A 57,384-nucleotide genomic window follows, 5' to 3' on the forward strand; every position below is an offset into this window, starting at 1 on the left:
TGCTTGCTGAATTAGTTTGTATGAAAAAATAAAAGTCGTCCATTTTTTATAAAACCTATGAAAGTGTGCTCATTACAGCCTAAACTAACTGCCCTTTGATTATGTGTTAATATCAAAAATACACGCTGTATAAGACCGAGTAAAAATAAGACAAAGTTTTTAACACTAATAAACTTATACTACTTTGGTATATTTCTATTCCGTTAAAAAATAAGCCTTCTGTGTTGACTTCTTTTTAAATGGAATAGGAATGAAATAGAATAGGTAAGTTTATGAGTGTTAAAAACTTTGCCTTATTTTTACCCGTGTCTTATATTTACCCCACCTAATCTGACTTCATTTCTGTAGTTGCCGTTACACGATGTTACGTTAACTTTTAAACAAATACTTTCATTGTACAGGCAAATGGGACCGATTCAAGCCTCTAAATTTTTCATGTAACTAGATTAGTCTAAACACACGCTTTAATACTGTAGTTGTGATTTTTTCGATTAAAATTGGTATATTTTCTTTAAACTGTAGAACCCGTTTTGCCGCATTCGACCTTATGGAATAACCTAGCGCAAAAGCACATTCACTACGCGCGAAATATCGGGATGATCGCGGGTTTCGGGAAGCAAGCCAGCAAGGGCTGCAATTTTAGATTTTATTGTTTAACTATGCGTCACCTTAACACAACGTCAAATATCTGTTCTTAACAGCAAATACCTAACAGGTTAATTAGTGTGGAAAAGACAAAAGTCTATGAAGTTTGGTGGCCACAAACGGTACCATGATAAAAGGGACTGACTACTAATCGGGTGTCAAATTGGCCTCATTGGATAATTTTGCATCACGACAAAGGAAACAGGCATCATGATCATGGCTAGGTAATTATTAGTTCATATATAAAATCATATCTAAATACTATTATAAAAAGGCACTTGTATGTGTATGTTCCACCGCTTATTGTCCTGTCGCTACAACGCTACGTATACTACAAAGATGGACAGAAATTTAAATATGTATATTCTATAACTGCTGCTCTGCTTTTACTATTACTTAATTCCCAATTAACTATCTCATTTATCATGATTTCAATTTGTCATTATTTATTGGTACAAGCCGGGGTTTAACACTCGAGCTTGGTAGCCGGACGCCTTACCGCTCCGTTACTAGTGCTTTTTTATCAAGTATTCAAGTCTATATGACAGACATCCATTTCAAATTTGGCTGCAGAAATCTAGAAAACAACCGAACTTTTTTCTTTCATTACATTGAAATGCCATAGTAGGTAGTAGTGGAGGACCACAGGTTTTGTTAACTGTATCACTGTATCTACCAGGTAAAAACATCAAACGAGTTTCACGTTTCTCCATAAATACGTGCTATATGGCACACTTTTCGCAGTCCTTACAGCTAATTTGGATGGTGAACAAGTTTTGATATTCATATAATTACAAAGTTTTACAATGTCAAAAATACTAAATGAATATTTCAGTAACAGTATTCGGACAAGTGAAAAATATTTATTAAAAATCAGATTATGGTTTTACAGTTTAACATATTGTCTCATGGTTGTTATTGGGTTTATACTACTACGAATAGACTTTACTGTCGCCGAGGATCCTTTAGTAAGACTGTATCATCACAACCGCTGGCTGCTTATTACTTCATGGTTTAATGTGAGTTAATTTATAATTATAATTACATATACATGAACTAATGTAAGTGTTTGTATTTTAAGACAATAAGTATATATTTTAATTTGTTCCCGAAAGTGAAGGATATTGGTGATTCAAATTGCCAAAATCACTACAATGTCCCGCCATCCGTCTGCCTGTCTGTATGTCTGTATGTTCGCGACAAACTCAAAAACTACTGAAATGATTTTCATGCGGGTTTCACCTATTTATATGTACAGTGATTCTTGAGGAAGGTTTAGATGTATAATTTGTTAACCCATGCTAAGCTCCCGTCCCGGGTTTCTAGTGTTTGATATACCCAAAGTATGCTCCAGTACATAGGTAAATACTTAACTTTCAGATACATACGAAAAAGTATTTTTTTGTTTTTTCAAGGGGCCGATTTTTTTATATCGACCGGTCAATTTCGTGTATTTCGTTCAATACTACTGGGCATTAAAATTCCACTAATAGAATTTAAAACGAGTGGTCAATACCCGATTACTAGATTACAGCTCGTATTTAAAAAATAGCATTTCGCCGTTTTCCACAGATTTTAGAGTGACGAAATCGAGTGCTCGAAATTCAAAAATCGGCTCTCTTATGTGTATCTGTGTGCCTGTTTGTGATTAGATGGATTTTAATCGTAACATGGACAAAGATTAAAGTATATAGGAGAACATAGAGATTTTTTAAATGAATAACTTTATAAAATACATTTTATTAAATACGAAGTACAGTAATGTTTAAATGAAATAGTTACGATGACACAAATTTTTGGTAATTTTTTTGATGAAATATTATTATTTCAGAAAGAAAATATGATTTCAATTAGGATTTACTTATTAAACCGTTCATATTACAAATATTATTATATCTAAAGTACATAAAAAGTGTCAACTATTTATACATATAGATAAAGTTTGGCTAACCAGCATTTTTGTTAAATATTAAAGTGGAAAATAAGTAATATCAACCCGGGTTTATTTTTAACACGCTTTTATTAGGTCGACCTGTATGTAACTATAACTATGTAATGGAATCTAAGGTAACTAATTTAACCATCTTCCAAGGATTGTAGCGTCGTGAAAATTGGCAGCTGTATGTAGTTCTGATGACAATACAATAATATGGTACTGTCGAACTGATCTGATGATGGAGCCGGAAGATTTGAACTGGAACTTCATGATGGAACATCGTATCATAGCTGTGTTTGGATTTGTTAGAAAAGTCTTGTAATGAACTTTGACCACGATTAGGTTCCAAGGTCTGATGATGAAGCCGGAAGATAGGCACAGGCATTCCATGATGGAATATCGTATCATAAGCGTGTTTTGCTAGTATATTTAAACTATTAATTTATTATGAAATCATTTATTACGACTGACTCTGTGACCCCCGACAGAACAATAAAAGTTTGATATACTTAATTAAGAAAACTTTTAGTACGAGTATTACCTTCCCAGAGCATGCAATACGTTACTTATAAAGTTCTGCGGCGGTATCATGGTTCTATTTTTATCACTTGTCACTATGCCCGTCACTTTCGCACTTACATACTTGTCAGAACGTGACAGACATGGTGACAAATGATAAAGAGCCGACCATCTTAGCCCTACTGCTAAAACTAATAAGTCGTTAACGATCGTTTGTCTCATTTTGACAATTATGTTTAGAAAGAGACAAACATGAACAGAGGTTTTGAAAGGGTTATGGATAAATGGCTTACTCACTAGCATAAGCCCAATCGAAAATTTGAAGACAGGAGATCAAGATAAAAGTGAATTACGGCCCGATTCGATCTTTTACGTTACTTCAAACAAAATCGTCACTTTTGACACTGACATATCCTATCCATATCGCATCTATAGGAATATTGGGACATGTCTTATCAGGCCGTTATTATTGGGATAACTCATTAATAATGTGCGCTGAGTTTATAAGTACCTACCTATATTAAATTGTTAATAATGTGTTATTTTGTTCATATGATTGCAGTTAATATCGCTAGTGTACACGCCAATCTGCATCTACTGCGACTGGCGCGAGCTCCGCGGCACCAGCGGCGTGAAGCACGTCACGATTCTTAACAAATTCAGATTCGTATGCTTCTCCAGCATCCTGTTTCCAGTTACTTGTGTAAGTTTCCTAGAGAAAAAAAAACGAATTTTTCAATTATATCTCGTGATATGCCGACCACAAAGCTGATAAGATCAGCTAAATGATATCGGATTACGACTGCAGTAGCATTAAGGTTGACTCACGCTACACAGGGGCAGGGCCGGGCCGGAGCTTCCGGCGCTTCGTTTTCTATGGAAAGCATTACGTCATCACCGGAGCTCTGTAGTGGCCCGGTGCGGGCTCGGAGCGGAGACTAGCCGGTCATGCTATGAGCAAAAATCGGACTTCCCGGAGCCTCCGGACCACCCGGTGACTCAATTCTTCCTTTCGGGTGATATTCCACTAGTCTAAGATCTTTGTCCAATGTGCATTGCGTCTCACTCTCTCATTAAGCAAAATGTCAGACGCAAATACACATTGGACCAAGATATTGGAAAGATGAAAAACCAGAATACCACCCTTCGCAATGTGCATGCTCGGATGTGTCGGTATATATTTGCCAAAATAAGAAGGTTACAAAACGTCATAAATTTGTTTGTTAAATATGGATGGTATAGCCAATACATTACTTGGTCGGGTTATATTTTACTCGGCGCAGAGAGAAGTTAATTAACAATGACTGCCAATCTCTATATGAAACCTAATTTCTGTAAATAAAGCTACACAATTCTACATATTGCCTGTTTTGTGGAAAGCAATAAAAAAATAGTACTTATATTTATTTTAGTCACGCTGGCTCCACATTTTACTTGAGATAGTTGATACGCCAGACAAGTTGCCTAAGAATTTGTTACCAATTTTAATAGTTCCTAGATATTAACCAGTGTGTTAATTTTGTGGGCTTAAATGAAGTGGAATAAAAAAATGTTCAGAAGAAGCAGAGCTTTAAGAACTAAATACTGCCGTTTCGTACATATTGTTGGATTATCATATTATTGACAATGAAATACATTATATAACAAAAGAATAACGTACTATAAGTATATATAAGTCGTTACGTAGCCGCCTGTTGTCTGCCTCTACATTTAATCAATTGTTTGTTTTGTCTTTTCTTTTGTATCTCTTTACTGAGGTGTTCCAATAAAGAGTATTCTATCTATCTATCTATCTACGCAAGGTTTATTACAAGCGACTTAGTTAAGTATTTATTTGACCTATATATATTTCCCGAACAACGCGGTATCCGTGAAGATTCAGTCTTTATTATTTACTTTTCCATGTTAGGTGTTACTACATGAAAGTCGCAACGGTCGCAACACGGGCGACTCTGATATATACGTCAAAATTATATAAGTTGCATAATGTCTTGATTTATTTTGTGAAATACGGAGGTGTTGCGGAAATTTAATTAAGTCGGATTATATTAAATGAGATATCTAGTAATGTTACTGCTTGTAAAAATTATTCATTAATGAGCATGTAGGTTATAATTAATATAAATATACTATTTTTTTCTCATATTCCCACGTATTACTTTTCATTTCGTACGAAGTTATATATAATGAAATATCTCGTTAATAAATTTGTAGATTACGGGAAACCATTTCTTTTACTTAATTTAGAGTCCAACTGATCTTCTGTAAATCTGCCTGCAGAGAGTACGAACATCATATTTTAGTGCAGTTATTGAATTACTCATAAAGGTGCCTATATTTCATTTGCAATCTGTCGTTGGCGATATTATTGCTAACTGCTCGCGTACGATGTATTCTCCTGAAATAAATAGGCCATACATTTTTTCAGGCTGTAGAGAGCAGCACTAGCATGTATTGTAAACCTGAGAGTAACTTATGCATACTATGCCTTAAACAGTTTTTTGACAAGTTTTCCCTATGGCATTGATGCATCAAGGCGTTTTGGTTACCTAGATGGTCTAACGCGAAACGCGAAAATCGAAATTTCGTTACCTATCTGCCTCTCTGTCTATCGAATATGCAAGAATGATGGAGGCAGAAACCACAATTTAGATTTTTCCATTTCGCGGTAGGCCCCGTGTGTGTTAGTAACGCCCTCTAAAAAACTCTGCGTTGCGTAATATTCCCTATTTTATGCCTATTATTACTGTAACTACTGAAATAATACAATAATACTCTTCGTATGTTTTATTGTTCTTAAATTAATGATTAAGATGTGGAACGCATAATTTCGTCAGGGGGAAGCCTATGTGCCTCTCTTTCGCACAAAGATAGATCGCGCAGTGATAGAGAGGCGAATAGATGAACTAATGAAGTGTATTGTAGTATCGTAAGTGTCAGGATGTCAGGACGATGCTATTTATAAGTTTTATAACGATATAAATAGCTATCATGGTCCTGACATCCTGACGCTTACTCAAAGTTTTAGTACCTTTTTTGTACTATTTGGTACATGATATCAAATAAAATTTACCTCGCTAAAAATCGAGAAAAAACATTGAAAATAATGTGGTCAGCTATTCTGACGTCAGGTCACAGGGCCAAGTCCAGCGGCGGCATCATGGTTCCATTTTTATCACTTGTCATTATGCCCGTCACTTTCGCACTTACATCCTTGTTAGAACGGGACAGGTATGGTGACAAATGATAAAGAGCCGACCATCTTAGCCTTACAGTTCTCCTAGCTGTAGGCGTTATATTGAATTCATCTTTTGGCAAAGATTTAGTATCTAATTTGTACCTTTCATGATGATTTATTTTACTTTGACTTACCAAAAAAAAGCGGTGTAGCCACTCAATGTGAACCGGGCCTTCAATATAGTTCAACAGTTAATATTTTTGGCTAAAACAGTTATCTATTTCACGAGGGGTCCATAGTAGTTGTTTAACCAATACAAAAATGAGAAGTGGAAATCTTGAGCGTTTCGAGGGCTTTAATTTTTTTCTAACGAGTGAGACAACATTTTTTTTAGTACATATGGTGCTACTTTACCGCACTAGGGCGGTAATTAGCACTTTACGCGCCTATGTCGAAAATTTAAAGTTCCATATGTACTGTAAAACGTTGTATATGTGCGAATAGATAATTGGCAACTCGTTTCGATTTAAAACACTCCTTTCGGTCGTGTTTTAATTTACTGCCACTAGTTGTGAATTATTGAACTCGTTATGAATTAATGTATAATTAGTATAATTACCATACCAACGCGAAAAAATACTTAAACTTCAAAATCATCACAAGTCGTCGTCGTCGTTAATTTTACATTCCTAGGTGATAAAATATTTCAGAATTTGAACGAAATTACTTTGCAACTCTTGTGAATAAAATGTAACTTTCCCATCTGTTTTTAAAGAATAAAGAATGACGGCAATACATGCGAAAGACCGACTATGACTGTTATCCACCTAATCCCAGCGCCATGCTTAAAAAAATCCAACATTTTGAGAATAATATGGTTAGTTATAATGTTTTTCCGCCTCTCATTTCTTGAAAATATAAGTAATTATGTTGAAACTCAGTAAGAGTTGCTGGAGAGATGCTATCTAGCAACCCTTACGGACTTGTACTCCCTTTGTAGCTATTTTTTTAATACTCGTAAGTACAAATAAATGCAAAAAAGCAGTTACTTCTTTTACAGTGAAATATCCATTAACTATTATAACTTTTTAATATTTTGTGTTCTACGTTATATCGATATATGTGTACCAGAAGTCGATAAATGAGAACTCTCTATGACAGTTCAAGAATGCCACAATAATTCCGGTCTCTGTTAATAATAGTTGGCCACCTTATTGACGTGCATTGTTACATATCAAACAAATAGAATAAACATTTATTGAATTTATCCCCCTTAGACGTGGCTGCTACAGTCTTCAGGATTTTGTTTGCCGTGTGATCATCGCTTTCCGGTTGCAGCTTGGTGCCATCGAGGAACGTCCATGGTATATGAAAAAAGAAAAATGTTTATAATACCATTCTATAGAGGGCATATAATTACTACTAGAGGGCACCTTTAACCTTATTTTGGCAATGTTAAATATCCTTACAATTAATGATAGTTTTCAGTAGCTCATAATTGGTTAGTTTCTCCACTTGTATCCCCCCTGCAAAGAAACTTGTTTGCAGGCCCTCCTGGTCAGTTATCTGTGTAGCTTACTGTTAGGGTATATACCTGTAGCTTGAACCTTAAAAAAATTAAAACATTTATAACAGGTGATACGATAAATACACCAATTATTTTACACTATTGAAAACTGCAACTAATTCGTTCGATACGTTTTGGAGATATTTGGGTACATTCATTTGTAAGTTCAAACATGCCTCCCATTACCCTACACCCTAAATTCATCCAACGAAATAAAATGTTCCGTAGGGTACCTATACACGGTGGCCCACTTAGATCGTTACGAAGATCTGTTCCTAGGAATCATGCCATTGATTTTCATAACAAGAAAAACTGCATTCATACATTTGTAATATATAAAGACGGGCCAATACGAGTAACACCTGATTTATATCTATTGTTTTATTTTTGAAGATTCTATACCTATGTTATAATTATCACCTACTAAGTGTTGAAATTAACAAAATTAAAGCAATCTTAGTCAAACAAGCATATTGTTATACTTTCTCTTTCACACATGTAAACTATTGAATGAAAAACAACAGCCCATATGTAAGCCCATATAATACCTAAGCCCTAACTCGTAAAATACTTGTCAAGAAGAAGTTATATTCTGATCTTCATGAACACGTTCCATTTCAACAAATAGCACTGTTTAAATGCAAATATAAAAAGATACTATATGTAAAATATTTGAAGAGTTTCATCCATTCTTCCTGGAATCCATTATCAGAAATAGATCTTGGCTAAAATGACGCTTAAAAAATAACTTGCAGAACAATCGTAACGAAGATATAAAAAAAAAATAACTTCCACTTAACATACCGCTGTTTCTTTGTACATATCTACTCGTACTAATCCTAATATACGAGTACGACCTCTGTTCATGGGCTCTGCTCGTTTGCCTCCTATATTTAAAAAAAGACTTCTACTTAACATAGCGCCATTTATATGTACATATCTACAAATCTTATGATACGACCTCTGTTCATGGGCTCTAATCGTTTGCCTCCTATATTTAAAAAAATAACTTCTACTTAACATAACCCCATTTCATTGTACATCTCTACAAATCTTCTGATACGAGCTCTGTTCATGGGCTTTCCTCCTTTGCCTCCTATATTTAAAAAAATACTTCTACTTAACATAGCGCCATTTCTTTGTACATATCTCAAAATCTTATGATAAGACCTCTGTTCATGGGCTCTGCTCATTTGCCTCCTATATAAAAAAAATACATAGCGCCATTTCTATGTACATCTCTACAAATCTTATGATACGACCTCTGTTCATGGGCTCTATTCGTTTGCCTCCTATATTAAAAAAAAATACTTCTACTTAACATAGCGCCATTCCTTTGTACATCTCTACAAATCTTATCATACAAGCTCTGTTCGTAGGCTCTGCTCATTTGCCTCCTATATTTAAAAAACTAAATTCTACTTAACATAGCGCCATTTCTTTGTACATCTCTACAAATCTTCTGATACGAGCTCTGTTCATGGGCTTTGCTCCTTTGCCTCCTATATTAAAAAAAAATACTTCTACTTAACATAGCGCCATTTCTTTGTACATATCTAAAAATCTTATGATAAGACCTCTGTTCGTAGGCTCTGCTCATTTGCCTCCTATATAAAAAAAATACATAGCGCCATTTCTATGTACATCTCTACAAATCTTATGATACGACCTCTGTTCGTGGGCTCTGCTCGTTTGCCTCCTACATTTAAAAAATACTTCTACTTAACATAGCGCCATTTCTATGTACATCTCTACAAATCTTATAATACGAGCTTTGTTCGTAGGCTCTGCTCATTTGCCTCCTATATTTAAAAAACTAAATTCTACTTAACATAGCGCCATTTCTTTGTACATCTCTACAAATCTTATGATACGAGTACGACCTCTGTTCATGGGCTCTGCTCGTTTGCGTACCATATATAAAAAAAACTTCTACTTAACATACCGCTGTTTCTTTGTACATATCTACTTATCCTATGATAAGACCTCTGTTCATAAGCTCTGCTCATTTGCCTCCTATATTTAAAAAAATAAATTCCACTTAACATAGCGCCATTTCTATGTACATATCTACAAATCTTATGATACGACCTCTGTTCGTGGGCTCTGCTCGTTTGCCTCCTATATAAAAAATAACTTCCACTTAACATAGCGCCATTTCTTTGTAAATATCTACTTATCCTATGATAAGACCTCTGTTCATGGGCTCTGCTCGTTTGCCTCCTATATAAAAAAAATAACTTCTACTTAACATAGCGCCATTTCTATGTACATCTCTACAAATCTTCTGATACGAGCTCTGTTCATGGGCTTTGCTCCTTTGCCTCCTATATTTAAAAAAATACTTCTACTTAACACAGCGCCATTTCTTTGTACATATCTAAAAATCTTATGATAAGACCTCTGTTCATGGGCTCTGCTCATTTGCCTCCTATATAAAAAAAAATACACATCGCCATTTCTATGTACATCTCTACAAATCTTATGATACGACCTCTGTTCGTGGGCTCTGCTCGTTTGCCTCCTACATTCAAAAAAATTACTTCTACTTAACATAGCGCCATTTCTTTGTACATCTCTACAAATCTTATGATACGACCTCTGTTCATGAGTTCTGCTCGTTTGGTTCCTACATTTAGAAAAATAACTCCGACTTAACATAGCGCTGTTTCTTTGTACATGTCTACTAATTCTATGATAGGAGTACGACCTCTGTTCATGGGCTCTGCTCGTATGCCTACTATACGAGTATAAAAAAAACTCCTATTTAACATACCGCTGTTTCTTTGTACATATCTACTTATCCTATGATACGACGTCTGTTCATGGGCTCTGCTCATTTGCCTCCTATATTTAAATAATACCGGACAAATGTGAGTCGGACTCGCCCATCTAGTGTGCCGTAGTTTTTAGTATTTGTTGTTATAGCGGCTACAGTAATACATCATCTGTGAAAATTTCAACTAACTATCACGGTTCATGAGATACAGCCTGGTGAGACGGATAGACGTACGGACAGCGGAGTCTTAGTAATGGGCTCCCGTTTTACCTTTGGGTACGGAACCCTAAAAAGTAACTTCTACTTATCATAGCGCTCTTTTTGGATATACTGTATAGTAATATTGAATTTACTTCTCTTCTGACCTATTTCGGTATTACCTTTTACGCACTTAGTACTTACATACATATTAGGGTTATACAACTCTTATCTCTAGAATCAAAAAATCAACATACAAATAAACCTACGTAATATACACGTATGTTAAAAACATAATCCTCGAAACTCGAAAGCTCCTCATTTTATAAATGCAATGCAAATAAAACGGATTAAACTTAATCATAAAGTCACGATCAAGTATCATTTAATAAGGGGCGTTTCGTGCGTAGATAACGATTGTCAGATTTGACTCTCATTTCTGACTTTTGTATTGCTTTAATGTTATCACTTATGGGTCCCATAAAGACATTTGTTTCTTTTATAAAAACTTATTATCTAGCCTAGCCTTTTGGCAGTACTTTCTTGAGCTTTACGCAGTTGATTGAGGAAGCTGCCATACAAGACAAAAGCATTTTGAAAGCGACGTTCTCATAGAACACCCCATCTATCCGCCTATCTATCATAATTTATTTATACCTTTATTTCAGGCAACTAGCGGCCCATAAATAAATACCTTAAGATTAGCATACACAGTATAAAAATATATTTTAAGACTAAATACTACAAATCACATTATTTTACTGCGACATGAAACTATTTATCATAAGACATACCGTTTGAGACTGTCTACCCATTGTTTTTGTATATGACAGCTACACATCCTTTCAGCAGTGGCTTTTAGGAACTGCAAACTAATAATCTATGGCCCGCTGATTTTACCAGTGCAATCAGTCAACTTAGGGCAGCTTGTGGCGAGCAACGACCTCACGTACCCGAGTGTTCCTAGGGAGTTCTGTCATTCGAAGGGGGGTGGGTGGGACAAGATTCTCTGCTTCTGGGTTGCCTTGGCCGGCCGGCCAGAGTGGAGTCGTTAGAGCTATAAGTTCCAGGGGTGGAAGTGCAAGACGCGAGTTGGCACAGTGGCTGTTACAGCCACTGGGTTGAAAGCGGTGCACGCCTCTCGATACCCCTGATCCGCTCACACCAGTGTTACTCTTGAGCCATCCCAGATGTCGCTTTATGTGTCGTCTGCCGGAAATAAAATTGTATACCGTTTTATTAGGCAGGCGTCTGGTTTTTTATCCCATAGCTCAGTATTTAGCCCATCGCTTTCACACAATAACCTAGTTTATTTTAGATTCCAACAACTCTCAATAGTCCTTACACCCTGGGCCTGCCTCTGCGTGCGTCCTATGATATGGGCAAGGGCAGCATCAGCTCGGTGTACATCTTACATTTCATGAACGTGTCAAAAGGGCCTCTACGTTAGGTTAGGGCTCGGCGCACGCTTCTCAAAGGTCCGGAATACCCATGGAATACCATTGTTCCGTGATGGGAAAGACATACGTACAAATTAAAATAATAATAATCGTTAATGCAATGCAGTGCTCTATTTGTCAAAGAAAATAAAATTGTTTCACACTCACAAAACATTAATTCTTATTTTTGCTTATTTTTTCATACATTAAGTATCTTTCTGTAAATAAGATCACTATTTTCTCTCTTGTCATATTTATCTTACTATTTGAATAACATGACAGCGTCAGATGTCGTAAAAAGTATACAAGTAAAAAGGTTTAAGAAAAGAGTCCGCAACATATTATTTATTAGACCTATTAGCAAAGAATATCCTATTAGTACTTATAAGCTAAGCCTAAAGTGCCATGGCAATTAATGCAAGCTTACGAATAAATACAAAAACCGGACAAGGGCGAGTCGGACTCGCCCAACGTGATTCCGTACTTTTTAGTATTTGTTTTTTTATATACTACGTTGGTGGCAAACAAGCATACGGCCCACCTGATGGTAAGCATTCTCCATAGCCTATGTACGCCTGCAACTCCAGAGGAATTATATGCGCGTTGCCGACCCTAACAACCCTCCCTCCCCTCGTTGAGCTCTGGCAACCTTACTCACCGGCAGGAACACAACACTATGTTGTTATAGTGGCAACAGAAATACGTCATCTGTGAAAATTTCAACTGTCTATCACGGTTCATGAGATACAGCCTGGTGACAGACGGACGGACGGACTGACGGACGGACAGCGGAGTCTTAGTAATAGGGTCCCGTTTGGGTACGGAACCCTAAAGATGAAAACTGCTGCCATGTTACTATACATTTAAGAAACACAGGAAATCTGGAATTGACATATTGAAAAAATTATATTGTTATCTTCTTCTGCACGACTTTTTAGTATGAGGAAGCTACTTAGGTACGTAAGGCTACCCTCGATTCATTTGTTATGAGGGGGCCCTCGGCCTTAGAGTACGCATAGCATAAGGGCTACGCCCGACTTTCTTAATATGAGGCCGCCGCTGTAGCCCGACGTCAGAGCGTTCATATCATTTCGGGCTAGCATGTCGGGCTACGCAAGACTTCCTTTGCCATCTCACTTACTTAAAAAAAAAACTTAAATTTAATACTCTTTTACTTGAGTAACCTTTTCACTCTTAGTTACATGTATGGCGTGCCTAAAAATTATATTTTTATACATTTGAACTTCTAAACTAAGTAGTAGCTTACCATCAGGCGGGCCACCAACGTAGTATAAAAAAATACCTACTTTCCACTTTTCTCTTTTGGTTATCTTATAGTTTTTGAGTAAAATAGCTGTGACATACGGACAGACAGATAGACGGACAGATGGACATGACGAAACTGTAAGGGTTTTTGCCATTTTGGCTACGGAACCATAAAATGCACACTGTAAATTTCAACTACCTAACCCACTCGTATTATAGATCAAAAATTCCTTTTTCGCAAGAAGTAAGTAAGCCAGTAAGTAGTTAATTTTTTGTACTTATTAGACAATTCTATCTTAGTGTACCGAACTTAACAGTTATTTTTTTTACTTTGAGAGCGCACCACCGACATTCTTAGTGGTGTACGCGTATTTCTCTGTAGCTGCTTTAAAATGTTGTGGTATTCCTACAGCCATTTTAAATATCTTCTCTTTTAAACTTAAGTTTTTCATGCATTCCTGAAACGGAACAAGTCTATGATAGGATTGATGGGAGAAAATAATGCAAAAACGCGGCATTAAGCAAAATGATCATTTGTGATTCAGGGTTAATATCTATCGGGTATCACTGAACCCCAACGGATATATTTTTGCAATACAACACAAATGCACACCTCAATAGAAGAAAATAATACTGAAAAACAATAGGCCTGTCTACTCGCTAAGAAGCACTTAGGGCAGCTTGTGATGAGTCAATCTCTAAGTAATCTGCCTAGTTACCTACCTCAAAACGAGACCGCTTTTCCATACAAACGTAGTCCCCATTACGGAAAATATTTTTACAGTACATATGTATGTTGCTACTTTACCGCACTAGTGCGAAAATTAGCATATTACTTTACTGTGTCGAACATTTAAAGAGCCATGTACTGTAAAACGTTGTACGATACATGTGCGAATAAGTAATTCGCAACTCGTGTCGATTTAAAACACTCCCTTCGGCCGTGTTTTAATTTATCGCCACTCGTTTCGAATTTCCTATTTTTCGCGCTTGTATCGTAATGTACTATTACAAAATTGGATGTAGAACGAAGGGAATATCAATATCCAGAGAGGAAAATGGGGACTATGTTTGTATGGAGAACCGGTCATCCCCTTTCCTTTTAATAGTATAATATACTTCGGCTTCGGCACATGATTATTTGAGATAATATAAACGCATTGTATTTCCATTACCTTAAGCAGAGAACACGGTGGCTTCGAAAGAGTCTCGGGTCATGTGGAAATAAAGCTCTTCACATAATGTTGTGTAATTCTCCTTCTTCCGAAAGTGTCCGCGAAACGTCCAAATGCACAATTGCCCAGAGTATGCAGTATTCTCTTCATCAGCTATTATGGCAGCCAGGGCCAATATTTTCATTTTATTATTTATTTCTATATCGACTTGCTTCCCATCGAACCAATTTTTTCAATATGATTGACATTTGTGACATTTGTCATGAACAGTCCGTTGCTTGGACGGCTCGGTGAGCTCGGACAGCCCGGCCCGGCCTGTCTCGCGCTCGGAGACTCAACGATAGTGTCAACGCATAGAGATACTATAATATAGAGATGATGGCCCGGTCGCGCCGGCCCTGGAACGGTCCGGCGACGGTGGCGCTCCTGAAAGTCCGTGTGACGGCTCGCTCCGGTCCGCCCCGGCCCGGCCCTGGCACTGTGTAGCGTGAGTCATCCTTTACTGCTGCAGCGTTGCTTGTGCAGCTTTGCAGCAAAGGGAACTTGGCGATATCACTGTCAATTTCCTAGATAGGAGGCGTAACTGCGTTTACCGCATTGTTGTTGTGGGTAGAACGTTTAATATTCGTCACACATTTTATCAAGGGGAGATTGACCGTGACGTCGGCTGATCTAGCAACGTTGCTGTCATCACAATCCGAATGCCACCAAAGCTACGCGTAATTAAAACCGTTACATTTCATCGGTTTAGGAACACAAGTGCTACTTTTAAGAACGTAATATACAAAGGTAGGTACTAGAAATAATAATATTAGTATCGTACAACAAAACAGACATTTATGTTTTTTTGTTTTGTTTTGTTTTTAAATTATTTAATGAAGATTGATTATTAACCAAATTTTAAACTGACATTATTATTTTTGACTAAGACGCTTAGCACAAGTTATTTATAGAAATAAGCAGGTAAGCTTAGAGTGCTCATTCCATATTTTTAGGGTTTCGTAGTCACCTAGAAACCTTTATAGTTTCGCCATGTCCGTCTGTCCGTCCGGTTGCACCTTTGCTCCATTATCGTTAGTGCTGGAAAGCTTCAATTCGGCATAAATACATTAATCATGCTTGGCGACAGAACGGTAAAATAAAACTACAAAAAATTTTTTGGGTACCTCTCATACAAAAGGTTTTTTATTTTATTTTGTTTTCTTCTTTGACTCAATAGTGTGGGGTATCGTTGGACAGCTCTTTCAAGACGAATAAGGATTTTCAAAAACCATTTTTGATAAAGTTAATATTTTCGAATATAATCGCTCCGAAAGAAAAAAACTTCCTCTAACTTTGAACCATTAGAGAAAATAAGAAAAACAATCTTGGAACAAAAACTTTATAAATACTTTCAATGAAAACTATTATAGCGAATATAATCGCTCCAGCCGATTTTGAGTCAAAAAATCTTGTCTTCTTAGTAAAAAGATGTACGTACCTACAAAACGCTTTGGAGGTACCTACTCCCTTAGTCCCTTATGCTTGTAATGTACCTACATGATACTTAATAATAGCCCCCGTTTGGCCTGTTCTATTCTGACAGAATGGTAACTACGAAATCCTACACTGGGCATAGCCCAACATGATGCTCTTGGCCAATTTTTATAATTGTATACATTTAAATAAATTGTTAGCGATTATTGCGAAAACCAAATTTTAACAAGATGTAATTATAAAAAGTGTTAAATTTTAAGAAAGTTATAAACTTATTAATATAATAATACACTTTACCATACCTCCCGAACAACTTATTATTTATTAAGTAAGGAAACTGATGTATGGAGTGAACACTCTAAGCTGACTTATTTTTTTCTATGTTACAGGTGCGAAATCGACACAGTTCGAATTCTGTTGTTGTTAAAACAACCTAACAAGTGCGAGACGGACTCGCCCACCGAGGGTTCCGTACAAAGATAAAGATAGTTTATTATTCAAGTAGGAATATTACAATGCGCTTATGAACGTCAAATAAAGCTACACCGGTTCTAACCCTACACCTCTGACCCGTGAAGATTTAAATCCCCCCTCAATTGGAGGAGGGTATCCCAATATGGACCGGCAAGAAACTCGGCGGGACACATCTTTTCAAAACATTACATCTTATAATTAACATGCATTAAATAAGAAAAAAAAAATACAATTTAGATTACTATAGAAATCATGCAATTACATACAGTAGCTACTTTTCTTTATAGAAATTAGATAAAAAAATATATGTCATATCAAATCATACAAATACGTAGCTCTTTCAGAAAACATATCGAATTCTTACAAAAGGAAAAGAAAAATAAAATTAATATAGAAATGAGAATATACATTATATAAGTCTGAGAGATTGCTATAAGTACCTACAAAAAATATTTGATGTGCTTTCTTACCAGAGCTGTGTCACCTATACAATGATTTTACATAAACACATAATACAATGATTTTAATTGCTACTTGTTTTTACAGTTTCTGGTTTGGACCATGCATGTTTGTCTGTCATGTAGTCCTCGACTCTGTAATAAGCCTTCAATATCAATGACTTCTTTAAGTAATTCTTAAGATAAAAATGTATGCATTGCTCAACGAATGACTTTTGTACCTACTTTGCGGACACGAAACTTTCTGATAGGAAGCTTTTTTTATTTCTAGTGTTATAGTTATGGACATCCGAATCCTTAGTGAAGGAGTCTACCTATAGATTCTTAACAATATAAATAATACTATCATAGATGTATTGGGAATCTACATTTAAAATATTTATTTCTTTGGAAAGCTATCTTAATAATTGACGTGCTCTTAAGTTATATATAGAACGAATGGCTCTCTTTTGTAAGACAAATATAGACTGTATGTCAGCTGCTTTGCCCCAAACCAAAATACCATACGACATTGCACTATGAATATAACTATAATAGACAAGGCGAGCTGTCTCAACATTGGTCAATTGCCTGATTTTCTTAACGGCGTAAGCGGCCGGCAAATTTAACTTGTTTTTGATTTCATTTTTTACAAATTTATAGTTTTGAGTTTCTTGCCTGTACAAATAGTGTAAGGCTATGAAATCTGGCAAGTAATATCACTTGCCATCATAGTTCTAGGTCAACGGGAAGTAAATAATAAAATAAAATAAAAATGCTATAAGTTGCTTTATATTCCCTATACATTTACATTCCCTTGAGAGTGTCGAAATATACGTTTTTTGCGTCATAAACGGCCGTATATGACGGACGGACGGACAACAAAGTGGTCCTATAAGGGTTTCGTTTTTTTCCTTTTGAACCCTAAAAATTGCTGAATGTCAAAAAACAAGGTCGTAAATATTTATTTTATCGAAACTACGCAACTTTTAGTATACCTAAGCGCAATTTAATCCATTTGAATAATGAAACCAAAAACCCATATAGCTTGTATAGGTATAATATATTGGGAATCCCAGCCACTACTAACCCTTTTGTCTATTATAATTTATAATGGATAAACAATATGTATGAAGCCTTTGCTTAGAAATCCATGAGTTTATGATCAAAATGTATTATTTAGGTAGGTAAATACGATAGTGAATAGTGAAATAGAGTTCAGAGTAAGGGGCAAAATACGGTTTGTTAATGTCTAGTTAGTTGTCTATAAAAATATTGAGACTGTTTGACACGATTGAGTTATTCATATGTATAAACTGTATGATAAAATTACGCTACACGAGATTTCATTGAGTTTAATAGACTCATCTCAATAAGTAGATATTCTGAGAAATGTACAATCATGAATATCATGATCAAAGCTTAGGTATATCGAAATTAAAAGCTTTAGAGAGGATTTTCTTAAAAAACGAAAGTCTGTTGGTTTCGAATATTGCCTATTCAGAAATCATTTTATTGGCGCTCGTGGAATTACTACGTAACGCTTAATCAGTTGAAAGTATCAAATGGTCCATATTTTATTGAGACGTGTAGTAATATGAGCCTGATAGTTCTTTCATATGCTAAATTCTTCGAGTTCGAGACAATTTTAATAACAAAACTGCCATGAGATACCGACATATAAAATATTATAATAAAACGGGTCCCTCACGTATTTTAAGTCGAAAATTGCTCGACATGTTTCACTCCATACCGAGTAGCCATCGGGAGCACGCGTTGGCAGACAGACGCAGACAATTCTATATGAACTCATATAGTTCTAGATAATTCTATAAGAACCCGTCTAGCGAGTCTATGAAAGTGAAGATGCTCTAATGTGTTATTTTGGAAATAGTTAAAAGCGACTAAGCCACCATTAAATAAGTTGAGTGAACGTTTTCGTACAGGTGTGATTAGATCAGAACAGTTCAACATAATATACTTTGAACACTCACACAAAGTTTACGATCTTAATCTACTAAATAGATTTACTATTTGAAACAGTCGTCTATTTTACAACGTCGTGATTAAAACGAGATGGTGAATGAAAGCACAGGTTACACAAGTTGTTATCAAATAGAGTCAAAAGAGACTTACGGGTTATACCTGGGTAAAACAGCCTATTACCACAATGAGTACTTCAGAGAGCGGTAAACTAAACTACTTATGCATCTCGCTCTTCAGGCAACAAGCAAGAAGTTTTGCTGATGATTAACTGTTTCTCAGTTCTCAGATATCCTGTTCTGGAGGCTGTGGACGAAGAACCGCGAGCTAGTGGCGCCACCTGCAGTGGACGTCCTGGTGCCTCTGTGGCTGCAGCACTGTCTACACACTATCACGCTGGTCGTCATCCTGTTAGATCTCCTGCTAGTGCCGAAGAGAAGACCTAAAAACCTAACATTTGGAGTCTACGTATTGACAACGTTCCTAGCTGCCTACGCTGTCACGTAGGTGAAATTGGCTATTGTAGAGTGTTCGGGAGGATCTCGCAGGAACTTAGTCTCGTTTAAAACTTTGATTTTAGGTCGATTTTTCCATTTTGTTGATAAGGATTATGAGGTAACCTAACCATTTATAAACTCAATTAGTTCTCAAAACTTAAATATAATTATACACTGGCCAATCAACGTATTTTTTATTCTTATATTTTGTTAGTGACGGGAATGGTTGGTCAGACAATTATAATATTTGGCCTACCAAAATAATACCCAATGATATTCTGGCAAAAAGTTTAAAAGGTTATATTCCATGTAGACCGCGGGTCAGGAGCATATTTCGTCAGTCATCGCCTCCCGGCTGGTACTTTATCAGATGATAGTTTAAATGCTGTTTTAAATTTAAAAAAAAACCGTGAGCCGATGGTATCGCGGTGGAAAGACCGACGTATTTTTTACATGTTCATTTTATAACTGATGTTCTTACCACCGCGATATAACCGGCTGACGTTTTTTTAACTAACAATAGCATCTGAACTTATAATTTGACATAGTATCAAACGGGAGGCGTGACAATTTTTTTTGTTTTACGTGATTCGGTGGCTGTCCTTCCTCAACCCACCAACGGAGGGGCAGCTGACGTCCACGAGGGTTCATCATACCTAGCCGTAAACCACTACACGGGTTTTCGGCCGAGAGGCGATTGGTCATGGAAATCTGTTCCTGGCTCACGGTCTAATATATGCATGTTATCTACATGAAAACAAAGGTAAACATAAACGTCGTGGTATAAAAAAAAACATTACGGTTGAAATTTAAATTCAAAGCAACAAATTGACATAAAACCATTTTACCCTAATTTAAATTTATAAGAAATTTGTTATGATGATGTGTAAACATTTTTATCATATATCTATGTTCATACTATATATTTATAAAACAATAATGACGTGGGTGCAAAGCTGAACTAATTAATTTTTCATATTGATAATATATTTATTTCCAGATGCGGCCGCAGTATAGTAAACAACGAGCACATTTACCCACTGCTGAGGCTGTTCAGTGGATACAATTTTATCCCGTTAGTAATATTTGTGAGCGTAGAACATTTTTTCTACTTCACAATTCAGTGGCTGTTACTCGATTTTTTATGGGGTCGAAGATCGCAAACGCATGTTTTGATATCTTTACTAAGATTTCCAAGCCGCCATTTAGAATTTAACGAAATTAGAAAAGATAAAACGGAGTTAACTAATACTGGAAACCAAATTAAAAACAGTACTAACAAAATAAATACTTCCTAAACTACATAGTTGCATTTTAACATACCTGCAAGAATCTACGCTATACATAAGTTTCTAAGTAATATTTAGGTGCTTAACTACTATTATTATATAGATAAGATATTGGAGTAAAATTAAGACAGAGTTTAATCATAAAATACATGAACATAGCAATAAAACATCCACAATGAGACAATTTAACTATTCTTAATTTACACCAGACGTATTTATTCCCAACATGATTTTTCCTTTCGCATATTTTCCCATTAGACAATTTAACTATTCTTAATTTACACTAGACGTATTTATTCCTTGCAAAATTGTCGGTGTTGGGAGTTTTGGGATTGGGACGGTGAAAATTTAACGGTAGGTTAGGTTCGTTAGGTATCTTCAAACGGCCGAAGGGCAAACGGCACAGAATAGGAGCCCCGCGCAAGCGGGGCTCCGTCGATATTGCTAACTGTACGCAATTTGGGTGATTGTGGATAAATTGTCTAATGGGAAAATCTACGCATGGAAAAATCATGCAAGGAACAAATACGTCTAGTGTAAATTAAGAATAGTTAAATTGTCTAATGGGAAAATATGCGAATGGAAAAATCATGTTAGGAATAAATACGTCTGGTGTAAATTAGGAATAGGAAAAAATGCGACTGGAAATTACGCTACAAGGAAATAATGATTTTGGGAAAATTACCTAACCAGTCATTTTTCAGCGCTGATCTTGCATTGAGGCCATTAACACACAAAATAAAACAACAATTCTCATCCAAAGTGGATACTGGATATTGTACATTGCTCTTGAGTGTATGTATATATTACTGGAGTAAGTAAGCTTGCAGTAAGAAGCAGTATGCACTTTTGTCTCAGGCGACGCTGGTTGGCACAATTGTTCCTTAGGTCAAACAAAGCTGATTTGGCCCGGTAGCAGTGGTGAGACACTAGACCGTTCGGGCATTCTCGGCTCCGTTCGGCTCAGCTTTGCTCCGAGCAATTATTAGGGTTGGCACAACTTGACGTCCCTTTGCGTGCACAACTCAGGCCGCGTAGCCAACGTTACAATCGTTAACGCTCCGTAGCGTAGCGTAGTCATCTTTCTCTATCACTCTTCTGTATTAGAACGACTGTAACAGTTGCGTTTCGTTCGCCACGGAGCGAGGCCGATAGGCACGTGGCTACGCGGGCAGATAAGATAATGACTCAAATTTTGATAACCCTAAGTAGCCGAAAGGGATATTGCCACACATTAGAAAGAGACAGCATGAGTTGACCCTAATTTTGTAGGAAGTGTCATTTCTGTACGGTAGTATGTACATACACATACATTATTCTTTCTGTGCCGGTAGCTACTAGGTCGTGCGTCACTAATGCAAAAAATAGTTTTTTTTTTGGTGGTTTAGTGCAAAAATAGTTTGTTTTGTATAAAAAGGTATAAACGGTTATTTTCAATATGAATTCCTCGTCCCTAAATTATGCGAAAATGATATATAACTAGCCGTAGTGGGCCAAATCAGCTTTGTTTGACCTACTTAGCCCACTAATATTAATTACATGCTCACTGCACTTACTTAGCCCACTAATATTAACAACTGAGAATCAGGGCAGGCCTGTGTTGTTGAAGTGCTTTTTCATATTGAATCATACAGCACAGAAAGTACCACGTTCCCGCATGAGTTCGCAGTAGGGTGTGCAAAACGAAAACAAAACTAATCAGTTATCATTACCAATTTTAAGCAAGCAATTCAACTTTACTTCGTGGAAAATATTATTGTTTTTATAATTGTTTATTAAATCTTAATTGTCGGCGGCCGATCGTAAGATCAGGCAGATGGTTATGTTCCTATGTAATGTTTTGATAGTAGTCACATTAAACCAATAGATAGGTAAGATAGATTCGTTAGGCTGCTTCAGATGCCTGAAGGGCAAACCGCCCAGAAATAAGAGGGAACGTCGATTCAGGGAACGAGGCAAAAAATCTCACGTTTCACGATCTGCCGTTTTTAGGACCTAACTACCATAGGATCATTTTAATTCTGTATTTTGAAAGGTGTATACTTTTTACCCCACAAGTATTTAATTTTACTTATTATATTCGAATAATTTAGTATAAATTGAATTGAAATTATATAAGTGTTATCGTGTGAAATTTAATACTTTACAAATATATGGGTATCAGTAACTCCAGCTGATCAGGTAAACGAATAAATGAATTGGATAAAAAAAAAAGGTTGTATTCGGAAATCAAGTTGTTTTCCGTGTCAAGCCTTGAAATAATAAAATAAATCTAATTAGAGCACAAATCTCGTTTATCTCCTGTTCAAACTGCTTAAATAATTAAGTTACCAGCAGGTCTCGTTATCTCCACTTAGTTAATGTCCCTCGTTCTATTTACAAAAGCAGCGTCTCAGTAACAAATGCATCGTCCACACAGATAACATAACATCAAGATAGGTTGCTTGCTACTAGGCTGAGTTTTCGCAGTGTATACCAAAATAGGCATTACTCTGTGTCTAATGGATTATTGTTTCCATTGAGCTAGTTTTTATGGAATTATAACCGAAACTTCTACTTATAATGTTACTTATTTTTTTTCAAGCATTATTCAAAATTTAAGTATTTGCTCTGAAACTACTGGACCAATTAAGTTGAAATTTGGTACGCATGTATAAGTCTGTGACCCAAAGACGAACATGCAACGCAAAAAAATGAACATAGGAGCCCCTTTTGAGGGATAAATGAGAAAATTTAAAAATAAAGTTTTGCAAATTACACCGTATCAAATAAAAGGACTTATTGTGAGATATTCAATTTTATTTTTCATAATTTTAAAATAAATAGTGTGGAAGTAATTTAAGAAAATAGGCAAATAACTACCATGCCAACCTTATTTCTGAAACTACTGGGCCTAAAATTTTTGAAAAAAAAAAAAACAGAATATAGTCATAGTCATTTAGCTATAGATTACAGGAATAGTAACATTACTACAGAGGCTGGGACGAAAGGGGATGTCGGCCGAAGACATATAGACATAGGATAGGTCTGAAGCGGGCAACTACATATTTCCCGCCGAGGTATGTATAGTGCTTTTCTCAAACATGCAATGAAATAAACAACAAAAAAATCAAAGTCTTATTTTTAAAGAGATTATGAGTAAACAAGACAAAGACGAAAACTAACATGTGTTACGGTATGCGCCTCCTTGAGGCGAGTAAAGAAAAAAGTTAGGATTAGGAATCGACAAATTCGCACTTGTCTGTAGCTTAGGTAGCGATCGGACCGCTGTTCCGAAAGGTCGCAAGTTCCAGTACTGCCTGAAGCGGACAATTTTTCAATGTTTTCTTTAATATTATAAAAGCTTTCCAGATTGCCTTAAATAATTTATATTTTAAATTTTCACCATCAAGTGACATATCTTCGTGCCATTCTCCCCAAGTTTCACAGGCGGCACCTTTTAGTGGCAGGATTCCTTTGTGCACTGGACTAACTTTCCCCAAAAGAAACTTACAGCGCTCTCTCGGTTACCACTCATAATACTCGACATACTCGTACAATGTTTGAAGATAACCATCAAAAGTAATCGACTATGCCATAACCATATTGCACCTTTGGAATTAGCAAAATCACCGAAGTACAAAAAAACATTGTAGCCGCCGTGCAGGTCAGGATGTCGACAACTCGAATAAAACTTCGATTCTTAGTGAAGTATTATAATTTTCCATTGTACTGGTTACATTACAAGGGGTTCATTTCCAAAACGGTTGTATACAGAAAGTGGTTGGTTGTTGATAGTATGGAGGATGATGAGAGAATGATTTGCAAGATTTTGATCAGTACAAAAGATGGTTTAAATTTAGGTGCCTCTAATTAGCCGCGATACAAAATGAATGGAGCGCTCCTATTGGAGCTTTTGAAAAAGCCTCCGAATACTAGCCGAGCCCGACGGCTGCGTTTAGCTACTGCATTAGGAATATTTTTATACAATAATAAGTTGCATTTGCAACAAATAAAACATCGAACACGTTTTAAAACGGGGTGACAAAACTCATAACCGGATAAACTGCTTCTCTGGTTTAGCTTATGTTTGTCAGTCTGTAAAGTTTGCTTCTATCGGTGAACACGCTTTAAGCACCTAATGAATTCTCAAATTAAACAAGATGACGCTAATAATTAAAGAATATTTAGCTAGCAGAAAAATTACGGGTATAAATTATTTATTGAAATTAAGATTATGGTTTTCTAGTTAAACAGTTTCTTTATGATTATTATTGGATTTATATATTTTTAAATAGACGTCCTCGAGTTTTTTTATAACCAGTGCAATTATATCTCCACAACCGCTGGTTGCTTAATATCGTTGCATGCAATAATAATAATATGGTTGCATGTATAGTTAGACGAATTTAGTAACATAAAATAAAACGTACGTTTTCTAGGACGTTGGATTATTACTATCCAACATTAAAATGTATGTCTTATATTACACCTAAAACACCCTGTTTAATAAATAAACTAGACGAGTAGATAAGTATTTTTCAAGATAATGCGATATAATTTAAGGTTTTACATTAAAATTTTCAACTTTGCATTACCTTGTTTGGAGCTGATATCATTAGTGTACATTCAAATCTGCATCTACCGCGACCGGCGCGGGCTCTGCGGCCCCAGCGGCGTGAAGCACGCCACGATTCTTAACGACTTTAGATTCGTGTTTCTCCAGCGTCCTGTTTCCATACTTTCCATATACTTATTTTGATAATTACCAATTGAAGGTTAAAGAACCTGCGTTTAAGAGAAGTACTTAATCTCCGTCGAGTGACATATCACAGCTACGGTACTTGATACTTGTGCCCATAGACAATAACCGTTGTAGTTAGATTAATAGTATGTTAAAAAGTATATGCATAGGGAGTAATTTACGACAATAATTCTATTGAACTACATTCATTACTTAACTCAAGGCACTTGCTTGTTGCAGGGTTAGCCAACTAACTTGGAGTTGACCGTTTATACAGGTTTAAACCGTAGATACTTTATTTCGCTTTGTAGTTTTATTTTGCTTATTTTTTGCTTCATCACCTAAACGAAAAATGGTAGCCACTTTTTTTCATTAAGGAGATTAAGTCAAAATTAAGTAGGTAATACTGAAAGTTTCTGGAATGAGCCATTTAGAGGTCACGCAGTGAAAATATTTATTCGTTGAAAATATAACTTATTGACTATTTTTAGATACAATTTATTCGGTAATAATTTGTATTTTAGGAATGCTGTTTGAAAATGTTACCCTGACATAACATTTTCAAATTATAAGATTTTTTTTAAATTTTAAAATTCCTGGATCTTTCAGTATGGCCTAAGTATATCACGTAGACCAAAAGTTGGGGAATCAGTACTACAACATTAATATACTGTTTTTTTAATGCTACGTCGGTGGCAAACAAGCATACGGCCCGCCTGATGGTAAGCAGTCTCCGTAGCCTATGTACGCCTACAACTCCAGAGTACTTACATTGCGCGTTGCATACCCTAACAACCCTCCCTCCCCTCGTTAAGCTCTGGCAAACTTACCGGCAGGAACACAACACTATGAGTAGGGTCTAGTGTTATTTGGTTGCGGTTTTCTGTAAGGTGGAGGTACTTCCCCAGTTGGGCTCTGCTCTAGATCTGGAATGACATCCGCGGTATGTGCCCTACCACACTAAGCTAGACGACATTCACAATGCCCATACCTCTCTTAAACATTATACATACATGGATTTGGTTCAGAAAACACAATCCCCCTGAGGGTGCCATTGTACAAACGATGCCTTCTTAAGCTCTTTTAAATATTTTTGCATTTGCAAATGTGAGGAAGACAAACAAACTTCTTTACAGTTTCGAGCATTTTACTAACTCATACAACTCTCGGCTTACCCATTAAAATTATCAGTTTCCCCATTACATGTTCCAAACTAGGGTATCTAATTATTTGTAACTTAAATAGACTCAAGCACGAGTATCTAATGGAATGGATTAACTACATTTAGTTGCCGGAGAGAAGAGGCGATGTTGTCAATATAGCGTGCAAAGCTCAGAGGAAATAGCTCACCACTTAAACTTATTTAGTTTGCATGCACCGAACTGAGTAACACAGTTGAAGACCATTTACGTATTTAGTTACTGGAATAGCTGGATAGAGATAAGAATAGTCAGCAGTAGTAGTTGCAAAACAAACGTGTTGGTCAAAGAGTAAAGTAAGGTGTTGGTGAAAATAATCTTAAAGTCAATGCAAACTTACATTATGATGTCAAATTTATGTCATTTTGTTATAATTCGCCCGTGCGTTTGCTCGCGCCAATACATGTACCTAACATCAAAATCATTGGTTTTTTTTTAAACCACGTCGGTGGCAAATAAGCATACGGTCCTAGGCTATGGCCGCTTGCAACTTCAGAGTATGTTACATGCGCGCTTGCAGCAGGGTGTCGTCGATGCCCCAGGTATCGCTGTAGCGACATGGTGACGGCGGATCTGCGCAAACTCCAAGTCAACAGTTGGCGTGAAGTATTGCAGGACCGAGTTAGTGGTGCTAACTGTTAACTTATGTTATGCTAACACATCTCTAAAGAATTTTAGTATTTGTTGTTTGTATTTTTTCTAATTTTTTTTTGACTGTATAGGTATACATATTCGTAATTGTATTTTGTTATTTATTGTAAAAATTTGACATGTAAAAATGCCCACAGCTATTTGCTGAATAAATGTTTGTTTGTTTGTTTTGTTTGTTATGGTGTAGTTGATCTTGGAAAAACGGATAGATTATACTAGCTAATAAAAAAAATCACTTCGACATCAGTATCACAATGAGAATTTGTAATTACCGTTAAGAATTCTAAATTAAAAATGCCGCTAACAGTTTCATGTTAGTTATGTATTAACTTATTAAACATAATAAAGAGTACGATTAAATTGAATTTGTTTAAAATCTACTAAACCAAATAATGGCTTGTAAATCTACCAAACTATAACAAATGTGGAGAAGCTTACCTGCAGGCGCGTGATAAACTGAATCCGTTGATTTAGTGTCGGATCTGGGGGTTACCTCCGAGAACTCCTATTAATGCATGATTTTCCTTCTAATTTCGAACCGTAAATAGCGTGCAATAAGTTCATAGTGCTATAAGACAACAGAATTAGAACAGAGTTAAAATTATCCATACTTTTTATTTAATATAGTTCAAACACTACATTAGAGGACTGTTTTTTAACCGACTTCAATTTCATATAAAAGAAAGAGGTTCTGTACTCGGTTGTGGCTATTTTTTTATGTAAATATGTACACCTGTGGTCCAATTTGAGTAATTCTTTTGTTTGAAAGAAGTTCCCTCCTAGTTGGTCCCATATTAATTTGGTTCTGATCTGATGATGGAACGGTGATCATCGGGTCCGAAAAGTGCCGAATAATGTACCAGAGTGTTTTGTAACACGAAGCGCTTCTCCAATACGTCAGGGTTTGTTTACACAGCAGGGGGCCGACTCTGATTTAACAATTTGTTATGGTATTGTACCGCTCATCGTTGACGCTGGTCAATGCACACGAATTACAGATAGATACCTAGCGACGATCGTCAAAGTAGTATCAAAACTGTAACATTTTTTTTAATCAGCATCGGCTTCCGTTCTCGTTAAAATATGTGCAACACATGATAATTATGAAAATGATAAGTGCTACTCACTTCCTTAAATGAAGGTTACATTTATAGGTACATAATAGTTTTTTTTTTTTTCATTTAAAATTACGTATCATTAAGGAAAGCTAAATTGTAGAAAAAAAATCTTTGAAAATTAGAAAGCTTATCTTAAGGAAAAAATTAGGTTCGTTGGATAAAAGTGTATCTACGTAATCTCATATTGGTACTACCCGTTCATTGTTGTATGTTATTGTTTCCTGCTACCCAAAGGTTGTCTGGAAGAGATCGCTTTTTAGCGATAAGACCGCCTGTTGTTACCTAATTGTAATTTGTGTTCTCTTTTTATTCTCCTTTTCAATATGTGGTGTACAATAAAGAATATTTATTATTATTATTAAAAGTGCAGACTGCAAGCAAGACTGTTGATTTAAATTGAAAATCTCTCAAAATCAGAAGAATTACGAAGAGCTTGGCTAATTTTAATTTGCAAAGGAATCCTAACTCCTTAGGTAGGTATACGTATTTATTGGTCTACCAACTTAAAACCTTGCTTCAATCATATTGCGTCGTACAACGTAGTACAATGGTAAATACATAAATAATCAGGTAAAATGTTACGATGGTTACCAGGCTTATGTGGCATTAGGCTGATTACATTATTGTACTTTGATATATCCAAGCTTTACAAAACTGCGTTTATATCATTCTTATGTACCTATTCATGAACTCTTACTATAGGGATATTGCCAGTATTTTATAGTAATTAAATTTCTCATGCTCTGAAAGTAGACCACAAAGTGGTTGTGTGTAGAGTGCAGAAAGTGATATGTTTTTGCTCTAGGGCATTTTACTATCCGAATACGTTATTTTTCATTTTTGCGATTTTTTTTAATTCAACAACTTGGTGGTAACTAGTGGGAAAATAACCCGTAAAATGTTACCAAGACGAAACCATAAGACTCGCACTCTCAAAAATGTATCAGATCTCTTGAAGAGCCAAGCTTCTAACTCTACAAGCCCTAACTTCACAAACTCTACTTTTAGTTAAACTTAACTTTTACTATGCCTTTGAAGCCGATGATCCGGGGTTCGAATCCCGGTAAGGGCATTTATTTGGGTGATGAAAACAAATATTTGTACCTGAGTCATGGGTGTTTCCTATGTATATAAGTATGTATTTATCTATATACGTATGTATATCGTCGTGTACTACCCATAGTACAAGCTTTGCTTCATTTAGGGCTAGGTCGATTGGTGTAAGATTGTCCCCCCTAATTTAATTAAACGTTAGGTTCTTTCGTATGTACGTGTTATGATAATGGGGACCTAAAATCAACGTGAAAGATGTAACACAACGCCATCTAGCCAACAGCACTTACACTACCTGAGAGTGTTCACTGTTTAGAATTCACCACGATGGATTCTTATAATACTCCGTAGTTGCTTGCTGTGAACACAGGTGGCGTAAAATATAAATGATATTATGATAACAAACAATATCACAAGTTTTTATAGTGTTTATAATTTAAGTGAGATGGTAAAAAGTTATTGTTCGTATATCATGTAAGTATTTCTTATGCAAGTCCTCGTAAGTATGTATAAAGTTGTCTTCAAAATGTACATACCGTGTTTGATCATTTATCTATCCATGTAAGGCCGGTGACGATGCAGTACTATGAAATTATGATACCATGATGGAGATCAAAACTAGCTAGGTATATTGAAAGATACGACTACGTAACCTCATCAAGTCGTTCCGATGAGTAGAAGTAGAAAACAACTGGGAGTAGACAAGTTGCCAATCGTTTACGCTCCGTAGCAAACGAAACACAAGTGTCTCTGTCTCACCAATACGGAAGAGTGATAGAGAGGGATAACTACGCTACGCTACGGAGCGTGAACGAATGGTATCTTGTCTACGCACCATGTTTAGAGAAAGGTAGGTCCGATAACAAACTGAAAGCAGTCTTATTCTTTTACCGGCTAAAAGGGAGGTTCTCAGTTTGACTTGTATGTACCTACTTATTAGTTTTTATTATGTATTATTTGATAATTTATTGTGGATTAGGCAATTTTGGTAAAAATAGCAATACGAAAGTGTAGGATCATTGAAATAACACAGTTGTCTTATTTAAATATACTCAAGCCCGAAAACGTCAGCTGAGTTACGTAAATGTCTCATTTTCTGCTCATTTTAAATTCCATTTGTAGCTTAAGTTTTATTATTGGAAACAATAGTATTCCGTGTTTCCTGGTCACCCAGGTATTTATCTAGATTCCTTACCTATACTTACTACTAAAAAGTTGAAAACAACCACATTTTATGGAGAGTTCTTTTTAGGGTTCCGTACCAAAAAGGTACAAAAGGAACCCTTATAGTGCGACTCTGTCCGTCCGTCCGTCTGTCCGTTTGTCCGTCCATCCGTCTGTCTGTCTGTCTCTCTGTCTGTCATATCGCTAAATCTCGAGAACCACCCAAGCAATCGATTTTAAATTAGGAATAGTTATGAATATGAACAACGCTAACCCAGATACATTGAAAGTTTTTTTTATTAGGTAACTATGGAAAATGGCCAATATGAAAAGGGGGCAACATTTCAGTTTAATGACTTGATAAGTGAGGTATCATTTGAAAGAACTCAAATTGTACATTCCAAAACATTTTTTTCTTTTTTTCAAGGCGAAAAAAAAAATGTTTTACGAAGGAAAATGTAGAAATAAAAAAAATTACATCCGAGGGTTACTTATAGTCATTTTAGTTGTTGGTCCCCGCCTGCGATACTTACCATCAACAACAATATTCTTGTGGGGCTTGTTTTTCTCTTTTTTAGTGTGCAGTCGGATTTTTTTGTTTTTTTTATAACATATTTTTTTTATTTATACTTTTTAGCTACCCCCAAAACAACATCATATGACACTCCCGTGATCAAGACGAATCTAACGATACCTCAGACATCAAAATCCATCAAGCCGTTTAGGCTACAGGAGGCCACAAAGAACCAGACATACATACATACATATACTCGAAAAACATTACCCTCCTCCCTTTGGCAGTCGGGTAAAAATACCATCTTCCCCCCTTATCTCTGAAGTTTATCAAAGAAAAATTACGATATAATATGTACATAATATTAAGATAATGACTGTAGATTTTACAGGAAAAAATAATTCAGACCACTATCATCATAACTTTTTTTATTAAAAAAAACATATCCGTATTCAATTTGCAGTTTGACCAACTTCAAGTGTGTTTATTACACTTTAAATTTCTATGAGATTACATTAAAGACACCTTTTTTCAAATACATTATCAATGTTTAAATTGGTTCACATGATAGAGAATCATCCTGGAAAAACCAACATATAGGGAGCGTGCATGAACTGTAGGAGGCAGCACAGGAGCCGTCAGATTTTTGGCGCGAGATGGCAGAACCTACTATGCACAAGAAAACACGTGACGTGTAAATGTACATGTTTATGGTTCCGATTCAGAGCACAAGATGGCAGACCCTCCAACGCGCACGATCCCTATACGTGCATTGCATCGCGCAAATTAAATAGCCAATTTGCCGATAGATGGCGTTGTACACAATTATACTTAATATAGGTACTTCTGATCAAAAGTCTTTCGCTTTTGAACTTGCACGAGATAATTCAATGTTTGTACGGAACCCTCCGTGCGCAAGTAAAACAAAGTCGCACTTGACCGGTTTTTTTTATCCAGTTTACATCACATCACAAATAATAAGGACATCATAATTGGACGTAGTTAAAGGAAAAGGATCCAGTCCACAAAAATAACAAAACATGAGTTAAGTATACCAGGCAGGCCTTTAATGTGTATATTTTCATTCAGCAAAAAAGCACTGAGCTCACATAGCGTTTTCATGCACGAGATAATTCAATGTTTGTACGGAACCCTCCGTGCGCAAGTAAAACAAAGTCGCACTTGACCGGTTTTTTTATCTAGTTTACATCACATCACAAATAATAAGGACATCATAATTTTATTTTAATACTATATGTGATGGATGTGTGTGTGCGACTTTAGACATTTTTAAATCAGTAATGGCCATTTGCAGCAACCACCAAAAACAACCAATATAATAAAATTAAGCGAACGCTTTAACGTTGACAGATGGTTTGATGCAATCGGCCCTGAACCGTATGAACTAAATGCTTAGTCTAAGTTTTTAGTAATAATATGTCTGACCAGTGTTCACGTAAATTTAAAAGTTTAAAAACGTAATCGTACTGTGTAATATATTACCATAGATAATTTTTTTGCTTTTAGATCAGATAAGTACCCAATCAATCTTCACGCATTTTCTATTGTAGATTAATAAACAAAATGTCCCTTTTAAATTAGCCGTGACCTAATAAAGGCAGGTAGTTGCCACCGACCGATAGACGAGGCGCGGCCTGTCAGATTCCCATTTACCCTGACAGGCGACGATGTCAAATCCGAGTCTACTCTGCATTAAGAGCACTCTCGTCCTAATTAGGAATTAATTGAATCAGCATGCTCCGAAGAGCCCTTTCCTGAACTACATAAAAGACCCTACTAAAACCTATTAAATACTTAGCCAAGTTAGGTGGTAATTGTCATTTGAAAATGTCGTGATCGTTTATTTACAATTAAAATTCAAGTTTAAAGTAAAACGCCCATTTTTGCCTAAAGATTAAAGTTTCAAACAATACATTACAATACATTTTGGATGCGTTTGGCATTCGAATGAATTATCTTTTCTAATGACACGAGCATTATGTCACAGACGGGGTTGTTTTTTTCGATTTCGTTAAAATGCGTGAAGCTGACTTTCGAATCGGTGTGTTGTGATCGTGAGTCAGTCTCAGTCGGTACCGACTCGCAGGCGGCTGCGGACGCCATGCTGCGCGCAGTGACGGACGGCTGGAAACGCTACTGGTGGGGAACAGGTACGGAACAACCAATCACGACTTCCTCAATAAACTTCTCAATTATAATACGTTCCGACGCGAAATCGCGTAGGGTCGCCACCTCACCCTTGCGGCGCCACATTTTTTCAACAACTTAGTTAAAGTATCGGGAACAAATAAATACCGATGCGAAGTACGCGTGCCGCAAGACTATTTACGTCCACGATCGTTCTGCTTCGTATCCGCTCGGCCTTTTCCGGAGCACGTGGTTGTGTAAGTCTTTGACAGGTGTGTTATCTCGCGAAACTGATAAGGATTCTCTTCCGACTTTTCTCATATCATACTCGTAATATCTACCGCCCGTCGACGTCATAGTATACATATAAATACGATATCAGTCGTTCGTTGTAATCGTTAATCGTTATCATTTGCAAAAGAGCCCTTTGCATGACCGTGATTAGGTTCTAATCGTACCTATCTAGTAATGTGTTATCGTTAACGTATTATTTAATAATTGTTATAAGTAAGCTAGTGCGATTAATAATAATAATAATAAGTCAAATTAATTATTATTACATGTTAATTTAATTTTCCATTTGAATAACATATATTTTAATGTTTAGACTTAAATTGTTTCACAGCTAAACTTTAATTCGGCAAACTACCTGTTTGCTAACTTCAATATACACTGTGAAATTTAATCGGTGATCACGAGTTGAAAAATATTAATTACCTACATCATCTAAATTCAATTCAATACGCGAGATCTCTAGCAATATACTTAATTACAACTAATTAATTACAGTTAATGCTATCGTTACAATAAATAATCGCTGCATTCATGGACACATTTATTGAAGGGAAGTAGTTGTATGTCACTTCACTCTTTTGTCTATGGCTACCGCGCAGTTAAGCGCAATTTTGTCAAAAACTATTATCGACGAGCTTCACACAGCTGACATACGGGTAGATCAGAAAAAACCGAGTTCTACGTCAAGTGCCATGGCTTAATATGAATTTAACAATGATAAATTGACAACTTATTGCTCATAAGTCTTTAATTTTTAATTGTTGTTACTTTAGACAGAGGTTTTAAAGACTAAACCATTGGTAGGATGATGATAAATTTCAATTAACATTTAGTTGTAACTTAAAAATGAGGTGTTATAAAAAATTGTTATGTTATCGATTACTGCGTTAGAAAACTGAGTTCCAGTACCCCTAGTGTAAATTTAGTCGATAGCGAAACGTGACGTACGCGTTTGCGTTAAGTCTCATTTTGTATGGGTTTTTGAACAGCGCGCCAAGCGGGACGTTTTGGAAGTACAAAATGACACTTAACGCAAACGCGTACGTCACGTTTCGCTGTCGAAAATATTTACACTAGGGGTACTGATCATCGATTAAATTTCACCGTGTGTTGTATACAAATAATTACAAAATACAGCGATGTACAAAGCCAAGCTAACTTTTATCTCCCTCCATAAAAATAAAATTTGAAAAACAAGCCAGATTCAATTTAGTCCTCATACATGTTTAATAGCCGTCGACAAACTATAATTTCCCAACCACTATCATGCTCCAGTTCTCATGACCGACCGGTCACTCATCATGGTTTCGTGTATAAAACACCCAAGTACCTATCTAACTATTCCATCAATTTTTTTTCGAAAATGGCTATTTTTCAATCACTTTTTCATAAATAATCAATAATGGATACCTGCCTATCTAATGAAAATGTGATTTGATTAATAGTTAAGTGCCTATGACGCAGTTACGTCGATAAGAAACTTAGGTACAGTTGCACCAACGACATTTAGCGGCCTGATCAAGGTATGAAACTTCCGATACAATAAAATTTAGCGAACGCTTTAACGGTGACAGACGGTTTGGTGCAACCGACCCTTAAACCAGTATCACTGGAGATAGCATGACGAACCTAAGGAGGAAAATTGTAACATTATGCTCTGACTTTTCTTTGAGATGGATCTCTTGAAAGTGATTTAAAAATTATTGTCACGATAGTTTAAGATTCATTGAGTTTAGACAATGTGTATAAGTTGCTTAGATAAATCTCGAAAAAGAGGGTCCCAAATGTTTTTTTTTTTGCAATAAGTAGGCAGTTATCTTTTGACATAATGATCCTTTTTAACCGACTTCAAAATTCGAAAAGGATAAGATGGTACGAAGTTTTTTTTTAATATTATTTAGTAGAACTTCGTCATTTCTGAACTGATTTGGAGAAATATTTATTTGATTGAAAAAACAATACAGATTGGTACCATTTTTGTCAACATCTAGTTCTGATAACCGGATCCACGAGGAATCGAAGGAACTCCAAATCTTAAACGCATACATACACTAATTATTGTATTATCACTAACAATTAACAAATCAAGCATTTCTAACAGTCAAGCATGTCTGGCCTAGTGGGTAGTGACCCAGCCTATGAAGACGACTGGTCCCGGGTTCAAATCCTGTTAAGGGCATTTGTGATGAGCACCGATATTTGATCCTGAGTCATGGGTATTATCTATGTATTGAAGTATTTATAAATATTTATATATTATATAATTATATCGTTGGCTGAGTACCCAAAACACAAGCCTTATTGAGCTTAGTGTGGGACTTAGTCAATTTGTGTAATAATATCCTATAATATTTATTATATTTATGTAATTTTTTTTTAAATGTTTATATCATTAAAAAAATGACATATTATGAAGTAGAACTGCCGATGAAGACCTAAACAAAACCCCTCAATGACACGATTTCAAGTTTGGCGATAGGTCTACTTCGTTAGTAGTGTGTTCAGCAAGTTAGGTTTAATTTTTTTTGTCAAGGTCACGATGGATTCCATGCGGAATAGGCGGTATTCCTCAAATCCCAAATAATTGTTTTTTTTATTTATTTAAAAACCAAACACTTTTAAACAGTGCTTTTTGATGAAAAGGAACTGATCATGAAGAGGGCTTTTGCCTCTTCTCCACTACCCTAAGGTTGTCTCGAAGAGATCGCTCTTTAGTGAAAAGACCGCCTGTTGTCTACCATATTTTAAGTTATGTGCTTAATTTGTATTGTCGCACATCGCTAAAACCGATTTTTTGTGGTAGTCTCATGATTCATTATCTTATCATTAGCCTACGAGTACACTACCTACCTGGAGACAGATTTAGCCGTACACACAAAGGAAGTAAGTTCTAAATGGTTCATGAAACATGATGATACAAGTATAATAACTAGACTAGATAGTGTGTAGATATTAGTTATTTCATAGTAGGTAACTAATCATTGATTTTAGTTTTTACTTATTACTCACGTACCTCTGTTTTCTCTTTTCTATTATTGTCTTTAGATTTTATTAATAGAAGTTGCTGTCCGTAACTGTCAGAACTGGCATTTTACTTCGAGACACGCCATTTATGAATAAAATATTAGGTAGGTATTGTGCAGTTTTTACTCATTGTAAGCATTTGTATACAATTGTGAATGTGATTATTTATACTGGATGTCGGTTTTGCAAGATAGAGGACCGTAAGGGCTACCCATTTGAACCCTATGTAAGAAGGTACACATAAAATAAAGTTCCTGAAACAAGGATTTTTTTTTTTCAAGATCTTTTCGAATGTCAATATAAGGAAACTAGAAAATGTCTTGCCCAAGGAATAGAATGGCTAGTATTAAATATCTTGGGACAAGAACTGCTTTCTTGTCTCAAATAACAAATTATCAAATAAAAGGGCTCTTCTCAATCTTGACCCATGCAATAAAACTTTTTTCACAAAACTTAGTCTAGAATTTTGAGAATTTAACTTTCTTGAACCGTTAGTGAGATTATTTTAATCCAAGGTATATTCTTATAAGATATACAGGGTTCATGTTTCATAAAATTATTTTTTATCTGTGTGTGTGTGTGTGTGTGTGTGTGTGCATGCAAAATTAGTGGTTACGGAGAAATCAACAATATTGTGCTGTTAGTACTTTGTCCATCTCTGCAAATCTTTGGGTTTCATATGATTCGTACTGGTCGGAACACCCAGTATATTAACTTACTTACCTATTTCACAATATTAACAAATTGGGTTGTTAGCAATCATAAGACTGGGAACCGTGAACTTAAATATTTATTGATCACATTCTTTTAACATTCATTCAATCATCAAAAGGGCTCTATAGTAACAACAAGACGACATAAGTTAACGAGTGGTTTATATGCAGATAGCACGCAACGTGAAACCTTGGCCTGGAGGCAAACGCATCCAATGAAGCCCGTGATGACTTCACAGCTAATTCATTTTACCCAATTGCGAAAGAAAATCTAGGTTGAGTTTTAAACAATGTTTATTTTAAACTCATATATTCGTAGGTACATATGACCACTCGTTACACTCAATTATTTTGTTTATTACATGGGGGAAAAGATTTATAATTTATTTCCGTGCTTTTCCCACAATGTTTGAATTTTGATTCGCCCGTTTATTGATGATCGTGTTTCAGGAATTTTAACAAGTGGTGTTGGCAAGTCCAACACAAACTAAACCCATTAATTTCTTCTTTAATTCATCGCTTTTGCTCTGTGGTCTATGTTTTATTCGTTCGCTATTCAGTTCGTTACCATGTAAATCATAATACATTTATTTCAGATATCACTTTATGTGCTTTTAAGAGGAAATACTAGCTAAGCTCCTCCTCATATTTGAGAATTTTAAGTAAATATCTCCATCGTGCTGATGAAGGCGGCTACTAAAATTTGTGCGATAAGGATAGGTTACCTAACTGCAGTTTAGAGAAAAAATTCTGTGTAAAAATTTCAGAAATCGACGTTTCGTTCTCAACATTTTCCTCCTCCAAAACTTAACCAATCGTAACGAAATTTTGGGAACAGAATGAGCAAGAAATAAAGAATGACTCACGCTAGACCGGGCCGGGGCCGGGCCGGGGCCGGGCCGGAGCTTCCGGCGCTTCGTTTTCTCTGGAAAGCACAACGTGATCACCGATCAGCCGTCATAGAAAATGACGTGTCAGACGCTCTGGCCTGGCCCCGGCCCGGTCTAGCGTGAGTCATCCTTGATCCGTGTCTGACTGCTTTGATTATTGCGTTTATTGTTGCCGATTTTCTATGCTAGGCGTCTGTTTACGGCGCATTTATTTGGTCGTTTTAACGCTTTTTAAAATAACCGAGTTCTTATAAAAACAAGAATATAAAAAAATCGAAACGTGTCGACACAGGTACTGGTAATATTGAGCTTATATAAATTATTCATCTAGGGCCAATCTCTAATATAATATAAATGCAGGTGTCCTGATTGATTCACGCAGAGCCGAAACTACAAATGCTGGAAAGTTGAAATTTACACACTAGGTTTCATTTATAAAGTGCACAAGAGCTAAGAAGCGATTTTGAGAAATTCAACCCCTAAAGTGGTGTAAAACGGGTTGAAAGTTTGTATGGAGATCAAAAAAATGTTGAGTGCGGGACTTGCAACTCTGTACATGGGCATATTATTAAAACACAAGAAAAGTAATTTGAGCGTTTTTAAAAATTCATTCCCTAGCAGGCTTCAAAAGGGGTCGAAAGTTGGAATCCAGTCCAAATAATGCTTTAAACCATTTTATAAAGGCATACTTAATATAACATTACTAAAATAAGCTAGGAACTTTCCTTTTAAACTAAGCTAGCAACTTGAAACTTGGTAAAAGGGCATTATATTAAAATAGACGAAAACTAATTTTACAGTTTTTGAAAATTCATTCCCTGAGTTGGTCAAAAAAGTGTTGAAAGTTTGCATCAGGAACGAATTTTTTTGTAAACAGTGAACTTGAAATGTCGTAAAAAGACACAATAATAGAAAATAAGAAATGCGATTTCAGCGTATTTAGAAATGTATTCCCTAAGGTAGTTAAAATGGATTGAAAGTTTGGATTAATCTCCTAATTCGATAAAAAAGGCTTAAAAGTTTGCATCGGGAGCGAACATTATTTTAAATAGTGGACTTGAAAGTCTTCTAAGGGGGCTTAGGAGGATTATATAGAGAACACCTTTTCAGTTAGGGGCTTGAAACTTCGTTGGTTGGGAAAAACAAATCTTAGGCGTTGTATAATAATTAAAAATTTATTAACCGTCCCTACTGCTATCTTTTGCTACATAATGTTCTAATACTCTCATGTAGGTATATAATATGTAACCACCGTAAAATAGTAAAATATAATGTGTGACCATCAAGACGGTATCCCAGAACAAGTGGCATATTATAAAACAACCAACAAAACAAATGCTGCTTGACTGAGACACTGAACAAAAAATAAATACTCCTTCACTGACACTGAATAAACCGAACGTAGGTAAGACCCGACGCAGAAAAGTTCATCTAGTGTAACATTTATTTTAATATGTTTTACATGTTGACTTAGGTCTAAACTAATATGAGACTAATCATTGTATTATTTAATGTTATTTATATTGTTGATACTATAACATTTATCCTATAAAAATTTGACTTTTAAAAGCCAGTATCCAAAACACATGCTTTGACTGATCTAAAATGCTCTGACTAGACGAAAACATACGCATTAGCTCATTTATCTGCAGAAATAACTCTATCTGTTCGACTTTAAGATTTTTACTGTTTAACTACTAGATAGATTTAAAAATTAACGTTGAAATTTAATGAAATATAATTGTTGACCGTTTCAGGTGAAACTTCGTCATAATATAAAAAAAATGTCTCTTTACTGAATTTTATAAGTACAGTCGCAGCAGTATTATTGTAATATCCAGTTAATAGCTTCTTACAGATTCCGAAGTTACAGTAATATAATGTAGGACGGTTCTATAGGACGATTCGATCAGTCAACTCTGTAATCGATCCGCGTCGCGTCGGCGTCCCATATGAATTTGTTTTACATCCTCACTGTAGGTAATTGCAGTCTATTAGCGCGAATCAATCACGAACGAATAGACGCATTCAATTTAATTGATGCTTTACAATGTTGTCTACGTGCATGATGTGCTTATATAATATTGATGGACGTGAATGTCAGTCAGTTGTCGTGAATGTCAGGCCTCCTACGGTTCGCCTACAGCTCATAAAAGACATCTCGAAACTCGTAAATAACACACACTTTGCACACTTGCATTGAAATGTACTATTTCGTCATTTTATTTTTACTTTTATTATTCTTTTTATTGACCACAAAATTGCCGAAAGAATTGCAAAAAAAAATTTACGTAGTGAAGCATAGTTAAAGATCTTTAATTGGTCTTAAGTTAATTCATACAATTGTGTTACGAAAATTAACCACATATATAGTATTTATTTGTTTGAATTGATTTTTGACCTGTAATTTACATTATCAGTAAAGTATGAGTATTGTACTTATTTCATATTAAGTCTACAGCACACGCATAATTGTCCTAACATAATGGAATCAATTAACTTCAGATTAATTACAGGTCCTAAACTATGTACATTTTTATTGCAATTCACCCGCATAATTCCAGACAGAAAAACATAAGTACTTATCTGCTTAATAAAGAGCATAGCAGCCATTCTCTTTATGATGCTAGCTTATAAGGCCCCAGTAATTGGAAGTATCCCGCACTAATCAGAAGTGAGTGTCTCCATTGATGTGGCATGCGAACAATGAGGTCGTTGATAACATTCCTATGGGGTTAATGGTTCCGACGATAAATCAGAACATGTATAATCGTTCGCTTGCTTGACTTATTTATTTAAGGAAATATGACGCTTTCCAGCACAGGTTCCTCATGCTTGGTTCCTCGTGCACTAAGGTCCTTTCCACCTGAAATTCTGTTAAAAACTCCTTATTGCTCATGAAGCATAAGGACCCTTCTCTGATGTTAATCACATATGGATCTAATGGACCTAATCATATAACAACAATGTAGCAAAAAATAACTTTACGTTGTAAATATGTCTTTACGAGTACTTACATATACCTACTTACGTAAATTCATTTTTTACACCACAGAATGATCCAAATCGACCCTTCCTCTTCGTATCGATTTATGTCGTTATTCATAGACTAATGGTAAATCGGCAAAGCATCTCACTTTGTCGCTTGGCATAAGGACGAGATTTTCTTGTATTTTATACGAATAACCTGTCATAGCGTCCTTATGGCAAGCGACAAAGTGGGACGTATTGCCGGTTTCGATCACATATACCTATATTATAGGACACTTGTAATGTAGGATAACCATTTTAGTTAAAGTTTGTTTGTGTCTAAGTAGGTAATACTTTATGTTTTGAACACACAAAATTCACTAGAACGATCATGAAATTTATTGTATTTAGACTTTATTGCATAAAAGAAAAACTTAATATACAAAAGGCGAACTTAATGCCATGAGGCATTCTCTACTAGTCAACCTTAGGGCTTAGAAAAGATACACTAGAATTCACTAGAATTACCTACCTATGTAATACCTACTAAAGTATAACGCTTTTAAACATGGCATTGTGATCATATTTCTAAAAGCTAAAGGTTCTCCTTAAAAATGTAAGAGCAGAAAGACGTTCCATACCTACTAAATATGAAACACTCTTCATGAAAACTTTATTTCTAATCATTACGTTACGCATTGTTCAATGTATGTATTTAACGGTTAATTGTAGTAGAATTGGTTATTTATAACTGTTAGCCAAGAATACTAGCACGTGGAATTGTGTATTCAACGTGATGTTTACCATACTGTCTTGAGTGGGTACATGCAATTAGTAACAGGAATACATTGTATGTGCCGTAATTATTCATGTGCATATCAATTCACGGTTTACTTTGGCATGCTTTTTACTAAGTTTATTATGGCTTTATTCATACATTTAACATTGAACCTGTCATTTGTAAGAAAGGTGTAAAACATAAATTAACTAATTGAGGCTAGTAAAATTGTATCTAGGGTCGATGGCAAGAGGCATGACGGAATGACGCTGGTGTCTTGGAGTGTGGGTCGGCCACTTGTCTGGGACGCGACCTGCGTGGATACCCTGGCGCCGTCCCATATTCCAGGCACCAAAGTTGGCGCTGATGCGGCTGCATCCTCGGCCGAAAGCCTCAAAAGTCGCAAGTATGTCACACTAGGTAGTAGCTACATATTTGCGGCGTTTGGGGTAGAAACCCTGGGGCCGTGGGGGCCTAGCGCGCGTCGCCTCTATGAGGAGCTGTCAAAGCGCCTTATAGAGGCTTCTGGTGACCAGAGGGCTGGCCAATATTTTGCCCAGCGGATCAGCATTGCCATCCAGAGGGGCAATGCGGCCAGCCTTCTGGGCATTCTACCGAGCGACTTCGACTTAGGCCATTTTTTTTATTTATAAGTTTTTAATTTAAGTGACTTTATTATGTTTTACTTGTTTTTTGTTGTGCCAATAAAAAATATTCTTTTACTAATACAAAAATAACTTCTTCGGAAAATCCCAATGAGAGGGAATATTCCTATACTAGCGAGGATAAAATACCTCCAGGTAATGTTATTCCTCTTATAAACAATATAAACATTGCTTACTGGACGGCTTATTTCTGGAATAATAAAAAAAAAATATATATTATAGGACGTTATTACACAAATTGACTAAGTCCCACAGTAAGCTCAATAAGGCTTGTGTTGAGGGTACTTAGACAACGATATATATAATATATAAATACTTAAATACATAGAAAACACCCATGACTCAGGAACAAATATCCATACTCATCACACGAATAAATGCCCTTACCAGGATTTGAACCCGGGACCATCAGCTTCGTAGGCAGGGTCACTATCCACTAGGCCAAACCGGTCGTCAAATAAGTATATATATAAATTAGATCTCGGATTGCCCACAGTTGTTACGAATATCGAGTTACTCTTGTTCACGTGAGATGAGGCTTCGGTTGTAAACCACATCCCTGCGCGGCAAGGTGTCACACGCCTGTCAATTTTCCGCCAGAGACGTACACAAGGGCACTAAAGTTTCCCAGACTTGACATGACAACGGCCTCTAAAGGGCAGCGGCACTGACCTCAATTATGCAATAAATTATTTATATAAGGCCGAAACAATTACAAGTTAACCGATGTTGTTTACCTTCTATGATTTCGAGCACTTAACGATTTTTATACGTATGTCATAATCCTCCCGTGTGTAAGTCTCCCGTGTGTCATAATAATGTTAAGGATTTACTCACGTATTTTAGTCACTGCGCGCTGCTTGAAATTAATGCATAAAATATTTCGTAAAACACCTAATTACAGTATTATATTTTTTAAGAAAAAAAAAATGACTTCAATGAGGGAGACCGGGTGAAAGAAAGATGATTATTGATTTTGGATTTCATACAATGATATTAAAAAGACAGCTCTGCAACTTCCTTGACACGTTTCAGATTTGGGTTGGGGCAATAGGGTTTCATATGAATTTGTTCATATGCTTGATTTTTTGATGAAAATACTAAGATCACTACATGCGTTTAACATTTGAGGAGTTACCTCGATTCCTCATGAACCCCATCGTCAGAACTCGAACTTGACAAAAAATTGTTTTGGAAATCTAATTTGCTTAACATACACAGCAAAGAAGACAAATCGCCAAAAGTGAACTATGCGTCGTTGAAGAGTTCCATTCTAATCATCATCAGCAGTTCCACTGTATCAAATGTTACTTTTTTAAATATAAATGCTTGATTTGTTGATGAGAAGACAAAAATCACTATATGTATGCACTTAACATTTGAGGAGTTTCCTCGATTCCTCATAGACTCCACCATCGGATCTCGAGCTTGACAAAAAAAATCTTGAAAACCTAATTTGCCTAACAAACATAACGAAGACGACAAATCGCCAAGCGGGAACTATGCGTCATTAAAGAGTTCCATTCTGATCAGCATTAGCCGTTCCACTTCATCAAATGTCTTTTTTTTAAAATGTAAATGCTTTGTTGATGAAAATATACAAATTACTATATGTATTCACATTTGAAGAGTTCCCTCGATTCCTCATAGATCCCATCATCAGAACTGAGTTTTGACAAAAACGGGACCAATCTGCATATATATGAACTCAATCAAAAAAATAAATTAACAAAAAAAAACTAAAAAAATCAACCGAATTGAGAACCTCCTCCTTTGGAAATCTTGAAGTCGGTTAAAAATAGTAGGTTCATTGTGACACAAGTGTGCTAAGTTGGTCATTACACACGAGGCGATATTGTGCGCGCGAGCGGTAAGGTAAGATGTGTGTAATGAAATGACGGGGCGCCGGCTCCCGCCAGTCCATGTTGTAAAATCTACTCGACCAATTTAAGAAAGGCTCCGTTTCCATACTTATTATTAGCAATCAGTTACCTTCTTAACTCAGTCGGATACTATAATGAAAAAGCACGAGTGTTATAATAAATAAATCAATAAATATTATATGACATTATTTGAGTAAGTGTGTTGAAAAAACCTTTTTTTACCTGTTTATGTAATTCCATTAATCTCGTTTAATTCGCTTTATAAATGACAACACCTAGGTATACATGTCTGTTGCTCTATTTTAAAATTATATTAAGTTACAGTTCTACAAAATCTCGATTCGGGATCAAACTTCCAGAGAAATTGTTAATTAATCAGCGATGCAGGTTAAAGATTGATGAAATGTGTCAGTCGGGGCACTTAGCATACCTACATGGTACCTAATAGCCTATCTTGATCTGTAAACATTTCGAGACTGTCACCGGCGTATCATTCATATATGAAAATTTGGTAGGGCTCCTCATCACAATGATCCAAGTTGGTCGTGAATAAATAATGTATTTATTTATTATTAAAACAAACACATCCCTTCTTATAAAACATTTACACTTTTTATTATCAAAATTATTCAATTCAGCTATTTTGTTCTGTTGTTAAGTATTATTAATTAATTTAACTTTTTTTTGACACCGGGAAAAGTCGCCTTACGATAAGGAATGAGGCCCAACTACTTATAACAGAAGAGTTAGCCAGATGCGTTAATGTGATTGCAATTAGAAGAATAAGCACACCACTTTTCATTCCCTTAGGCCGCGTTTCCACCAGATATGTGCGAGAATGGTAGCGAGGGATGTGTTTGTTAAGAACCAATAGAATCGCTATACGCTGGGCGAGGATAATCAATGAAGTGAATTGGTTGTTAACAAACGGATTCCTCGCTACGTTCGCACTTCTCTTATGGAAACGCAGCGTTAACCTGAAAATAATTGTTTTAAAATTTAGTTGCTAGCAGTAGTAACACTAGAAACGGCAGATTAAAAATCAAAATATTCCAAATGTCTACCGAGTAAACAAGGACCATTACGGGCAAAATAAGCTAAAGTCACGGAAATCATTCAAACTATAATACACATAATGATGATGGTAGTACAGTCGGACTAAGTATACAAGCTATAAGCAATGTAATTATATTAACCTTTATTCTTATATAAGCTTTAATAATAATGATTAGCTTTATGCAAAACATATTCGTGTAAAAAATACTAGATTTCTAACAATTTTACACGAATCTCAATACCTAAATAGCCATAAAATTATACCTAGTATGTATATATTTTCTCCGGAAATTCATCTTTTGGGAATGGGTCAAAATTATTTTTGTTGTCTTGTTTCTGACCATTCAGTCACGCTTGTATTTTTATTCAAAACAAATAAATAAAAAAGTTGAGTGCTATTGCATGTTTTTCTAGCTGTAGATTGTAATTTTCTTGAGAAAAATTAAAAACTAAATTTCACTCCATACAAAAAGATCCACTCCATCACATTTTTTGGGGACAAAAAACAAGACAACGAAAAGAATTTTGACCTGGCTGCGTGTGGCATCCTATTTGCCTCATTAGGGCCACTTGCACCATCCCACTAACCCGGGGTTAACCGGTTAAACCTGGAGTTAACGGTTTAACCGGTTAACCCCGGGTTAGTAGGATGGTGCAATTGGCCCTTCGAATCTTGAAATACAAAAGACGACCAAATGACACATTGACAATACTCGAAAAAATATGGGATATGTTTTCATAAATTACATGCCTCGTTTTATTATATGATCTCTAAGTGTCCTTTCTAAGAACTTTCAGTGTTGCACATGTACAATATCAATAGTTAATAGTAGATGAATTTAGGTAGATACCTACATTTTAACTTCAACTGTACAAAGGCTTTATAAAAGGTGGTTCGCATGATGGAAATGCTCACATATTAAACGCTTTTTAAGGAATTGCAATGTATTTGTTGAAGTCTTTTTCGAAATTTTCTTGTATTATTTTTTGTTTTCTACAATTTGAGAGTGTGATAGCAGATGTAGACGTCTTCGAGTTTTTGAAATTCGACGATGGTATTCATTGAACTATTTTTACTACCTACGTATCGATCCAGCAAAGATAAACTGTATTTTGTGCCACAAGTTGCTGTTGTTATTTTGAAAACAAACCATAGAAGTGGAGCGTAAATAACGCCACCTAAAACCGTAACGCAGCGGCTTACGTGAGCGAATAACTCGCGAACGCGAAGCGGCGCGGCGCGGCGGCCCACGGCATTCGCGTTCGCAACGAGATCGCCCACGTAGACCACGTAGGACACTTCCGTTAGGCATCAAAGGATTAATTCACCAGCGCCGCGCTGCGCCGCGCCGCTTCGCTTTCGCGAGTTATTCGCTCACGTAAGCCGCTGAGTAAGCGCCATGAATTTTTACGGCGTTTACGACTCGTGGTACAGGTTCCGAATGCGATAATTTCATTGTTTGCTATGGTTTCTCTATAGTAATAGTAACTAAATGTATGTACCTATTCATATATTTATTTATCAACGAGGAAAAATGTTATGATAAGGACGGCAGTAAATAATTTCGCGCTAGTCGTCATGAAAAAATGGTTTCAGTATAATAAATAAAATATATGTATATGAAGCAGTCATAGCGAGAATCAATTTTCGACGATCCTAATTAGTTAGCCATTCTTTATTTATTTATCTATTATATTTAGCCATTGCTAAATGGCGAGATATTGGGTTTTTATGAAATAATGCATCAAGCATTAAATTATAGTAATATTATAGTAAATTTAAGTAACTTCTTTGTTTCAGGGATTTTACCAGACCGAACAAATCGTATAGAAGACATCTACTTAAGATTTTACAACGGGTGAGTTCATATTTTTTATAACTTTATGGTAACAAAAAAAACATGCATTTTAATACGGGGATAATACGCTTTATATTAGTACCTATACCAAATGAAAATCCAAAAAGAAATAAGGTACTTGTTTTTCCTTATATTTAGGTTGCTGTTTCAATATCATATCTGTGACGTCACTTTTCACTTAATATAAAAAATAACAAAAAATAATATCTTTCTGACATTTGTCAGATGCTCTTAATATGCTTGAATATACCTACATCTAAAATTTACGATAACTATGTTTTGTAAATGCTAATCGGGATCAATTGATGCCAGTTAAATAACCAAGCGTACCTATCCAAAGAATTAATCACAGTACAGTGATTACACAATTACCTTTATAAATGCAGCAATTCATTTTTGTAATCTGCTTAAGTGCTCAATGCTCAATCATTTAACCTGAATCAATGTTCACATAAAAAACAATCCTCGAAGATACCTAAGAGTATCTTTCCACACATCATAATGATCGACTTGGTTGACTGAATAGCTGTATCTGATAAATTGGCACAACAAATAGGCACAAACTACAAGGCCATTAAATTTCCCATACCCTAACGCTTTATTTATATAATAGCTAATGTTGAAATGTAGTCAACTGAAAACTAATACCAATGGTGTGGTGGTATGGTTATGTTTATATACATGACTTCAAAATATTGCATACCTACATGAAATTGGTACTTACTTTGAATGAAATGAAAATGAAAATTATTATGGACGTAATCGTTTAGCCATAAATGAGTTAAACAAGTAACTGTCAAACCGGAATTGTGATAGTACCTACTCCAAATTTCAAATGATTCGGATACCAGGAAGTGGTTAAAATTTTAGTTACATACAAGATTTGAAGCACAGATATATACAAAGACGGGTATATATATACTCAGTCAAGTTAGTTAAAAGTCTGTAAAAAAACTTTTTTCTTATTAAAAAACGTAAGTGCCGCGAAGAAGCGCCGCGAATATAGTATCATATGAAGGAATGGAACCCTCCATCATGCGTGGCTCAACACGCGTTTTTTTAATACGTTTGTAGAATGATTCCAATGTCATTCAAATAACGGTTTGATATCAGTGCACGTTTGTGAACTAAAAAAGCATTCAAGATCATGAATTATCTATTTAAATTGTTCTAATCGAATTGGGCAATTTCATTAAAATATATCTTATAGTTGTTGAGTAAACCGAACGGACGAACAGAAGGACATGGCGAAACCATAAAACTTTCGTTTTTAGCATTTTGGCTACGGATCCCTAATTAGATATAAATACTCGTAGGTACATTGTTCATCTAAAATCCTATAGATCAAGAGATACAATGAATGAAAAAAAGGGATATTTTTATTGTACCTACTGTTTATTGCGTCGTTTCGAACATTCGAACTTGGAATTCACTACGCGAGAATGCGGACATTTTTTCTTGTTGAATTATGCTTATTCTGCTTATTGAATTATGTTGATATCTTCAGGAGCACAGAAGAGGAGTACGTGGACTTTCCACTCGGCCAAGCTTCCCGCCTGTTCGAAATAAAAGGTTTCGACAAGAGCAGTCCCACTGTGCTGTACATACATGGATTTATCGAAACGGCGCAACAGGAGAGTGTCCAGGTGACTAAAACAGAACCTACGGTCCAATTCGAAGAATGAGATACGATAACGATAAGGTCTGGAATAGATAAGTTCTCATTTAGATATCGTTTGTATGTCGTATAATTGACAGAAGCAGCTCGATTCGGGCAACCAATGTCACTTTGACGTTAGAAATATCGTTAATAGATCTTATTGGGATCACAGCGGAATCGAATTAAACGTCCATTTTGACATGTTGTTTAGTTATCGATCTTTCCAAGATCTTAAACGTGTCTTAATCATTCTTCGAATCGGGCCGCTAGGCATACATAAAAAAAGATACATAATAACAGACAGGAATGTAAGAGAGGTTTATGATGTAAACATACGTAATTCTGATCGGACAAAATGAACATGTCTTTTCAGTAAACTTTAATACGTCAGTCTTTGAAAAAAAAAAAACAATAAGATTGATAAAGCGTAAAATTCAACGACAATATTATTTTTTCTCTTATTAAAAACAATGACTCGTTTTTTCTTAAAACAACAATATCAAATACCTATTTAATAAATTAAGATAAGACAATCGTTAAAAAATAATTGATAACTTGACAGCTGCTTTGGTTAGTACTAAAACTGCTTTGCATTTTCTGTATCTTTATTAATGATTGTTATTGTACTGAATTTATCTTTTTGTCGCGAGAAATTTTCATCTTACAGTGATTGAGATATGATAATATAGGTGAGGATTCACTTATAAAAAGAAATTTGAATTTACATTTAAAGTTACTTAAACTATGATCTAACTCCACTATATCTGAGGTAGTTAAATAAGTATTTTGGTATATTTTTTAACCACACCAACTGGTAAAGGCCCTCGTGATTGTTCAACAACTAATGAGAAAGTTGCATTTTAGATACATGTGGAGCAAAGTTATCAAATTTTGAGTTGTTTCCTTATGTTAGCTAGTAGAAATGACTTTGAAATGATGATTTTTTTTATTGCGTTCTTTTGAATTTGATTTAGTTTGATTTTTTTGATATTTCATAGTTAGTATTTTCCTCGCGTTGGTGTGGTGAAAAATATAGTGTTTCACTCGGAGGCAAAGTTTGTTTAACCCTCGTCCTTTGAAGCCCTCGCAACCCTCAAGATTCCACTTCTCGAATCACTTGCTACGCTCGTGGTTAAATTTTCGGATCATTCACTTGCTCGGGTATCAATATTAACACAAGCGGTTAACAACCGCTGTGTAAGTGCCAATTCATAATAATCATAGGTAACCAGAAGTTACGCATAATTTGTTTTTTTTTTTGTTTTGTTTCTGTGTTTGATTCTCTTTATTAATCATTATGAATTCATTGTCCATGAACTATTTACAGTTATTCGCAGTAGGAATTTATAATCTCATAAACCTCACCTTATGGTTCACAATCACAAAGCGATACATAATCCAAACTGAAAAATACGGAAACATTATTCATAAGATTACATCAGTCGCAAGAGGTTTCTGTCTGATTTCCTATTTATTTTATTTTTATTAGGTATTAGGTAACACTAACACGGCAAAACAATCATGAGTTTTTAAGAGCTAATTTAAATTTGTATAAATCTTTAGTTGATAAACTAGAGAACATTAAGGTTATTAAAGTTATTTTAGTTACAAACATTGTATTTATATAGTCAACATAATAATATTAACTGTAGTACCTACAGAGTACCGTTTTATCCGAGTTAAACTAGCATTAAATTAGGTAACTACGCAAAATTTGCAGTCGATAACGTAATCCCATAATATGTTGCTTAGTAATATAAAAAACGGCCTTGACTATTGTTACTAACTTACTATGTATATTATAACAATTGTTTCCTCAACCGCAGGTCATGGTGAGCGCCTACTTGGAAGCTAAACCCAGCACCAATGTCGTGCTCCTGGACTGGTCTAATATGTCACATGGCTCGTACTTGGTCAACGCTGCAAGGAACACTAAAAAGGTAACGTATGTGGGCCATGCACGCCAATTAAGTTCATATCTCTATGTATATGTTCAGAAAACCGCAGCCAAATAACACTAGACCCTACTCGTAGTGTTGTGTTCCTGCCGGTGATTAAGGTTGCCAGAGCTCAACGATGGGGGGCGGGTTTAGGGTCGGCAACGCTCATGCAACTCCTCTGGAGTTGCAGGCGTACATAGGCTACGGAGACTGCTTACCATCAGGCGGGCCGTATGCTTGTTTGCCACCGACGTAGTATTAAAAAATATGTAAAATAGTTCTTCAGCGCAATGTTGATTTAGAAACGTCACAATAACTACAGAAACTACATAAAAATTGATCGTTAAGTAGGTATTCGTCCTTGAGATACCTATGTACTAAGAGCCGGTTTTACTTACTCGTGTAAGCGTGAATGTAGTTTACCTTCACGAAGATGAATAACGCCTACCTACAGTACCTACCCAAAATCTGTATCAAATTGTCGGCTATATGCGATTCTCTTTGGCAATGTATCAAATCACTCTCAAAAATCATCTAAATTAGATTTACAATGTCATGAGTGAGTAAGCGATCGTTCTGTTTTTACAACACATTTATTTATTTACCTACATCATTTTTACAAGAGTCTGAAATTAATTTGTCTTAGGGTCTGGACACCAATTAGCCGTTTATATTAATCATGATTCATTGCAATGTCTCATATCTTACTAAAATTAGTAGACCGAATGTTAATTAGAATTGAAAATATTGAAAATTAACCATTACAAATTGTACAGTTTATGGTTCAGTATGGGGTGCTGGGAAAATATATGGGTAAAACTTTCGGATTGTTAATTTCGGTTTTTATTTTAACTGCGTAAACTGCAGAATTTTTGGGGAATGAATGTTTTTTCATACACATTTTAGGTGGGCGCAGCGGCAGCTGAGCAGATCCACAATCTGCTAGAATCCGGACTGCAGCTGGAAAAGCTGCACATCATCGGGCACTCGCTCGGCAGCCACGTCGCCGGCTACACGGCGAGGGAGCTCAAGAACAAATATCAAAAGACTGTCAAAAGGTTAGAAAACCATTTCAAACTGTACGGTAGATAACAGCCCTCGTTGGGTACAATGAAATATTTATTTATTTATATGAGGAATTCCAGCAGCGTAGATGACATATTGAAGTTGTTAAATAGCAATACTCTGCCAATTACAGGAACTCACAAATATAAACTGGATATGTAATACACAGTACTCACTATATTTATTTATTTATTTAATACAATGCAAGCTTACAGTACTATGACTACATCCATTCACTTATACACTAAAAAAGAGATAAATGTCAGGAAAATCAAATAAAAACATACGTATGCATAAATAAAATGATAAAATGTACAAATTCAGTCAATTCATTACAATATTAAATTTAGAATATATAAAATGTCAAGGAAGATAAAATACCCACTATAGCAACAAAGCGCATGCGAATGCACACCGAACTCTGAAAGTCAACGAACATAAATTAGGTTCCTAAGCAAGCTTCGAATGTCCGTTTGTGCCTGTTTTAAATTGAACATGCCTACAGAGTAGTAATGTTGAAATCATTCATAGATGAAATCTTTTGTTTTAGATTAACCGCTCTCGATCCGGCCTTCCCTGCGTTTTATCCCGACGGCGTGATGATGGAGCATGTGAGCGCCAAGGACGCCGAGTTCGTGGACGTGATCCATACGGATGCCGGCGGCTACGGCGCGCCTGTGCGCACTGGAACCGCGGATTTTTGGCCCAACGGCGGCAAAAGCATACAGCCCGGATGCCCGAGGTTCGCACCCATACCGCTCTCTGATGATAGTAAGTACCATCAGCCGTAAAAGTGCATGGCGATTTTATAATGAATTCATTTCACAATTTCTCCATGCAATTTCAGCTCACTGACATACTGTATTATTTACTCCTTTCTTTGTTGCTGGAAAATTCCAGCGACAAAACTATCTTCAGGTATTTAGCAAACGGATAGTATGCTTCAAGCATTTATTACTATGCGATAAGCATACTGTAATCATACTGTAATTCATAATATTGACAAAGGAATGATGATTAACTCGGTAGGTATCATAATATTTTCAGATTTATGCAGTCACTGGAGGTCGTGGCGATTCTACGCTGAGTCGATCCGGAACCCGGACGCATTCCCAGCATCCCCTGCAGAGTCCTACCACAAGTTCCGCGACAACCCCACGCCCGAAGTGGGAATGGTCTACATGGGCGAAAACTGCGATACCAGGTAAGCTTAATAATCTTAGCAGTAACCTTTACATCACGACCGAGTCGATAGTGACAGCAGGCAGGTAGGTAGACTGGGGCTAATGAAGCCGATGGTCCTTGGTTTGAATCCCGGTAAGGGTATTTATTTGTGTGATGAGCACAAATACTAGTTCTTGAGTCATGGGTGTTTTCTATGTACTCAAGTAATTTGTATATTAGATAGATACTCTTTATTAGCACACCTCAGTAAAAGATACAGCAAGCAATTGATTAATGATGAAGGCAGACAACAGGCGCTCTTATCACTAAAGAGCGATCTCTTCCACAACCTTTGGGTAAACAGTCTATATTTTTAAAACAGTAGGTGTTACAAAAAAACGTTATGAAACCTAATGTATCGTTTTATAACTTCCTTGCCCTTGTATTTTAAGAACCCTTATTATGTAGGTACCTACTAGACAAAATATTATTAGGTATTACATAATCAATTTCCTCTGGAGTCACAGGCGTACATAGGCTATTGAGACTGCTTACCATCAGGCAGGCCGTATGCTTCAATCAATAGTGCTCATAGCTGTTACATAAATGTAGACGATAAGGAGGAGATGAGGATGAGGAGGCATTCGAAGAAGTAATAAAATACACTAATTTTATTGTAACTTTTGTTTGATTTCAGTGCGCAGGGCTCTTACTACCTGACAACGAATTCAAAAACTCCGTTCGGGAAAGGCATGGACGGCATCCAATCAAAAAGCAAAAAACAACAAAGATAGGTCACCTCACCTAGTTAGAAGTACCTGAGAATTTAGTATAAATTGAAACGCACATTAACAGTATATTTGAATCTAAGTATTGGTAGATTTAAGATTTTCATTAAGTAGAAGGTAATTAAAGGGGTTTTATAAAATTGACAATTAAGATTCAAATTTGAACATAAAGAAAATGGCATTTATTTATAACGTCGAATGTATAACTACCTACTCTTGCTAAACTACCTACAAATGTCACCAATTTTGCTTCAATCACCAGCTATTCGTTTGACAAGTTTTGTCTTATTTTAACTATAATCCATCTTACTCTATTGTGTTGATAAAACGCAAAGCCGTCTGTAGAGCCCATAAACATCCTGAACATGAGGTTTCCAAACCTATTATACTTAATTTAAAGTTCGTATTTCATTTGTCTTCACGAGCATAAAATGCCTATCATAAAGCAAATTACGTACAATAAACCTTGACTTTTAAGAAAACGTACAGCCTGACAATGGTCTGCTAGAGTCAATCGCTGTTTCTACGATCACTGCGGCCGCGGCCGTGTTATTGATGTAGGTCAATGTAGTACAATATACTCGTAGTTCATTTGAGCAAGCTTTGGAATGAACTTGCTATATGATCGTGTATTGTGCGTAATTTTTGGTGCACACTGTATTTTTTTAATAGATTCCTAAATATAAAATAAAAATTATTTATATCCATTAATACTTATTGCTTTTGTGAATTAAAAATGGCCTATTATGAATATAGGTAGTCGTGAATATTCATGACAGACCTTAATTATTTATTTTAACAAAATATTACTTAAGTAACATACTTTTTTTATCTCAAATATATCGTTCTACCAAATGAAAACATGCCTGAGGCCAACGCATTTATGTAAGTTTTTCAGAAATTTATAAGACAAGTATTCAAGATAGTACTGGTATTAATCTTTATAGCATCACAAGTAGGTAGTATTGAACTAAGATAAAAAATGTGACTGAGTTTTAAAATCATAACTATTTAAATTAAAGGGTTTTAGAATATGTTATACTTTCTGAGGGATTTGTCCGATACGTCAATGGGACATGTTACGTAATAAAACTGATAATTGTAATAATACGTACAGACTGCACACGAGCTCCGAGGATATCACATCGAACTCACCCTCTCTACTCTCCACGACCACGCGCTTGGTGTAAGCGTCCTCAACACGAAAATACTCAGAGCTCACTTGCAAACCATACATAAGTCTCTAAAATATAGTTACCACCAGTAATTGTTATGTTTAAAGAAGCACAGGCAATTTTATATGAAGATGTAGTTAACGGCAGCCGAGCATATTTACTTTGTAACAGGAAGATAATGATAACCAAAAAATATTTTGCATAATTTTTTGACCGTGATCAATAAAACGCTGCTGGTTAAATACACCCTCAAACCTCCCTCTCTCATTGGAGGTCGATTGAAATATTTATATTATCCTTTCGTACATTTTGATAAAAAGTAACAGTGATATTGATATTCAGTAAGTATACATATAAAACGACATCACGTATCAGTGTTCAATCGGTACTTAATAAAAGGCTTTACATTTCCGTATTTATATTGTATTGCGGAAAAATAATGTTAAGTAGGACTATTTAATGATGTAACTTATCACAAGCGATTTGGCACTAACATTAAGTACCTTCTTGTAAATTTAAATTAAAGTTGTTTACTTTTAAATTTAAGAAAAAAATGTTTTATTTCATTTTATATTACCAACATAATACAAGTATTGTTAAAAAATACATAGAACATACGAAAATACAGCACTATAGATCGTGCCATCAACGATGGCACGATCTATAGTGCTGTAGATGCTGGCAGCATTACCCCGCTGGATTACAAGTAAGTGCCTACTTATAAGTAAAAAATAAAAGCCCTCTTGCATATACGAATACCTTCTGGATACTGTACCTACACAATTAATAAAAACACAATAAATGACTAGACATTATTAGAAAATATTTAGTGGACAGGATTTAAACTTCTTACATTGTTCTTTGATACATAGTTGGTAAATAAAACATCGAAGTATTCGCTACTATATGTATTTTTTTACATCTTTAATTATTTATTTGTTTTTTAAACAAATGCCACCGTCATAGTGGCTCTCTAACAAAACTACACCGACCTAACTTTATGGTGGGTAGGGTCTAAGCTGCATGTATGATCTATTTTACCGTTTCATTATATTTATTGTCACCACAGCAGCAAGATGGAAGTGGAAAAAAACTAACAATCAACGTCAAAAAACTTTATAGAACTACCATAATGGTGATAAAGGCGATGTAAGTAATTGTTTTCTTTATTATATATTTTACCCTAAAAGTATTATGGAAAATGAGATGATGACCTCGTAAACTATGGAAATGGATTTATTTATACCTTTGCTTGTCAAGGACATTATTTCATGATCCGTAGCTTCTAAACTCAGATTCAGAAGTTTCCTGCCCAACTCATCCACTGTATGATTTTCTTTCTCAAATTTTCCGAATAATTCTGAAAATTGAACTGGGCCGCCTAGCGCTAATTCGCCTGAAAGACTCCTCGCTTCATCTGAATGTGGCATACCGCAAAAATATAATACTACTCCGTACATCGCTGTTGCTATGAACATTATCCTGCAATTAGACAATTTATATAATATTTACATTAATAAGCTATTTAGAATATGGTTTATTTATTTCATTGACTGATTTATTAAGATTACAATCGAGACAACATTTCCTAGTAAATTAAAATCTACATAATTTTCTTTATTTTTAAGTCGGATATTTTGAATATACGGTATTATAGGCTTGTTCCAAATATAGCTAAGTATATTATTTATAAAGTACTTACACCCCGATGTCCATAATTTTTGTTTAATTATCGTTGAGGTTGGTCGTTTTTCGCAACTCACGTACAGCGGATATACCTGCTCCAATTGGACTGACGATTATTAATTTATTTTCGAATCTAATAGACAATAGACGTATTTATACATGACGCAAAGTGCTTACATATTTATTTGTTTAAAAAGAAGTATGACAACAATGATCACGTTTGTCACAATTATCTCACTGTTATTAGATCAAAATACAAAATACGAGATCATACATCAGGAAAACAAGGAAAGTTAAGCAACTACACTCACTGGAACATCTCACGTCCAGTCCAGTGAACCAGCTG

The 57,384-nt window shown here is 35.6% G+C and overlaps 2 protein-coding genes across 4 annotated transcripts; both read left to right on the plus strand.

Annotated features, from left to right (window-relative positions):
* The first annotated feature begins 1,175 nt into the window (after positions 1-1,175).
* LOC133534686 (androgen-dependent TFPI-regulating protein-like) lies at positions 1,176-20,978 on the plus strand. The gene is made up of 4 exons (XM_061873914.1): positions 1,176-1,664; positions 3,663-3,803; positions 19,355-19,575; positions 20,570-20,978. Exons 1-4 carry the CDS (start codon positions 1,452-1,454, stop codon positions 20,865-20,867), a joined length of 873 nt encoding a protein of 290 aa, XP_061729898.1. The 5' UTR covers positions 1,176-1,451; the 3' UTR covers positions 20,868-20,978.
* A 12,333-nt stretch (positions 20,979-33,311) lies between these two features.
* On the plus strand, positions 33,312-56,254 carry LOC133534687 (inactive pancreatic lipase-related protein 1-like). Of its 3 annotated transcripts, none has more exons than XM_061873915.1 (9): positions 33,312-33,451; positions 47,503-47,560; positions 49,068-49,206; positions 51,047-51,160; positions 52,067-52,218; positions 52,776-52,996; positions 53,255-53,429; positions 54,087-55,947; positions 56,064-56,254. In XM_061873915.1, exons 1-8 carry the CDS (start codon positions 33,403-33,405, stop codon positions 54,181-54,183), a joined length of 1,005 nt encoding a protein of 334 aa, XP_061729899.1. In that variant the 5' UTR covers positions 33,312-33,402; the 3' UTR covers positions 54,184-55,947; positions 56,064-56,254. The 3 variants fall into 3 exon arrangements, with proteins under 3 accessions (XP_061729899.1, XP_061729900.1, XP_061729901.1); XM_061873916.1 differs by having other exon boundaries at positions 33,314-33,451; positions 53,273-53,429; XM_061873917.1 differs by lacking the exon at positions 33,312-33,451 and adding an exon at positions 46,602-46,756.
* The last annotated feature ends 1,130 nt before the right edge of the window (positions 56,255-57,384 follow it).

This window comes from Cydia pomonella, chromosome 2, assembly GCF_033807575.1.
Source record: "Cydia pomonella isolate Wapato2018A chromosome 2, ilCydPomo1, whole genome shotgun sequence".
NCBI lineage: Eukaryota > Metazoa > Arthropoda > Insecta > Lepidoptera > Tortricidae > Cydia > Cydia pomonella.

Coding starts and splice junctions, on each gene's coding strand:
- LOC133534686 (XM_061873914.1), top strand. CDS start 1,452: ATGTCAAAAATACTAAATGAATATTTCAGTAACAGTATTCGGACAAGT. Junction 1,665..3,662: donor TTATTACTTCATGGTTTAAT/GTGAGTTAATTT, acceptor ATATGATTGCAG/TTAATATCGCTAGTGTACAC. Junction 19,576..20,569: donor CTAGCTGCCTACGCTGTCAC/GTAGGTGAAATT, acceptor ATTTATTTCCAG/ATGCGGCCGCAGTATAGTAA.
- LOC133534687 (XM_061873917.1), top strand. CDS start 46,645: ATGTATTTGTTGAAGTCTTTTTCGAAATTTTCTTGTATTATTTTTTGT. Junction 49,207..51,046: donor CGCAACAGGAGAGTGTCCAG/GTGACTAAAACA, acceptor CCTCAACCGCAG/GTCATGGTGAGCGCCTACTT. Junction 52,997..53,254: donor CATACCGCTCTCTGATGATA/GTAAGTACCATC, acceptor TTAACTCGGTAG/GTATCATAATATTTTCAGAT.